The sequence below is a fragment of the Lycium ferocissimum genome, chromosome 1, assembly GCF_029784015.1.
Source record: "Lycium ferocissimum isolate CSIRO_LF1 chromosome 1, AGI_CSIRO_Lferr_CH_V1, whole genome shotgun sequence".
Taxonomy (NCBI): Eukaryota; Viridiplantae; Streptophyta; class Magnoliopsida; order Solanales; family Solanaceae; genus Lycium; species Lycium ferocissimum.
In genome coordinates, this window is record NC_081342.1 from 7412489 (window position 1) to 7484577 (window position 72089).

Genomic DNA, 72089 nt, shown 5'->3' on the forward strand with positions numbered 1-72089 from the left:
TTCCAGAAAAAAAAAGAAACAAATATAGCAGCTAAGGCCAAAGATATGACAAATCAAATTAACCAATGCAAAAGGGGAAGTAAAAATATTACCTCCAAGTGAAATATAAGGTATTCTATGAGCACCACCAATATAAACAGCATCAGACAAAATTCCATAAATAGGCTTAGCAACCATAGGTAAATTCCCAAAATTTTGCACAAGCTGCAATGTTGATGGATGCATATTCATTCCATCTGCCATATGAAAGTTAAGAGCCAACCAAGGAAAACACCTAAACCCCTGTACCCAATATCCAACCCCACACAATATTGACATATGTTGACTCTCCATTTGAGAAATACCATTCTTTTTCTCCTCAAAGAACACTTTTTTCTTTGCCTTATTAGGAAGTTGCTCAACTTGTTGAGCTGCTAATATCTTTATCAAATGAGTTTTGGGCTTCCATAGTTTGTCAATGGTGTTCTTGGGGCAATCATTTTGCTGATAACAACATGAAAAAGATTGATTTTTTCTGAAATTTTGGACATTGGGAAATGCTGGACAAGGATTTTGCTGGTGACAACATGAAAAAGACTTGTTCAAACATACTAAAGATTGGTTTTTTTTGAAATTTTGGACATTGGGTAATGAAGGGTTTCCACTGAAACCCACTGAACAAATCATGATTTTAAACAAAAGGGTGTTCTTGAAAAAAGTTTTTGGTTCTTGATTTTGGATGATTTTCTGAATCTTTAAGAAAGGAAGGAAGAATATAATCAGAGAGAAGGGAGAAATCTAGAAGATAATTTAACGATTAGAAAACATATTGTTGTTATATAGTTTCTTTTTTGCTCCAAAATAGTGTGGAAGAAGTATTATATTTTATTTAAGTTTATAGTTTAAAGAAAGAAGAAGAGGGTTCCAGCTGATACCTTGGCCAGCAGCTTTGTCTGTGTCTTTTCTATGGAGATTTGAAGGGACCCATTTACTAACCCCATTTGGAGTTTGCCCCACACGCGCCCAAACCCCAAATTAGATCCTCCTATTTTTATTTTAAAAAGAAAATTATATAAGTAGAGCAAATATAAAAATAAAAATTAAAGTTAAGAAAGTTTTTGAAAGTATAAGTTGTATTTGAACATAATTTTATCTAGAAAAAGTGAGAAATATGTGATTGGAAACTATTATTTCACTTACTAAATACTTCTCAAACAATTTCCGTAATATTTCGACTGTATTGCAAATATTTGTGTAGGTCTAAATTAGTACTGCAAATATTGAACATGTAAGCATCTACAAATATTAAATATTGTTATGGCCAAACATGCAATTTTCTTAATAGTTCTTAATAAAAGATTGAGCTTTTCTAATCTTGAGATCATAGACCCAACTTTTGCTGTAAAATTTGTGTTAGGACAATAGATCAAAGATATTAAATTTGGCTTAATTCATACTGTCAAATATACATACGCCCCTAGATCTGTGTCCTTTTATATTTTAGATAAATAAAAGAATTATAATTTTCTTGACGCTTAAACTATTATTATTCAACTTAAATAATTAATGTCATTTGTGTGATACAAAAAGACATCTCAGATAATTAGCCCCCGTTTGGCCATAAAAATTATTCACTTTATTCCGGAAGTTTTTTTTACTTTTTTTCGGAATCAGCATTTGGCCTACTAAAAACTCAAAAAAATTTGTTTTTCAAAAAAATTTCACTTTTTTCACTTTTTTACAATTATATTTCACCAAAAACTATAATTTCAAAAACTATGGCCAAACACAACTCCAACTCCAACTTCAACTCCAAAATTCCAAAAATAAGTGATTTTTTTTTTATATCTATTGACAAACGGGGCCTTAGTGTTGTGGTGTGAGACGTATTACATTTTTTCTTGTTTTAATATTCCTAATTTCATGGAAATTTGCGCGCGGTGATTATTGAAAGGTTTTGGGATCTTAACTTAACGGTGAAAAAATAACATAAGCAAGGACCCTAAAAACACAAACACGTAGCAGTAATAATCAACGGAGAAGACTTTGACATCTGGACATTCACCACTAACATAGAATATTGCCTTGAGTAGGAACTATGGTCGACTTGATTAATATACGTGGCACTCCTCCCTCTCAAAAAAGTTTTGTCTTGACTAGGAACTATGGTCGACTAAATTAATACTTCGGACATAGAATATTTAACAATTTTTAAATAAAAATTATATATTTAGAAGGGTAACTACTTACACAAATAACTATAGCTTAGGAGCTTCTAACCATAGCTATCTTTTTTTTAATTTATAATTCATAGCTACATTTAGGCAATTCGCGTGTATTTGAGTGTATTTGAATACACTGTTTGGTTGTATATATCCAACCTTATCTGATTTAGCGTTTAGTTGACTGTATTTGTATACATAGAATCTTAATATCTCTAAATACATGTGTTTTCAAATTGATTGTATTCCAGTGCATTTAAATACACGACGGAGCTGTGTATTTTACTGTATTGATATATTGATATATCCTTTTGTTTTGGCTGTATATGAATATTCGAGCTCTGATCAGCAAGGTCTCCACTGGCGTCGCAAAGTTGAATGTATTCGACTATATTTGAATGTATTTCAACAAAATTTCATATGCAAAATTTCAAATACACTGTATTTACTCGAAAAATTGTATACAAACATATGTATATAGATTATTCAAACAATACATACAATCAAATACATCTAGTTTGCCCCCAAAATACAATCAACCAAATACATATAACTTATATTTACACTAAAAAAAATAACGAATACACTCAAATACACTTAGATCTAAGATACAACAAGGAGAAGAAGCTATAGATTCCGGTATCCGTCAGATCTGAGAAGCGTAATGGCTTTTTTTTTTCTTCCGTGTTCTTTACAGAAAGTTTGTTTCTCCAAAGATGGAAAATTCCAATTCATCTTCCTCCGACGAAGGAAAACAAGTCTTTGAAGCTCTTTAAGAGTGGCGGGTATGGTGATATGGTAGTGCTCCGACGAGCAGCAGTGAGGTCCTGGTGTAGCGGTGGAGGAAGAAGAGGCGGAGGCAGTGGCATTTTTCAGATCTGGTGGTGTCGCCGTGGAGGAGGAAGAGGCGGGGCCAGATCTAGCCGGAGAGAAGCACTGGAGAGAGGGAAAGATATTTGGCCGGAGAGAGGAAAGGTATTTGACCGGATTGAGGAAAAGGTATTTGGCCGGAGAGAGAGAGAGAGATGTGAGGGAGAAGAAAAAGAGAGGGGTGAGGGAGATATAAGCCATAAAACCTAGTGTATTTGGAATAACTATGATAGGTACATGTGTATTCAAATTGATTGTATGTGTATTTTACTGTATTTATATATTGATATATCTGTTTGTTTTGGCTGTATTTGAATAGTCGAGCTTCGATTAGCAAGGTCGCCACCGGTGTCGCAAAGTTGAATGTATTCGACTATATTTGAATGTATTTCAACAAAATTTCAAATACACTGTATTATTGTATACAAACATATGTATAGAGTCATTCAAACAATACATACAATCAAATACATCTAGTTTGCCCCCAAAATACAATCAACCAAATACATATAACTTATATTTACACTAAAAATAAAATAACGATACACTCAGATCTAAGATACAAGAAGAAGAAGAAGCCATGGATTCCGGTATCCGCCAGATCTGAGAAGCATAATGGCTTCCTTTTTCTTCCGTCTTTACAGAAAGTTTCTTTCTCCAAAGAAGGCAAAGTCCAATTCCTCTTTTCCTCCGACGAAGGAAAACAAGCGCTGAAGCTCTTTAGTAGTGGCGGCTATGGTGATCTGGTGGTGCTCCGACGAGCAACAATGAGGTTGTGGTGTTGCCGTGGAGGAGGAAGAGGCAGAGGCAGAGGCAGTGGCATCTCTCATATCTCGTCGTGTCGCGGTGGAGGAGGAAGAGGCGGGGCCAGATCTGGCCGGAGAGAGGCACCGGAGAGAGGGAAAGGTATTTGGCCGGAGAGAGAGATGTGAGGGAGAAGAGAGAGAGAGGTGAGAGAGAAATAAGCCATAAAACCTAGTGTATTTGGTATAGCTATGACAGGTAGATTGAAAATTCACTGTAGTTATGAAAAGTAATTAAATTAAATACTAGTAGTATTTAGTAATCATAAATACCTAAAACAACCTTGAGGGAGCGTGTTCTTGATTAAGAAACATAAATTAATTTCACTAATCTAATCAAACGCTGTTCTTGCAATAATAAGCACGTTTTCTCTATATATACTTTAAGTCTTTTTGGCAAAAAATATATTTTAATTTAATATGATCACCTCTTTAATATTGAAACTACAGAAAACGTAAACACTATTTCGACGATTGAGAGGGGCAAAACACTCTGTATCACAAATTTATTCATTTTCAAGATTCTGATTTGAGAATTAATTGCGTTGTGCTGCAAAAAAAATTTAATCATCACACTATATCTTAGTTCGGTGTTTACCAACAACAAATTAGAGTTAATTTCTCTTATAACAATCCTCCAAATTAAAGAAAGATGCATCGAGTTGAGACTCTACACTGACACATTTTGTACATGAGACACATGCACAATACAGGCAATGTTATAAATACTTAATTATAATATTCCTTCCACACCCTGTTCACTTTGTTTAACTTACCATTACTCCACCATGAACATATTAAAATCCATTATAAACGCATGCAATCCATGCAACATTAATTGGCTGTATCTTTCATCGGAGTATAATTTTTATTTCCCCTTATAAACAATGCAAAACCAAAGAAAATATATGAATCATCCTCTTCATTATTCCTTACAATTCCTCTTGACTGGCCGCTTGCTCCTGGATCTCCTAATTTCTAGGGTAGACCAACCATGCATGTTCATTTATTAAAAAAGAAAGGACAAAAAACTTTGATGTTTGACCAAACCACCTCATTAGTAAGGTGCCTCCTAGTTGAATTTCTTTTCTAGGTAATAAAGTTAAAATATAGAAAAATTCATTCATATAACTTTTCTTTTGATCGAAAATGATAGTTATATGTAGTAGCTAATTAACACACGTCGTTTACCTTCAAATATCTCTTGAATCTAGTTATCTTCCAAGTAGTGAATTTCTAAGGGTATTGCTTGCTTTACACTAAACATTATAGAAACCTTTTCCTAGTATTATAATTAGAGGACACTAAAAGCTGTCTAACTTTATTCCAACAACCTTTACACGCTAGGAACCCATTTGCTTCTGTAGTCAAGCTAACAGAATCAAAACAAAAGTGGCAAAAAGGACCAAACAAAGGGAAGCATAACAACACCAACACCACACAAAAACAAACTGCGAAACCTTGAAATTCCGAAACAAACAGATAAACCAATGCAAAAGGGGAATGAGCACCACCAATATAAACAGCATCAGACAAAATTCCATAAATAGGCTTAGCAACCATAGGTAAATTCCCAAAATTTTGCACAAGCTGCAATGTTGATGGATGCATTCCATCTGCCATATGAAAGGTAGCTCTTGATGGAAATCAGCCATACACAGCGAAAGCAAATAGCCAGGATTGAAACTTGCATGTAATATAGACAACAAACAGTCATAGATTTTAATCAAACATAAAATCGATACTTATCTCTTGAAGCGTAACCGCGACCGAAAATCGAACCATCAAATAGGAGCAAATATCATCCACACGTTCATCCTCCAGTTCCACAGTCTTCTACTGTGTAACCCGAATAATACCAGAATCTGTGAAATTCGTGTGGGCGAATCTCTATGGAAAAATTGAAGAAAACTTCTAAAACCCGTAGCCTCTTTATGGAATAAGACCTCTATTTTATAACTACAGGTTTAGGGTTTTTCCCTTTTCAAAAACCTGTTGGGTCTTTATTTTCCACCAAGAAATAATATTCAATTTAATTCTTTATTATTCGGGCACAACAGGGACCACATAATTTAATTAAAGAGGCTTCCTATTATGGAATTAATTCAATAAATCTGAATTAATCCTACCATAATAAATTACGAATTATTGCACTAAAAAATCGTAACTGCACTCCGCAGTTCAATTTCAAAATCTTTCATTAAATCTTATTTAACTCCTCATGTTAAGATTACAGATACCAATCAATTAAATTAAATTACTTACAATTTAATTCATTGACTAATTGAATCCTTTATATTTCCACTTAACTTATATCATGTGACGGATACAAAATCCACCTGCAGGTTTTCATCACGAGACTTATAAGCATCCGTAAAGGGGTATCATCAATCTCAAAGTCGAGACATGGATTCTATCAACTAATTATTATTTCACAAATGTAATTTGCCATTATCCAATTTACCAGGAATACATAGACCCGCAATTGAGTCGTACCTTTTAATAAATCAAAATAATAAACAAATCACATTGATCATAATAATTATATCAAGATTAAGAGTATAAGTACATTTAATGAACTAGAAAATTTGTTTTATATATTCAGTACAAAAACATTTATCTCTACTTGGTCCGTTCAATACATACAAAATGTATTAGCACAAGAAGACGGAACTATACCGTTTCCATAATGAAGATACATTGTATTAATCTTGTGCTACAATCATACAAATGACTTTGTCCAATTTCCATCTTATATTGTGAACGTAAATTTTATACTTATAAGAACCGACGATTTAATCTTTCGTGTATAGACTAAACTCTATACGCTAAATCATCTACTATATAAGTAAAGGATACAGATATTAGTACATGATCTATTTAACTCTTTATTAAATAATGAATAAATAATTATTTTATAATAAATACTATATCCAAACATATGGTTAATATTATATATCCCAACAGCTCTAATCAAGGAAAACACCTAAACCCCTGTACACAATACCCAACCCCACACAATATTGCCACATGCATGTTTACTCCCCATTTGAGAAATACCACTCTTTTTCTCCTCAAAGAACACTTTTTTCTTTGCCTTATTAGGAAGTTGCTCAACTTGTTGAGCTGCTAATATCTTTATCAAATTGAGTTTTCGGCTTCCATAGTTTGTCCCAGACGCCCCCAAACCCCAAATTAGATCCTGCTAACTTTTTTTATATATATATATTTATTTATTTTAAAAAGAAAATTCTATAAGTAGACAATTAGAATTATATTCGGTTGGTGCATAAAAATAATTTAAAAATCATGTTTAAAAGGTTTTTGAAAGTTGAAGTTGTATTTGAACATAAAATTTATCTGGAAAAAAGGTGAAAAATATGTAATTGAAAACTATTATTTCGCTTAAAATACTTTTCAAACAATCTCTGTAATATCTCGTCAGTATTTTAAAATATTGTAAAGTAAGCATCTACAAATATTAAAATATTGTTATGGCCAAACATGCAATTCTCTTAATAGTTCTTAAATAAAAGATTGAGCTTTCCTAATCTTGTGATCATAGCTCCAACTTTTGCTGCAAAATGTGTGTCGACAATAGATCAAGATATTATATCTGGCATAACTCGTATCGTCAATTATACGCATACCTCTAGATCTGTTTTCTTTTATATTTTAGGAAAATAAAAGAATCATAATTATTATGAAACAAATCGCACAAAATTAGTGTATGTGGTATGACAGTATGAGACAGACTAAAAGAAATTCTTTTTTTAATATTCCTAATTTAGTGGAAAGTTGCGCGTGGTGATATTGAAAGGTTTGGGATTAACGGGTGAAACTATAATATAAGCAAGGACCTTAAAAACAACGGAGAAGACTTTGACATCTGGACATGTGACCACTGACTTAATATATGTGGTATACTCCCTCCTCAAAAAAAATTTGTCGTGATTCGGAACATGGTCGACTTAATTTATGTCGGGGTGAAATTCGGACATAGAATATTTAATATTTTTTAATAAAAATTATATATTTAGAAAGTATGTACTATAAAATGCAATAGTAAACAAATTAAAATATTTAGAAAGTATTTGAAAAAATAATGATTAAAAAAACTGTTCTAGTAGTAACTAAGACAATCTTTTTGTGATGAGAATATGTTCTTGATTAAGAAACATAAATTAATTTCACTAATCTAATCAAACGCTCTTCTTGCAATAATAAGCACGTTATATTTATATATATACACACATATATATTTTAAGTTTTGTAGCAATTTTTTTTTTTAATTTAACATAATCACTACTTTAATGTTGAAACTATAGCTAACATATAACTACTAGTACGTCGACAATTGAGAGGGGCAAAACACTCTCTATCACAAGTTTATTCATTTTCAAGATTTAGATTTGAAACTTATTGCGTTGTGCTACAAAAAAAATTCAATCATCTCGCTATATCTTAATTTGGTGTTTACCCACAACAAATTAGAGTTAATTTCTCTTATAACAATCCTCCAAAGAAAGATGCATCTTGAGTCGAGACTCTAGACTTACACATTTTGTACATGATACACATGTAAAGACACATGCATAATATAGGCAAGGTTATAATATTCCTTCCGCACCCTGTTCACTTTGTTTAACTATAAATCCATTACTCCGCCATGAACATATTATTAAAATCCATTATAAATACGCATGCAATCCATGCAACATTAATTGGCTGTATCTTTCATTGGAGTATAATTTTTTATTTCCCCTATAAACAATGCAAAACCAAAGCAAATACATAAATCATCCTCTTCATCATTCCTTACAATTCCTCTTTACTGGCCACTTGCTCCTGGATCTCCTAATTTCTAGGGAAGACCAACATGCATGTTCATTCATTAAAAAAGGAAGGACAAAAAACATGATGTTTGACCAAACCACCTTATTAGTAACATACCTCCTAGTTGAATAGTTTCTTTTCTAGGTAATTAAGTCAAAATATAGAAAAAATCACTCATATAACTTTTCTTTCGATAGAAAATGATAGTTATATGTAGTACCTAATTAACGTACGTCATTACAAAATACAAGGCCTTTTATGGATCAATAATTCATGTGAAGTGACGATATTACAAAAGGAGAAATATGTTCAAAATTAATTTCCTTGCAAAAAGAGTTCTCTATTTGTCTGCTCTTTATTAGTGCATTAGTGGCAAACGAAGGAGAACATGGCATATAGTATATAACATGATCAAAAAGCTCCCAAATCATCCATATAACTGCAACTTAAGAAATGTTACAATTATCTAGTCCTAATTAATGTGCTTCACAAATGTTACAATTATCTAGTCCTAATTAATGTGCTTCACGATCTGATGCACCTAGCTTTTCACACACCTCTCAACATTAATAGAAGAAAAAATTAGCAACACTATACAACTGTTGTAAGATGATATAACAAGTTAGAAGAGCAAAGAAAATAAAACCCTAGAAGAGCCACTATTTCACTAAAACGTAACTAACATTTAACGTGGTCAATATTATTTTTATGAACAGTTCCTGTGACGATTGAAAGATCTCCATGCATCATGCCATGTCACCAGCTTCCACCCTTAAGACTTCTACAATTGAAACAAATGAAAAGAAAAGGCAGATTTAGATGCTAGATTTTAAAACAAAATTGCAACTCTCAGTTGAAAATGTCCAAGAAATTGCAGGGTTTGCCCTTCAAATGGGCTGGTCTTTAACTTTTGCCCTTCAAAATCAAACTTATGCCTAGTGGGACATAAGTTCTTTAAGGATGGGACATAAATTGTGGGATATTACTATGTGAAAATATAAAATTATGCCCCGACAAAAGTTATTTGTTATGAGGAGCAAAAATATAAAGACCAACACAAAAAACAGACCCGAAAATATCTACTATTCAAATATTGAATATCAAATACTTGAAAATATATATGTCAACCAAGCGTCTGCTTATACAATAATTCGGTATTTGAAATACTTAAATAACATAATTTGATTAAAAAGGGGCCCTTAACTGTAATCAACCAAGAAAATCACTCATCTTGAAATGCAACTAATACTTTTTCTAATTCAGAAAATACCTTCAAGAATAAAGAATTTTAAGCTCGACTTCAACATTCTCAAACATCAAGATAGTAACATTTAGAAAATAATAGTAGTAAAATTAATGTGAAAATCAAAGAAAGAAAAAGACCTCAGAATTGTTACTCGTGTCCTCGTCTTTATCAGAAGCAGTATCTTCATTGGTAAGTTGTTTTAATATCTGCAAATTTTTTACCCAACGAATTAAAATATTAATTACATTTCGCCAGAAGGAAAAAGAGAAATACGATATTTTCAGCTGAGAAACAAAGAATTATAACTTCCTTCGTACTAAACCTAAAGCTAAAAAGAAACATAGAAAGATTAATTTAGACGCTAGATTCATGTTTAAACAAAATACATTAGCAATTATCTCTCATCGAAAATCTTTAAACGATAATCAACCAAGAAAAGCTACATGCAAAATTACTGTGAAAGGAGAAGGGAAAAAAAAAAAAAAGACCTCAGAATAATAACATTTCGACAGAAAGAAAGAAAAAAAAGAGTAAATACGATACGACAGCTGAGAAACAAAGAAGTTTAACTAATAAATTGCAGTAAAAATTCTTTCTTACTAAACCAAAAACTAAAAATAAACTTATAAAGATTAATTTAGACGCTAGATTCATGTTTAAACATAATACAGTAGCAATTATCTCATCGAAAATCTTTAAACTATAATCAACCAAGAAAACCTACACGCAAAATTACTCTGAAAAGAAAGAAAGAAAAAAAGACCTCAGAATTGTCACTGTTACTTTCTTCATTATCAGGAGCAGTAGTATCTTGTTCATTCAATAACTCTTTTTGTCCCTGCAAATTTAATGCAACCAAAGAAAGTAACTACAGTATGAATTTGAACTAATCACAAAAAAGAATAATAAGTAAACTTAAACACTATTTCGTGCAATATCTCACCTTCACGACCAGAATATCAGCATCAGTGGGAGCAGAAATTGATCTAGGAAGACGCTGCGATTTCACAGAGATTGAATTAATGTTCTTGTCATTTTCTGGTGACTGTGAATTGATGTAATGACAAAAGTCAGTAAAAGATTTAAAAACTGGTGGTTCTGAGAGTGTTCGGCGCAGATTCTTGATACTATTAGGCTGTGTTGTTGTTGTGAATCTTGAAAATAGCGGTAATGGTGGTGCCACCATGGCATTAGTGGTGTTGGTAGAAAAAGGTGATTTATCAGACACCCTTTTGGACAAGGGTGAAAAAGCAGTAATTGGTGAATTGAGAGTGACTCTTTTAGGAGAAGAGAGTGGTGGTGAATGAGACTTTTTTCTCTTTAGAGACACTGTATTGTTTTCTGTTTTTTCACCGGAGATGGCGGCGGTGGTAGTGACAGAAGGGTGGTGGTGGTGGACAGTGGAGGAACTGTAAATGTTGTAAGTCATATTTTGATATGTTTTCTGTTTCTTGGAACTGTAATTTCTTTCTTTCTAACTGATTTCTTGAAGATGAAATGATGAATGCGAGCCAGTTATATAACGACATTTTGCTGCTTAGCGGTTGAGTTTAATAATTTTTCACATTTTAGTCCTCAAATATTGATTTTTTTATTTATTTTAATTTTAGTCCTTGATATTTGATTAAGCACATTTAACATTTAATTAATTGAAATATGTGATATTGGTGTCTCTGCTTGTGATGACTGATTAGTCTTCACAAATTGACTAACAATTTGCACATTCCGTCTCTCCAATATCACTAAATGTTAATTTTGATCTTTTTAATATTTGACTGAGGACATTTAGTATTAGTTAATGAAATACATAAGTTTGATCCCTTTACTCATAATGAATCTTCACAAATTTGACGAATTATATACCATTGCATCATCTGACTATTTGTGTATTATCTTAAAGAATTTTTCAAGGAAAGTCCAGAGTTTTCACAGTACTAGTGAGACAGATTATCCACGATGTGCATCTCAGGGGCAGATTGAAACCAAGACTAACCATACTGTTACATACTCTAAAATTCTCTCAGCTACTTGTTTGGCTATTTTAGCATGTTGTTTGTGATGTTCTGAGCTTGTGTAATTTGATTGATATAAAGGTGGTATTTTGTAGTATATAGTTGCTTGCAAAGCTGGGAGTTGTCCAGTTTTTTTTTTTTTTTCTTTTTTCTTTCCTGTTTTGTAATTCTCACTTGGTAATATAATCAATTAATTTACCCAAAAAAAAAAAAAGTTTCAAAAATAGTCTAAAACACATCTCTTGTATAAAGGATAAAAAAATATTTTTCAACATATTAAAGTTTAAATATATTTAGGCATATATTATGAGGATCAAACTTATAATATATCAACGACTGAGGGGCCACAACCGCTTTCTGTTTTTAATAGCATCATCATAGGAGTACTATCATATGTGGTTATTTAGGAAATAAATCAGATTCTAGAATATCTTTCAGAAAAAGATAATGAAAAGTATTTTTATCCTACCTTCAATTGAAACAAAAAAGTAAATGAACGTTCTTGGAATTAAATGATTTCGTTACGTTATAATTTATCGAGTTAATGTCTTTGGCTCTTCTCAAATTTATGTCTTCAAAGCTCTTCAAGTAGCATATAGTCAACCACTCAGCCAGCCCTTATAAAGCTTTTCCTTGAGAAGTATCACATACTCCCTTATTCCACGTTATTTGAGAATTTTCATTTATAGGGCCTATTAGACGAATTTGTTATTTGGATTGGATTAGGCAATGTGGTAATAAAAGAACAATTCGGCTAAAATCAATGAACTAGATGACTGAGAGTGTTAACTGGGGTAAGAAGTTGATTATTGGACTGATTTTCGCAAACTAAATGCCCCAATAGACACTCAAAGCTTAATTTTCCCTTTAAGTTTCGAGTTAGTTTGAATTTCGAAGAGCCAAAGGTGGGGCAATATTAGGAACATAGTAGCTTACACAAAGGGTTTGGTTTACCGTATTGAAAACAATAATCTCATACTAATAAAATCTCGCACAAGTATACGGAGAGTCCGTCATAACTTACACGTTGCTAAAACTCGTATAAGTTGCTACATAAAAAATTATGCATATGTTATGCAAAATAAAATGTGAAATAGGAATATATGAATAAGAGTAACTAAACACACACACACACACACACACACACAAAAAAAAAAAAAAAAAAAAACTTTAGAATAAGCAATTTCTGCATAAAAATCCTGATATTATTATTCCGCATGAATAGTCTATACATTATAAGTTTCTCTCTTCAAGAGGTAATGTAAGGTTTTTTTCTACTCTTTCTCTATAGGGCTTTGTGAGATTTCTCTGGATATGTTGTTGTATTCTATGCATTATTATTCCCATTTAACTTGCAGGCGAAGCAAAGGGTCCCAAAAAAGATGGTAGTGAGTGAGTGGAGAAAAGGGCCAAGCATAGTTCCTAGTTAAAAAAAAAAAAAAAGGTTTGTGGTAGAACTCAAAATAGTCCTCTAAATACTGAAAAGTGGTTCACTTCTAGTTCAATATAACACAAAATGTTTACTGCTAACTGAATTCGACTAAATGATCCACCCATTTGTATCTTATGTTTTAAGTACACTCTTTCAGGTTGAATAAGATGGCAAACATGAAGATAAATGCCTTCTGCGCTGCAATAGCTCACCATTATAACACTGCATCAGTAATTAAATTCAGCCCAAAAACAGAAGAACAAAACAAAAGAAAAGATCAGAAAGATAAAAGATGAATATTTTACTACGCTTACCCTGAAAATAACTCCACCACCACAACAGCAAAGGGACGTCCAAATCATGTCAGAAACAAGTTATGGAACAGGCTCATTAAAAGGAATGACTCCCAAGAAAGTTATGGAACAGGCTCTAAGAGTCCATTCACCAATGTACACGTGAACTATGCAATTTGATCTACTGCTGAAATTGATGAAATGGACTAGGAAATTTTGAAAAACAATTATAGAAGCTGATCAAATAACTCTCAGACCAGTTTGGTCTCATTTCTCAAATATAAAGAAAAACTTTGCATTGACAAGTACAATTAATCCTATGGAATCTAGCTACTACATTGATAAATCGTTGGAATTCGAAGAAGAAATAAGAGGGTGATCACTTGGAAGAGCTGTGCTACCTAAGTTCCATCAGGAGCAAATAGGTGACAAGAACACTACATTCAAAATTCATTTATAGTCTCATGAATATGCCCTGCCTACAGTTCACCCTAACTAACCTGGCTAGTCATAAAAAGCTATCGCCTCTGCAAATCACCAGTTGCACCAAGAGCAAACAAAAACTAATCTTCCCCATTTTGGCTTGAAAAAACGAACGCCTCGTTGCCATCTCAAAGATCCGCTCCCTTGAGCAAAGCTGCATCTAATAACTATAAGCTTACAGTAGCCAAAAGAAACATGCATGCACAAACACTATGTGGAGGCTTACGAGGGTAAACCATATCTCGCTGCTCAGCCAGGCAGGAGTTCCAAATATTTGAGAAATCAAGATGTCAGCTCAAAATCTCTTTCTAACAGTGACTGAACCTCAACAAGAGAAGACACCTTATAGTCTGGTTTGTGTTCGACGTTTGCATATTCTGGAGCATCATATCTTCCTGTTTCGTCGAGTAAGCAAGTAAAAGCTCCAGCTCGTTTGCCACAAGCAACCTGAATATCAAACCACCAAATTTTCATCACAAGTCACAACACCTATTTTATCATTACTTTCTAATGACAAGCATGAAAGGAAAAAAAATCCACAAGGCTACATAAAGCATAAAAGCAACTACTGAGAGGTGAGAGGAAAAACTCGTATGCTAAGAACTACTAAGAATAAAGCAAAAGTAGAAGTAATTCAAGCAGGAAAATAGCCAGGAAAGAGTTCGAGTGTCACGATGCAGGAACTATGCTAACTCAATACCAACAACAACAACGACAACAACATACCCAGTGTAATCCCACAAAGTGGGGTCTGGGGAGGGAAGAGTGTACGCAGACCTTACCCCTACCTTGGAAGGTAGAGAGGTTAGTTCCGATAAGACCCTCGGCTCAAGGAAAAACAATTCAAAGCAATTTGGAAAAAAGATAAAGCAATATCAAAGCGGGTCAAAAAGAAAAGGAACAATAACTACAATAAAATAAAATGCTAAGTGATTAGATAGTAACATAAACGGACGGACAAGGAACTACAGAAGAAATACTACGATTACTAACTAGAACATTATTCTATTGGCATATGCCAAGTACAAAGTAATATCAAGTCAAAATGATCATTAGTACCACTATGAATTTAGATGAAAACTTAGTCAAGCTATTTGCAAGAGAGCGGAACTCACATCATCTTTAAGGCTGTCCCCGATCATCATTACTTCATCAGATTGAACTTCCCAAGTTGAACAAATATGCAACAATGGAGCTGGATCAGGTTTGTAAGGGCGATATTCCCTGCTCAGTGCAGGAGAAAATTTCACCTGTATCACCAAAAGAGATTCTAAACATAAACTTTAAATGGTATGCATAATAAGGACCAGTCTAAACATCAACAGCATGAGCTGAGGTGACATATATATTATAGCAGACATGGAGAGATTTGTCTACCAAAGATGAGAATAGCCAACAAATTTATAGCAAGAGATTGCAAAACAAAACTAGCCTTTTTACCCTTTTTATCCTTTTCTTTGTGCCTATTTTTCATCTTGCTATGACCCGAGGGTCTCCCGGAAACAGCCTCTCTACCTTCCCAAGGTAGAGGTAAGGTCTACGTACACACTACCCTCCCCAGATCACACTGGGTATGTTGTTGCTGTTGTATCCTTTTCATTTTGTGGCTTAGGGCAATTGAAATGATCTATCTAAAAAGCACTATAGATGAATAAGATATCCTTCTCAAATAAAGAGATATGATCTAAAAAAGTTTAGCAGCATCTCTGGCAGACATCCCCTTAAACCTGCTTTCAGAAAGTGATTATTTAATCTTCCCTTCTTTGGTCATCACATATCAAGAATCCGTACTGCTAACTGGAGAAATCTAATTTTACTGTGTATTAAACCTAGTTTTGAGCTAAATCATGGAATAGAAAAATTGCAAACACCCTTTAGAGGGAATAGACTAGTCTTCCAAGAACCAAAGAGGAAACTGTAACATCTGATTTGAACTACACTCCATACATCCAGCCTAATCATTATTTTGTAAAAAACAAGAGAACAATGATAAAAATAAATGCATATTTTCCTTCCTCAAAAGATTAACCATAAGTAAAACACCTGGAGAATCCACGCAGATTTCAGGCTTCCTTTTTTTCCTTCCTACACTTCAAGCTTCTGAGGAGCCAGAACATTTAGATCAAATGAGATTTTATTCTTTCATTCTCAAAAGATACTAAATAATAGGATAAAAAAGAAGTATTTTGTTCACTCATTTTTGGACTCAGACACAACTATGCATTCTAGAGATCCTCCTTCCAGAGATGTTCAGTTCAGAATGAGACCAGTTCTCCCTAAACTGTTTCCCATAAACCTTCCAAAAACTAGTTCTCCCTAAACTGTTTTCCAATCCAAACACCATCTTAAACTTCCAAAGACACAATATCCGCAGAAATCATCCGTGCAGATTGAACACAGAAAAGATTGGAAGGCTTGTTCCTTTTTCCCTTCTTCTGATTCATTTTGTAACCGAAAAGTTCCCCAGGGCCAGTGACATGCGGTTCGAAACTTGGTAGATAATGGACCACCCCCTTCCCATTTAAATACCAAGCTTTTGTCTGGGGCAATATTCTAACTTGTACACGACCCACACATCACATGTTGTATTCGTACCACTAGACCAAAGCCATGGGGGGCTCTACTTCTGAATGTTAAAAGGATAAGTAAAAATGTTACACATAAGACAGCGGGGACAAATTTATTGAAGTAATAAAACCTATATATTGCAGGCTTTGTACTGTTTCAGTATTATTTCCTCGCTTTAACCTTTCAGTCACTGCAGTTTTGGGCCTAAGGTGTTTTCTTTCCTAAATTCCCGGTGTCTGCACAACTTATCCAGAACGCAAACTCCTCCACAATATCATTCCTGAGCGGAACCTTCTTTGAGAACATCCATAATGGCACTGATAACTGGTTCCCAGCGCATCCTACTATTTGTCAAAATTTTACATGGTACAGTAATTATCTACTCAGACACAGAACCGAAGTTGAGCTTGACCAGTCAAATCAAGCTCTGTTGAATCAACCACTATTCCAATATCTCAGAAAGTGCATGGCCACCTAAATGCTGAAACGACGTGTTGCATCACAAAATGTAGGATTTTTGCATATCAATAGAAAGGCATGAGCATCTTAGAAAATTTTGCGGTTGCAAGACCACTAAAAAACAAGCAAAAAATGGATTTAAGAGCCGTGGAGTGAACGGTGTCTGAAGACTATTCCTTAGAGTAAATTCCCTAAAAGCTCACCCATGTATGGAGAATTGCCTTCAAATATCACTTTTGTTTCTTTTAGGACTAGAATATCACCCAACTATTACTATTTTCTCAAAATATACTAAACATACAAAACTCTCATTATCTCCTAGTTGATATGCCATGTCACATAAAATTTTATTTTCTTAATAATAAATTTATTTAACTCATCAAATCTATTTAACTCAACTCAAATAAGAAAATTCGCAGGTAACCTAGTTTCTTGCGGATTTTCCTACCCAAAAAAAAATCCGATGGAAAAACCTTCGTGGGTAATTAAAAAAAGTGTGAGATGAAAATGAAAACAACGAAAAGTGAATAAAAAAAGTGTTTTCGAAACGGGTTTGATAAATACAAGAAACTAAAGCACGAAGGCATATTATCGCAAGATCAAGAATTAAACGCGACTACCTATTGATTAGCGATGGAAAAGTCCTCCATGGGACCTAAAGGTCAAAGGTTCAGACGTGCCATGGCGTCTAATCACCTCTCTCAATGCATTCATTAGTGTACCTCTCTGTCAACATCGAAACCGTCCATAGCGCCTCTCGCACCTCTTTTTTTTTTTTTTTTTTTTTTTCACATAATAACTAATTGTGTGTGTATCTCTGGTTAGGTGAAGAAGGCATATTATATGTGGAAAATTGAGCAACTTTTCTTCTATTTTGTGGAAAACCCAAATTGAGTCCACGGGCAAGTCAATTGGACATGTTCTTTTTTCCTAACCGAATAGGAATTTTCTTCTTTTTTAATTGTGCAACTTGACTGACCCGTCATCTTGTCTTTACAAAGTTGGCCAATGTATTCCTCAATGTGTAATACACTACATAAAAGGTTGTTAAAATCACAACCATTTAACTTTATTAGTACTACTACTTTCGAAAACAATATGCTCCATCTGTTTCAATTTATGTGACAATCTTTCTCTTTTTAATTTGTCTAAAAAAGAATGTCACATTTTTATAATTAAAGTAATTAAAATTTAAAATTTTCCTTTTTACCCTTAATGAAATAATATATAGCCACACAAATTTCAAAAGTCTTCCTTTCTTTCTTAAACTTTATGCCAAGTCAAATGGTGCCACATAAATTAGGTAAATTCCCTAAAAGTTCACCCATATATTGAGAATTATCTATAAATATCACTTTTATTTCTTTTAGGACTAGAATATCACCCAACTATCACTATTTTCTCAAAATATACTAAACATACAAAACTCTCATTATCTCCTAGTTGATATGCCATGTCACATAAAATTTTATTTTCTTAATAATAAATTTATTTAACTCATCAAATCTATTTAACTCAACCCAACTCTAACCCATTAACCAACCAACTCATGTCTTATACCCATTTAAACAGATTAGAAAACATAAAGAAAACATCAAAGTTAACTTATCTATTTAATGGTAAGAATATCAAAGAGAACAAAAGAAAATTCTTCGGATGTTGCTTGCGGTAACCCGCAAACTGTAATTTCATTATTTTTGCTCTTTAATAACTTATCAATTATTTAATCTAACTAAACATTACTATTTCTCTTTCTATAGGGAATAGAAAAACTATTTTAATTTTGGCACGAAATATTATTAGAGATATCTCGTATAAATATATGTCCACTGTACTTGTATCTTCTTTTTTTGGTGCGTCCACTGTTTTTCTGTGTTAAAATCAAAAAAAATATTCTAGAATTCAGTTATAGTGTTAAAATAATACTACTACTAACTAGTAAACGAGTATCAATATATAGATCGAAAAAAACAAAATCAAACTAAAAAGGAAGAAATATTAATTGTTTGGTTAAATGGGTTTGGGTTGGGTTGGGTTGGGTTGAGTTAAATGGGTTTGATGAGTTAAATAAGTTTATTATTAAAAAAAATAGAATTTTATGTGACATGGCATGCCAACTAGGAGAGAAGGAGAGTTTTGTGTGTTTAGTATATTCTGAGGAAAATAGTAATAGTTGGGTGATATTCGAGTCCTAAAAGAAACAAAAGTGATATTTGAAGGCAATTCTCAATACATGATTATTCAAAACGATTTTGCAGAGGTTTATTACTAGTGAGCTACCTATGGCGGACCCCAGACGAAACAGGATCAAGAAATCAATTTAACCTTTTATGGTTCTTTTCTCACTTTTGATGAGAAAATGAATTCAGGGGAACTCCACACGTATTTCTATTTGTTTTACTAGGTTTACATGCTCTTTTAACGAACGATGGTCTCTTATTTTCTTTTAAATATCATTTACAGATTTAGTCTTATAGTACCCTTAAATTGTGCTAGCAGAAGAAAGAGGATATTGTCAACCTTTTCTTCCTCACCTTGTTACATGTTTGAGCTGCATAGAATTCCAAATCAAGTTACAAAAAGTGTCTGATTATCTTTTAAATCTTTATGTCGCCACAAGGCGAATCCTAAAAAGAAATGAATTGAGCATGCTATCATGCTTCTTGTTAGCTCAACAACTGTCTTTACGTCCTTCCCCTAAATGGTACTGGAGCTTAGAGCAACAAAATTGTGATGGGAACCATACATCCTCTAGTTGAGCAGCCCTTTATTCTACAAGAACGTAGATATCCGCCACCACACTGCGCAATTATCCATGGCAATGACTTTCAGCAACTCACGATCCTCTGACCGTGCTAAAGAGTGAAGATCATAAATTTAGCTTGAATATCCATTTTGGTTTCCTATTTGCCTTTACTTCAAACTAAAGTGTAAGAAAGAAGATATGTTCTTCCTCTTCCTCTCCTATGCAGTGATGATTCTTGTTTCATCCCTTTAAAGAACTAGCAGGGCTTTTTTTCTTTCAGGGAAGTCCAATTATCTTTATTCACTGGCTTCCAGCATACAATCTCAACATTAAACTCATGCCAAAACAATTGTTTTCAATATTTAACTGAAAAGGGTAAAAACTTACTCCAAAGCGTTCATGAAACAAGTCAACTGCATCTTTGACATTTCTAGTGATTAATCCCCTTCTGAAATAGAATTCACAAAACAATTAAATTATTATCCCAAGTGACAGAAACATCTAAACTGTCAAATAACATCTCCTTCTTCTATTACAATGAGTCATTATTATTACTTTTCAAAAGAAGGGAAGCATACATCAAATCTATCCAGAACAGGTAACACAGAAATGCGAACTGTTTCCTTCTATCTAATTTATCAGAGTTGTGATAATCCAGCTTCTGGAGCTTAACTGGAATATGTCATTTTTCTCATCAAATCAAAAGTGTGGTCCAAGGGAATCCGTCAACAGAAGGGCATAAAATAATGAGAGTGAAGGGCACAAAATAATGTAAGATGCCTTTGACAGATATAAGATATTTTTAGATCTCATGAGCTTATCATTCTGTCACAACTTACCTATCCAAATGGCCTGTGATGAAATCTATATAAAAGAACACCACCTTTCGAAAAATACAAAAAAAACTTACCTAACCAAAGAAAGAAAGCATTCAGTTACAACACAATTAAGCTTGATAAGTCTTCCAACAACAATTGGAGCATAATTTGGCTACATCCTCATGACAGTCAAAAAGGAGAAAACAATAAGCAGTGTTTATGTGGGTCATCTGGAAAGAGAGAAATAGGAGGGCATTTGAAGGGTGGAGCAAGATTTTGTAAAGTTGCAAAGTAGTGTTTTATTTCTAGTTTCCTTTTGGTGTACTTAGGAGGTCCCTATTTGTATAGAGAATTGGATCTCTTTTGTTAAGAATCATATTTGGGTGTAGATTCTCTTCTTTTGGTATACAGCTTGTATACGGGGACTTCCCCATTTGTTAATAAAATACTTACCTTATCAAAAAAATAAGTGATGCATCCTAAAACAATACAAAACAGAAGTCTAAAAGACCAATAAATTGGAAAAGAAGTTTATACACGAGCGATTCCAAACAAGCTACCTCGGGAATTATATTGTAGTAAATACTCGAATAAAATGGAGAAAAAAAAAAATCTGGCCAATCTGCATCCTCAAGCAGTCTTAAGAAGCATTTCAACTTTACCCACGCCTCAAGATGGCAACTTTTCAAATAATAAGCAAAGATAGGGATTGAACAAACAAAACTAGGTACATGAGACCTTAGGCCATGACAAAGGCACTACAAACGGATGGTCAAAGGCGGGAGAGAGAGGGGGGGGGGGGGGAATAACTAGTACTTTTTTTTTAGAAAGAGTGAAGATAACTACTTTGATGTAGGAAAATGCTCAAACTGGTTACCGGGAACTAAATATAGAGAAAAGCTCTCGTAGCTCACAAGGAACATTACATCATAAATGAAAATTAAGTGGGAGCTCAACTTCCATCCTTAAGGTGCAAGCTTGATTGAATCAAGTAGTTGGGTTCAGCTATATGAATTTTATCTGAACGCATTTAATCCAATTAGACAATTTGTATTTTAAAATGCTTGAGCTACCAAACTCTACAACTTCTACTTTGCCATACTAGATGCTAACTCTAAGCCATATATTTCATGCAGGTGAGAAAAATATCAAGCTATAACTTAGTCTTACCTAATGTTCCTAGAATCAAGAAACCCACAAAGTTCAGCAGCACCTGCACCAAAATCAAAATACCAAAACACCCCACAAAACAAAAACCAATTAACCAACATCATAACCTCAAGAAACTCAAAAAAGACTCAATTTTTTACCCAATCTTACATACCAGGCATAATTTGGAGGCGATCAAGACCCTGTTTTTCAAAATCAGCAATAATTTCATAAGCCTTACGTTGCTTATCAGGGCTCCAACTTTCAATATGATGCAAAATATCAATACCAGAAGGGCTCTTTGATTTAACAGCAACATACTCATCATTACCAAGAACAGCTTTATACATGGCCTGGAAATCAATAACAGGAACCGTTAGGGTTCCATCCATGTCAAATACAACACCTTTAATACGGGGTTTTGAAGGAAGAGAAATGGAAGTTGATGTAGCCATTGTTAAAGTTCTTGTTTGATGGAAAAAAAGGAAAGATCTTGAAAGTAGAAGCTGCATTTATTTTCACAGATAATGTAATGTAATATATTTTTGTTAGTGATAAAGAGAGAGAGAGATGTTAATGGGTTATGTGATTAGGAAGAAGACAAGTGGCATTGATAAGTGGAAGTGAATAATGAGTTTTAAGGTTGGTTTGTTGGAGAAGAAGACAAGATTGTCATGAAGCATGATGCAAATGAGTGCTTTTATGCTCTTGTGGATACAAAGATGGAAGGGAAAAGGGTCAAAAGTACCCCTTTATTTTGAAAAAAAGGCTAAAAATATCCTCCAAACTTATTTTGGGTCAAAAATACCCCTTCTATCCTTAAAGTTTTTAAATATACCCCTATCTTGATGAAAATTATCCCTCAAAATAACCTGAAATTATTTTTTAAACCTGCTCCATCATTTAAATCTGACCTAACTAAATAATAACCCGTAAGGTCCCCTTATTCCTCCAAATTCATAGGTATGAAGTTTGAGGGAATTGGGAGAATAAGGGGATCGTATGGGTTATTATTTAGTTGGATTAGATTTAAATGATGGAGCGGGTTTAAAAAATAATTTCGAGTTATTTTGGGGGATAATTTTCGTCAATACAAGGGTATATTTGAAAACTTTAAAGATGAGAGGGGTATTTTTGACCCAAAATAAGTTCAGAGGATATTTTTAGCCCTTTTTTCAAAATAGAGGGATATTTTTGACCCTTTTCCCAAGATGGAATGTCTTTTCTTTTCTTTTTGGTAGGAAGTTAGATAAATATGCATTGAAACTAAAAATAGAATTACTAAACATTTGGAGCTATGCTCCGAGTAACTTTCGAGAAAATAAGATTTCTTACTCTCTTATAATTTAAATCGAAAAAATTAAAGAAAATTTTATATTGGGCTAAAAAAATCATTTCTCTCGTTAGTTTGTGAGTGTCATCAATCTTATTATTTTAGAGTAAGTAGTTCTGATAATACTTGTCCAAAAATAGAGTTAGCAGACACTGGAGAAACAAAAAATTTACTTGTACTTTCAAACTAAAATCATTAATATTAGCCTGCAATTTTATATGCAGCCTTCTAAAAATTAAATAGTACTTACTTTAAATCTTGAATTAAACTTATAATTCATGAACATGTGTACCAGGGAACAATTCAAGAATAGATATGAAAATACTTTTAAATTGACATTTTTCAACTTGTATATCAAATACAAAAAAAAAATCACATATTTTTAAGAAAAAACATTTCTTGTTATACAGACACACCCTTCATATAACTTAAAAAATTTAGTGAGAGGGTCTCACTATTCATTCCGAAAACTAAAAGAGATGTATCTGTAACTATCAGAAACAAGTGTGGAGGTCTTTGTAATTTATCATCAAAAGAAATAAAATACAATCACTTCCAAACAAACAAACAAAAAAAAAATAATAAAAAAAAATAAGGGCAAAGCCCTAAAAATCGTTAAACCCTGTTTGTCTTTTCTTTTTTTCTCTTTGTTAGAAAATTTCTTCCCTCTTTAACAATGGCTTCTCAATCATCAGATAAGAAGAAAAGACCAAACAAAAAGAAAAGAAACAGAGTTGAATCTGAAGAATTTGAAAGAATCAATTCACTTAAATGGAATCCAACACTTACAGAGAAAGATGATGCTTTTTCCTTTCTTATTGGCTCTAATGAACTTGAAGGAGGTTTCTTTTTTACTTCCTTTTTGCATTGATTAGTTGTATTGCTTTTTTCTGATAGTTTTAGAGAAAACCCACAATTTGATAGAGTTTGTTATTGTGTAAAGTTAAAGTTTTAGTAACAGTATAAAGATTGGATTTTTAGCATATATGCTCTTGGGAAAGACTTAAAGATTGAATTTTTCTTGCCTAATGAGCTTGAAGGAGGTTTCTTTTTTATTCTTCCTTTTTGCATTAAATCAGTTGTTTTGGTTTTTTCTGATAGTTTTAGAGAAACCCACAATTTAATAGAGTTTTTATTGTGTAAAGTTGAAGTTTTAGTAACAAGATCAAGATTGAATTTGTTTAGTCTGTGTTCTCTTGGGAAAGACTTAAAGATTGAAATTTTTTAGCCTAACGAGCTCGAAGGAGGTTTCTTTTTTCTGCCTTTTTGCATTGAATCGGTTGTACTGATCTTTTCTGATAGTTTTAGAGAAACCCCACTATTGGATAGAGATTGTTATTGTGTAAAGTTGAAGTTTTAGCAACAATATAAAGATTGGATTTTTAGCTTATGTTCTCTTGGGGAAGATAAATATTTAGCTCAAATTGGATAAGCCACTTTGTTATTTTTCAGATAGTTCAGAGAAAGCTCACTATTGAATACAAATTCTTAGTGGGTAAAGTTGAAACTTTTAGCATGTTTTCTCTTGGTGTCAACGAGCTCGAAGGAGGTTTTTTTTTTTTTTTTTTCCTGCCCTTTTGCATTATATCAGGTGTATTGTTTTTTTCCTGATAGTTTTGGAGAAAACCTACAATTTGATATAGAATGTTATTGTGTAAAGTTGAAGTTTTAGCAACAATATAAAGATTGGATTTTTAGACTATGTTCTCTGGGCAAGATTAAAAGATAGAAATTTTCAGCCTAAAGATAAAATATGTAAATGAAATTGGCTGGCTCCAACGAGCTCGAAGGAGGTTTATTTTCTTCTTCCCTTTTGCAATGAATTGGCTGGCTGTGTTGGTTTTTTCCTGATAGTTTTTGAGAAAACCCCACTATTGGGTATAGATTGTTATTGTATAAAGTTGAACTTTTAGCAACAATATAAAGATTGGATTTTTAGCTTATGTTCTCATGGGGAAGGTAAATAATTTAGACCAGATGGACTAGAACGAGCTCGAAGGAAGCCACTTTATTTCTCTGCGTTTGAATTTTTCAGATGGTTTAGAGAAAGCCCACTAGTGAATACAAATTCTTATTGGATAAAGTTAGAAATTTTTAGCATGTTTTATCTGCCTTTTGGCATGGAATCAGTTGTGTTTTTTTTTCCCCTGATAGTTTTAGAGAAAACCCACTATTGGATAGAGATTGTTGCTGTTTGAAGTTGAGCTTTTTAGCAACAATATGAAGATTGAATTTTTAGTCTACGTTTTCTAGGAGAAGACTAAAAGATAGAAATTTTCAGCCTATAGATAAATTATGTAAATGAAAATGGCCCCTACGAGCTCGAAGGAGGCTTCTTTGTTACTGCCCCTTTGCCATTCACTCTTAGGAACAGTTTTGTTGAATTTTTCTGATAGTTTAGAGAAAATCACTATTGAATACATATTCTAATTGGATAAAGTTGAAACTTTTAGCATGTGTTTCTCTTGGCGACAAATACGAAATTTAATTTTTTTGCATATTTTCTGTCGGAAAATATCAAAAGATTGAATTTTTGGGCTATACTAAGGGCCCAAACATTGACGATTCATACAGCCAACCCCAACTAGCTTGGGGTTGAGATGTAGTTATCGTTGCTGATGTATTCTCTTGGCAGACATAAACGATTTTTTTTTTTTCAGCCTTTTTTTCGTTTAGAAAATATTAAAACTAGCTTCTTTTAGAGGTACTTTTGCGAATTTAAGCAGTTGTACATCCTAGGAGATTGCAAACCTTAACGTAACAGTAACTATTTAGTATGTAAGCTTTCTTGAATACTGTGCATTTTTGTGTTAGTCATTAAGCTTTCTTTTGGTCTGTTGATTTTTTTTCCTTTTGTTAGTTAAAACTTGTGCATTTTTGTTGATCTGGATTGGCTAGCACAAAACAATTTTGGTTCAAAAGGACTTATACAGGTTGGGGTGTTTGGGTGTAGGTTTTTTATCTCTTGAAGAGATCGATGAATCGGAGTACAATTTGGATATTGCCAAATCAAGTGGAGAAAGTGAGAAAAAGGGCAAGACGAAACTGAAGAAACAGAAAGTAGATACCAAGAATGAGGAATTGAATTCTGAAGCTAAGGGTGAGAATGAAGAGGAGATTGAGGAGGTGGAAAAGGAACCGAAACAAAAAAAGAACAAGAAGAATAAGAAGAAGAAGAAAAAGAAAGATAAGATTAATAATAATGCTGTAAATAAAGTTGAAGGAGATGAAGAGTCACCAGCTGGTTAGTGTTGCATTTAAATCTGATATTTTCCTTTTTGTAAAGGCTTCTCAATTTTCAAGTTTAGTATAATGCAAACTTGTTCTTTCATTGCATCTGTGGATATTTTCGTAATTTCTTAAATTCTGGACAAGTCATTTAACTTAAAGTTCAATGTCAATGCAGAGACAACCTTTAATCACATTGGCGAATCTTTCAATAACTTAATTGCTGTTAGTTATTTTACTGGATGTGCAGTGCACCGATATTGTGACCTATTGTTCCACTAAGCTAAGTTATGTATCTTGGGTTCTTGAATGGTTTTGTAAGTTTAATTCAATGCCGTTTATAAAATAGAAATTTTAGCTCTGCTTGAATGTTGGAAAAATGCAAAGATCAGTGCGAGAAGAATATGTTATTCTTTTGCTAAATGTATTGGTCATTCATCATGTTTTTAGTAAATAAAAAGGACAATAATTCTATTCCTACAAGTGCTTTTAAAAATTCTATTATTGCACGTTCAATGTTCATTGGTGCTCAGTAGAAACTTTTGACCTATTTCCGTTTAACTGTTTTAACATATGGGGAATGTTAAGTTGCACAAGTTTGGAGTAGATCGATCCATTCTTATTGGTCAAGAAACTAGTATAAGTTAATGTTGCAGTATCCTTAAGTTTTGATGAAGTAATTGTTGTATTGATGGCATCAAGAAGATGCTGAAACAGAAAAAAAAGAGATTGGGAATGGCTCCTAGATCGAAATTATCCTTAATTAATCTTTCAGAACGACTGACTAGTGCCTGATCCATAGATTTTATCACTGCAATATGATGTCACATTGAAGACTTCTCTTATGGTTTGGCATTAATTCTGGTTTTGAAATTTGACTCGAACAGTCACCGATGGAAATGATGATCGAGAACAGGATTCAATAGATGAAACTGAAGAACAAGATTCAATAGATGAAAATGAATATTATGCATGGAATGAGCTGAGACTTCATCCACTGCTCATGAAATCGATATATGCGCTCAAGTTCAAAGAACCCACACCAATACAGAAAGCGTGTATTCCTGCAGCTGCTCACCAAGGAAAGGTTGGCTATCTGATAAAAATCGAGGTATTTCACTGGAGATGCTGTCATATACAATGATATTTATGCTGGTTGGTTTGTGCCAGGATGTTGTGGGTGCCGCAGAGACAGGTTCTGGGAAAACACTAGCGTTTGGTCTGCCCATTCTTCAACGTCTGCTTGAGGAGCAGGAAAAGGCCGAAAGGCAGCTTCCAGAAAATGGAGAATTGGATGAAAAAGTCGCTCCGACAGGTCTTCTCCGTGCTCTAATTATTACTCCTACAAGAGAGCTTGCCCTTCAGGTGTGATGATTCTCATATTACAGTTCCTTTATTATTTCAATATAATGCTGATATCTTGTCATCCATTTAGTTTTTGTTCTGAACATAGCATAGATTCTGTAAAGAAGTTTGTATTTGTGCCGAGACACCTGTAATAGAATATATACATATGTGTGTATATGTATCTAACGCGCGCGCGCGCACACACAATATATGTATGTATGCATGTCTCTGGCCCCAAATGCTTGTTCACAATATGTATAGTAGTAGAAAAGCAGCCGCTTGGCAAGTTTCTCCTTCTGGGTTTCATGCCGTTGGCGGCAAACATTGCCAAGTAATCACCCAGGATCTCTTCCAATGAAGATGAAGGTGGTAATGTCACAGAAACAAAAATGTATCGATGCTGAGGCTTACTCCGAGGTGCATCAAGTTCAGGATATTGTTTCCCTGTAGTCCAATTTATTCAACCAACATTAGGGGAGCAAAACAGAGGAAAAAAAGGAAGAAAATATGTGCTTAACTTATGATTTATTATGTTAAGTTTCTGTGTTCCTATTTGCTGTTACTTTCCTGTTGCAAGTCCTTCAGAATGGAATGTGGACTTCATGTCTATTTACATTGCAGTCCTTGTTAACGTAGTTGGATTTTCCTTTTGTTATTCAATAATGAAGCGATCGAGAGAAAGTAAGAAAACTATGCACATGCCCCCCATTATATTGCCTGCCAGTGCTATCTATCTCTCTAGACTTGGCTGGGCTAGTTCCCTGCAACTCATTTTGATTGCACATTATGAGGGGCTTCTCTTTTGCAGTTTCTTGCCTATCCTTTTTTTCTCTTTAAATTTATCATAATTCCTTTTCTCCAGGTCACTGATCATTTGAAGGAAGCAGCAAGACATTCCAATTTTAGGGTTGTCCCTATAGTTGGTGGAATGTCAAGTGAAAAGCAAGAAAGACTTTTGAGAACAAGGCCTGAAATAGTTGTTGGAACTCCGGGGAGGCTTTGGGAACTTATGTCTGGTGGTGAAACTCATCTCGTGGAGGTTAGTGCCAACTTATGACATAACAGGCTTGTTTCACAGGGTGACTCTTCCTATCCCTCCCTTTTTCCCCAGCCTAAAGGAAAAAAGAGAATGATCGTTTGGCTAAGCAGGAAAGGATAGAGAGAGTTGATTCTGCCACTTCATCTATGAAATAGATTTTTGTATGACCTTTTCATTTCATAATAGAAAACTATTTTTCTGTTTCCGCATCCCTCAGAACCCTCTGTTGCGACCGCTTGAAGTTTTACTCTAATGTAGAATGTGAAGACTAATAAGGTTGTGCACTAGGTGTGTAGATTACCTGGTTTGCTTAATAATTGCTATCAAGTGTGGATAACTTCAAACCGAGGGATTGTGGTCCTTAAGACTAACTGTCCCTCAATTAGTGGTTGTCAATTCCACATTTGTTATGGATAAAGTGAAACATTTTCTTTGATGAAGTAAATGATTTCATTGCAGGCATCAAGCAGATGCATAGTAGTTATAAAAGTAGAATAGCTAAAGGATCAGCTCTTCTTTACATAGCTAGTTAAGGGACAGAGAGCTGACAAAGTTCAGAAAGGTAACTGGGGAATCTAAAGGGGATAAATAAACCCAACTATGCAAAACATGAGGCATTTAGCTTTTAGAGATTAGTAGGTAGTTGATATCCCATGAAAGCATCTTCTGTTCCTTTCATTCCAGATAACCCAACTATACAAAACATGCATTGCCATGTTTCTACTCTTTCTATAGAGTGGATGTTAGTAATTTCTTTTTGCCTCTGCAGTTACACTCACTGTCGTTTTTTGTGCTGGACGAGGCCGATCGCATGATAGAAAATGGCCATTTCCACGAGTTGCAGTCTATAGTTGACATGCTTCCTATGGCTAGCAAATCAACTGATGACGATTCTCAGAAATCACAAAATTGTGAAACAGTTTCCAGTGTCCAAAGAAAGAAAAGGCAAACATTTGTGTTTTCTGCAACCATTGCTTTGTCTGCCGATTTCAGGAAGAAACTAAAGCGTGGATCTCAAAAATCAAAAGCAAACGATGAGTTGAATTCAATAGAAACTCTGTCTGAGAGAGCTGGAATGAAGGCAGATGCTGCAATAATTGATCTGACTAACGCATCAATTCTAGCCAACAAGCTCGAGGAGTCATTTATAGAGTAAGTTGGTATTTGCTGTTTTTTTCTGCTCAATAGACTTTGTCCAACTTTACCGACATTGGGCTAACATCACCTCAGCTTTCTGAACATGTTTTCGATGATTTTTTGTGCTTATGTGCTGGTGAAGTTTAACCTTTGCCCAAAATCTGAAAGTTTCGTATATATTTCGTCTTAGATACCCTTTCCTTTTTACTTGCTATAGTTTTATATTAAACTGAAGCTTCGCACATATCTCTGCTGCTGTAAATTCATTCTTGTTTTGACAATGCATGCTAACCTGGTATGAAATCGATCATCCATCGTTGGGTTGCAGCTGCAGGGAAGAAGATAAAGATGGATATTTGTATTACATCTTGAGTGTTCATGGACGAGGTCGGACAATTGTCTTCTGCACGTCAATTGCAGCTTTACGTCATATCTCCTCCCTCTTGCGGATCCTTGGCGTCAATGTCTGGACACTTCATGCCCAGATGCAGCAGAGAGCCCGACTTAAGGTCACTTTCATGATTTCTTTTCCATACTAGGTTATGCTCCTTTTTCTTTACTTTGAAATTGCATTCTTTTGCGGAGAAAAGGAGGAAATGTTCAGACTAGTGCCTTTTGAATGGCACACCAATAATCTGCTCTCAAATTAGTTGACTAATTGGTACCGGAAGATGCAATAACTTTGGATAAAGTAATAATTTTATTGATTTGGGAAAAACTGCTGTACAATAGCAGTACACAAAAAAAGTAGAGAACCTGCACAACAACAACATACCCAGTGTAATCCCACAAGTGGGGTCTGGGGAGGGTAGAGTGTACGCAGACCTTACCTCTACCTTGGGAGGTAGAGAGGTTGTTTCCGAAAGACCCCCGGAACCTGCACAAAACTATGATCCTAAAAAAAGACTTCAAATTATCTATACAAACAGGGCATTTGGTGTACTTTTGAGATCCCTATTTGTATAGAGGATTGAATCTCTTTTGTTGAAAACCATATTTTGGTGTACGTTATCTTCTTTTTGGTATATGTTGTGTACGGCATTCCCTGACTGTCAATAAAATTATTTACCTTATCAAAAAAAAATCAAACATAAATAAACCAGAAATAAGCAGAGGTACTGTTTTCAGGTTAATAGGAATTGCTAGGGCTTATTGTGCTAAAACTGGGATATTTACGTTGTTGTATCATTATGCCTATGTTACTAGTTTTTCCTTTTGTCTTGCTAGAACATTGCAACCCGCTATCTGCAGTCGTGGCAATGTTTATCCTTGCTATGAGATTGTTTCATTCTGCAATTGAGAAGACGAAATATGTTATTTTGTTCTGTCTTGTCCGATCGCCTTACTTTTTCACGAACACTGAATACTAAAATGTATTTTACTATATGCTCTGTTGCCTTTTCTTCTTAGCCATTCTGTTCAATGCAGGCAATTGATCGGTTTCGGGGACAAGCGCATGGTATACTCATTGCAACAGACGTTGCAGCCAGAGGGTTGGATATTCCTGGTGTTCGAACCGTCATTCACTATCAGCTACCTCATTCAGCTGAAGTAAGTTTGTAGCGTGCCTTCTCATTGATAGCTTGTTACAACGTTTGGAATTTCGATATATTAAATTTATTGTTCAGGTTTATGTTCATAGAAGTGGAAGAACCGCTAGAGCTCATTCTGATGGGTGTAGCATTGCTCTAATCACACCAAATGATACCTCGAAGTTTGCTGCTTTATGCAAGTCATTTTCAAAGGTAATCTCTGAATAGCCACTGGAAGGAGAAAATACTCATTAGATGGATACATATTCTCTTTAAATGAAAGAATAACTATTCTAAGTGGTGGCTTTGAGTGGGGGACAGCGTGAGATAGAAACCATGTAGTTTGGAAGTTGACTCGATTAAGTATAGATTTTCTAGCATAGGTATATTTCCTTTAGGTTTTTAACTTTTGCGATTATTTCGTTCTATATTATATACAAAATTATTAGATGAAACAGTGACATTATGTTTCTGTAAGAAGACTGCTTCTGCTGCTTCTCTTCTCTCGTTTGTTTTACTGTTTGTTGCTTCTATCTTTCTCTGTTGGTTAATTGTAGCTGTATGCTTAACTCGATTGATACCCATTTCAAGGCATATAATTTATCTCCCTCTTGTCTTTACATTTATACTTTATTTTTATGAAATGCTATATTAGAGTAGCAATTCTTTGTGGTTTTTACACTAATGAATTCTGTTGTTATTTCCAGGAAAACTTCAAGCGGTTTCCTTTAGAAATGTCATACATGCCCGAAGTTATGAAGCGATTATCCCTTGCACGTCAAATAGACAAGATTTCACGAAAGGACTCTCAGGTGATCTTCTGGTCCATGTATCTTTGAATGTTAAAATGCTTCTTCCAGTGTCATGGTCACGAGTCTGTGACTCCTGATGATTATAATGCATCTTTCTTGATAATGCAATTTACTTTACACTTCAGCAGATAATGTTCTTCTTTAGAGTTTTCTGAATCAAATAATATTTGCTTTTGAAAGTGAAAGCATTCATCTTGTTTTCCAGTTGCTTCTTATTAGCATCATCTTTATTATACACACGGAGTTCCTTCTTCTTCTTCTTCTTCTTCTTCTTCTTATAGTTTTGGACATACCAACTTGGTTACTAGGCAATTAGTAATTTCCTTTTTAGGAAGCATGTGGCATACTGTTTGGCGTTATCTTAGAAGGGGTAAAGATATGTAATTGTGTTTCCTTTAGGGGATACCAAATTAGTCTAGATGCTATTATTCTTCCTTTATAGTTGTTTTGCTAAAAATCTAGCACAATTAGTTGAAAACTTCTACCTTATTGAATTATCTTTTATCTTTTTTTCTTTTGGGACAAATTAACATGGTTATGATAAATTAAGTATTTCACCTTTTAGAAATCTTATTCCATTCTGCTTTAAATTACCATAAAGCGCCTAAAAAGAAGGATTTTTTTGCTAGAGTGCAGTGAAATGCTTTTTCCTTCTTTTGGAACATACCATATTTGTTAGCAGACAAAAAACATTCTTAATTCATCATTCTTTTACTAAAAATCAGCTGAAGTAGTCAGGAACTTCTCCCTTATTGGTTTCCTTACAAAAACGTATACTAACTTATCTGCACTAACCCTAAAAGGAAAAAATGAGGAATAGCTTAGTGGTAAGGACTAAGGACCCTCTACCTCCAACCTTATGGTTGGTGTTTCGTGTCACCGAGAGAGCAAAGTGGAAAAGCGCCACTGACGGGCTCCACCCTTGGGTAGGGGGTTCCGCAGGTGTGGGCTTTACAACGACATCAACTACTACACTTCACTGAGCAAGTCGGGGTTGGCTATACAAATTCTTACTATTTGATGGGTGGGATTCACAGTTTAAAGGAGAAAACCTATTTAGCAAATTGTTTTCTCTGTATCCTGCAAGTAACTTTATCTTAAAGTTCCAGAATATTGTTTCTCGCTTGTAACTTGAGTTCAGATTTATACATTGGATTCATTGTTAGTTTCCTTTTTTCAGGACAAGGCCAAGAAAAATTGGCTTGAGCGAAGTGCTGAACTAATGGAACTAGTTTTGGAAGAGGATGATAGTGAGGAGGAAAGAGTGAACAATCATAAGCAAAGGAAGAGCACGTCTGCTCAACTAACCAATCTACAAGAGGTCATTCTGATTATGAAATTTCTGATATTAATATCTAAAAAAAGGGCAGCCTGCTGCACTAAGCTCCGCTCTGTGCGGGGTCCAGGGAAGGGTCAAACCACTTTGGGTCTTACTCTCTTTTGTACATTGTGAAAATATTGAGCTTTTTATTTGAAACTGCAGGAACTCAAAACTCTTCTTTCACGGCCATTGCAACCCAAAACATTTTCAAAACGCTACTTGGCTGGGGTGAGTTCTCTCTCTCTTTCTCCATATATGTTTCTCATCCCATATGCAGCAGATTTTATTATGAGGAGACTTTGTGTGCTATGATCAACTTTCTGCTTGGTTATGCAACATGTTCAACTCTGGATGTCCATTGATATTGAAAAAACCGACACTTTTTCTTTCTCTTTCTTGTTTTTTTTTTTTTTTTTGGGAGCCGGGGGATGTCCTGCAGTAATGTGATGTTTCCCGAAATAACTGCTTTTCCCCCAAAGCCATCCTTCCATAAAAGCTAACTGGAGCAGACAAGAGGCCTGCAGTTCTCTTAAGTGAAAGATGATATGGGACAAATAGACTAGCTATTACTATGTCTAATTTTCTTGTCGAAGAAAATTTCTTTCCAAAAAAAAAAAACAGTAGATGTGGTTTTTCTTTGCTGAAAAAAACATGATGTTCACTGTAGTACAAGTAGTGAAAAACATAATCCTTCTCTTTGGTGTTTTTGATGGCTCTAATTTAGATATGCATGCATCTTTTCGGGTGTTAAGTGTAAAGGTTTTGCTTTTCTTTTCAGGCTGGTGTTTCACCTCTCCTTCAGAACCAACTGGAGGAATTAGCTAGGCAGAAAAATCCAAATAATTCCGGAGATGTTAACAGGAAGAAACTGGTTGTTATTGGTCAGGATTGTGTCGAGCCCCTCCAGGCACTTAGGAGTGCTGGTCCAGAGGTAATACAGAAGTGTAGTTGTTTATGTACTATCTCAATAGTACAGTCGTTAAATATGTATGCATATTCTGTATATGCCTACTTCTGTTCCTAAACTCAGCCCATTATCCACTTTTTACACTCGCAGAGCAACTTGGATTTGAAGAATATGGCTGAAAGGCGGAGAGATGTAAACGAGTTAAAGAGAAAGAGAAAAGACACCAAAAAACGTATTCCCTCACCGCTCTCTGATAATTATCGACATCTTCTTGTTTGCCTTGATCTTCCAGCTTTGGTTCCTATAATCAATGTCATGTTCCCATTTTACAGGTTTGCGTGAACAAAAGCGAAAACAGAAGAAAAAGCTTCAAGGAAAAGAGTAGAGTGGATTTGTAAAAAGAAGATCCATAGTGATTCTTCATCTATTCTGTCAAGAGGCAAGGGCAGAGCTAGAGGTGTAGTTACGAGTTCGGCAGAATTCAATAGTTTTGTCCAAAACTCTGTATTTGTGTGAAGAAATCCTCTTAATATGTATAAATAATTTATATCTAGAGTCCAGTAAGATGCCTTTCTTGAATTCGAAACTCATAAAACTCAAAATTCTAGATCCGCACTGGTCAAGGGATTCAAACCCGAGTATAGATTCCCTATACTCATGGAAATTCCATGACTAAAGTAGATGAACTATAGATCGATCATCAAAATTTTGTAGTTGCAGCTTAAGCTAAAAAGGCCAAAATAATGTTGTAAGGACTATAGTTATCTGATGGTTAGAGTTGAAATCAAATTTTGTATTGCACGTGAAGTTTTCTTGTATGTTTTTATTTCATCACTGAAATTCGATTTAGTGGTGTGAGTGCAAATTTCCTTCAGAATTTTACTTCTCGTTTTCTTGTTGAACATCCATCGACCTTTTCTTGAACCAAAAAACAAAACAAAAAAAGTTGAATATCCATCCTTTTTTAATTCTCCAAAAAAAAAAAAAAAACCGTACTTGCCAGAAAAGGGAAAGTTGCACATATAGTATATTCCATAAAGTTACACATCTTTTTTAAAAAAAATATTTTTTACTACAAATATTGGCTATATTGATTTTCTCGATAATTTAGCAAATTTAAGTAGACATCTTATAATTGAAATATCACATAGATCTCTCCTTGCAAATATAATTTGTATATGATTTAAGTGGAATTTGTTCTTCTCTCTTTTTTATGCTTTATTCAAAGTGACTTTCTTTTTCTAGACCTTTTTTCTTTTTTCTATAATTCACTATTGGTGGAAGGAGAAAATATAATTGAACTGGTGTCTCAGTTCATTTTATCTCGTAATCAACGAAAACCTCTCCTTTTTTTTTTTTTAAGGTGTAATTAATATATAAATTTGGTAAACAGTTTTGATAAGAAAGCTAACGGACCAAAATCATCACTTGTTTCGTGTTGGAGGCAACAGTGGACCAAGTTTCAGTCAACTCTTGTATGCATGTAATCACACTACAACTTCCACCTATTTGTAAATCCGGTCTCCTAATCTAGACTTCACAATTTGACCGAGTGATTAATGAAGTAAGACGGGAACCATCAGATCTCAGGTTCAAATTCTTGCAAAGGCAAAAATATGAGGTTATTTCTTTTTATATAAATCTTAGTTGATAGATTTAATTATCCGATACTTATTCTGATGAAAAAATGAAAATAACAAATATTCGATAAAATAGTCGAGATGTATGACAGTTCTTCCTCCATTGGTTTTGGTGCATGTCGTTTGAGGTCACGATCAAATAGCACATTAATTAACAAGTAGATATTATTTGCAATCAGTTCAACGTTGACTTGCTTGCAATTAGTTCAATTTTGACTCCTTATAGCTTTTAAGACAAGTTCCATCCAAAAAATCAAGAAATTGACTAATCTTGATTTATTGGTATCAGTTTTGGTGCCTAAAGCGTTTCGCATTAAAGTTGATTTTATTCCCAAGACTCGAACACTTCCGGTTTTATTCATTTGGTTTCTACTTTTTATTATAGTAAAGTTCAGATACCTTTGGCGGTTTATTTGGGGGGTTAACTCGAGCATTTAACTAGTGGTTAATTTGAATGATTTAAATTTTTCAGAAAAGGTGATTTTATTAAGAAAATATTGTCGGTAAATTAAGAATAGACAGAAACAAGAGATCTAGTGACTTGAACTAAACATGCAGTCATGCATGTAAATGACCATTTCAATTTCTGCAGCTAGCTGACAGGGTAATTTTGGTCTTTTGGGTAAATCAAATAGGCTAATGTCAGCTTTACTGTAAAAAAAATTATGATCAAGAAATTTGTTTGGGGACAAATTTTAAGACCGCCCATAGTTTTAGAAATTCGAGAATAAGAAACACATCTCTCTATTTTTTTTCTAATTAAATATCAGACTTGGTTCGTATGAGACACGGGTCGTTCCTTGGGGCTGGTACAAAGCTAATAGTTTATCCTCTGAACGGATAAGATTCAAATTTATGTATAACAAGAGGTAATTTTTAATTTCAGGGAGAGAACAAAATTTAAAAATAAAATAAAAGAGGTAGTTATTGTCTGCATGCTTTGAAATTTCTAGCATTCAATTACAAAGATATTATTTGGAATCATTTGAAGTTTTTCTTCATGCGTCGACAAAGTCTTCACTAATTGACTCCATTATTTTGACCGTCTTTCTTGTTATCTTTCTCACGGTTTCAGTTGCTTTTTTTTTTTTTCGGATTGGAGATGGAACCATAAAATATTGACTACAAATATTATAAGGTTATAGACTTCCCAAGGATACGAATAACCGTAATAGAAACTAATATAGGTAAAATTAAAGTTACCGCTTAGTCATTTGAAATTAGAATATGTTATCAATAATAATATTATTTATTGAAGATGGTAATTAAATTATTATTCTTAAAAAGAAACGCAAAGCTCTATTTCTGAGCTATATATGGTGCACAATTTAATTGATTACAGCATCAGGCAGTAATAAAAAGATGATAATTTTGCTGAAATCTTTGGTTAAAATCTGCAGCATAATTGGTTTCTGGGAACATTTTTTATTACGAGAGTTTAATTTGATATTTTAATCTATTAGACTTGTGGGTGAGTCGGGTCGTTCATATTGGGTCTTTTAATATTTTATTGTTAACTTAATTTATTATGCCATATCAGATTTTTCTGATGATAAATTCTGTAGAGTGACTTTGTAAGAGAAGACCTATAAATTGAGTGACTTTATTGATACAAAATTAAGTGACATGACTTTACTAAATAATTCCAGATAGTTGAGTGACCTTTTTAGAATTTTGCTCTTATATTTACAATATTAATTAGAAGTACTTTCGTTAAAAGAATTCAGGTGGGTGACAGAAGTATGGCAAAAGAAAAAAGGAGAAAAACTACAAATTCAAGAAAACAAAACTTATACTTTTTTAGGTAATGGAATATTTTATTAATCACCAAGTGAAAAAAACTACAATCATCACATAAATATAGCTACTCTCAGAAAATAACATCTCTATGACCCTAAGGAAGAAATTCTCTCGATCTCTTGTTATTATGAATGCGGAGTGATTTCCTACACGAATTAATGAAATTGGGTCCAACAATGTTGGACCAATTGCATCATCAATGAAATTGTGCACTACTTCATAACAATGCATATATAGTTATGCAGCATATAGAGTGATGTGCACTACTTCAACAATAATCATGCACTAACAATACATATAGGTTAATTTTTTTTTTTTTGTCGTTCTAGCATTTAGTTTTCTCAATCATGTGCGGTACCGTTCTGATTTCAAGAGTCAAACATTTTAATATTGATCATGAATTTGAACACAATTTTTAAGTTTTTTGAAATAAAATTACATATTTCGCTATTATGTAAAAAGTATTATAAGTCGTAATTAATTATTTGAATTCAAAAAATATAAAAAGGCATATGAAAAGTTGAAAGTAAAAAGAATTCGTTTGACTCTCGAAATCGAACAATGCACGTGAATTGGGATGGAGGGGTAGTTTGTTCTCCACTATTAAATCTTATGAATTTGTATTAATTATTTTTCACCAAATTTTCCAAGTTGATGATGGATTCTTCAAGACGAGATTTTGACCCAACCGATTGCTTTCACAGAGGTAGTGGTTTTCGTTTTGCTAAATACTACGTATACAATTAATAAGAGGCATTCAAAGCCGACCACTCTTAAACATAATACTAGTAAATTTATTCGTGTTTCGTGCGGTTATAAAAAATCTTTCTTAAATAATTAACATTGACATCTTCTTTTTTGCCTTAATCTTCCAACCTTTGTTCCTCTTAATTATCTTGATCATGTTTTCCATTTTACAGATTTACATGAACAACGGCGAAAACAGAATAAAAAGCTTTCAAGCAGGTAAAGAGTGATTCTTTATCTATCATGTCAGGGGAGTCAAACCTGAGTATAAATTCCTTATGCTCATGTAGTTAAGAAGAAATCACTACTAAAAAAATCTTTATTTTTTCACTAAAAAGTATTCAGCGGCTGTTTCCCACTGAATGTCGATGGGAAAAACTTAAGTAGTAGTGTTTTCATACGGAAAAAATAGCTAGTAAGTCTCCCAGTATTTCAACGGGAACTTGTTTCCTATCATACGCTTTTCCAGTGAACTGGTTCGGTGGAATAAGGTGGAAAAATCATATTTTATAGTACGAACTTTCGATTGAATATCACTGAGAAAAACCTTTATTTCGCGCAGTGAATAATCAGTGAGATGTACAAGAGGAACATCCTCTCATAGTCTCATGTCAAAACTGTTGAAGGTATTTTCGTGTATGTCTTTATTTCAGAACTGAAATTTTAGTTTAGAACATTGGTGAATGCAAATTTCCATAGAATTTACTTCCTCATTTCAAGTTGGACATCCATCTACCATTTTTTGAAGAAAAAATAAATAAAAGTAAAAAATTGAATATCCATCTTTTTGAACTTTCCACACACGCCCAAAAAAACATCTACTTGCTAGAGAAGGAAAAGTTGCAAACCTATTCCATAAAGTTACCTCTAATATTCATTTTTACTACAAAGTTTGGCTATTTTGATTTTCTCGATAATTTAGCAAATTTAGATGGACATCTCTTGTAATTGAAAAATAACAAAAATCCCTCCTTCAAGTGTCACTTCGTTTTTTTTATTCCAAATCTTTTAGGTTCCTCACCCTATTTAAATTTCCCTTACTTAGTTTGTCCCCTTTTAAAATAATTCTTTCTATTTTATGTTATTAAAGTGACTTTCTTTTTCTAGATTTTTTTGGTTTCTAAAATTTACTTTTTGGTTGGTGGAAGGATGTGTGGTGTTGGGATAGTGGAAAGGGGAAATATAATTGAACTGGTGTCTAGTTTCATTTTATCTGGTAGTTTATGGGAACCTCTTTTTTCTTTTTTTGGTAATTATGTATAAATTTGGTAAAGTTTTGATAAGGAAGCTAACGGATCAGGTGAGCACTTGTTTAATATACAAAATCACACTTCAACTGACACATATTTGTAAATCCGGTCTTCTGATTTAGATTTTCTCACCTTAGCACTAGATACGAAACCATCCATTCTAGTCAAATATTTGTTCGAGTATAATGCTTAATTAGCCAATTTCATACGGTTAATCAAAAAGTCGCTTCTTTCGGGATTGAACTTCATATTCGAATGATATGCTTATGTGATACTAGGGTGCCGTTTGGCCATAGATACCAAAAACAAATTCACTTTTTTTGTTAAAGTTGGAGTTGGAGTTGGCCATAGTTTTTGAAATTGTAGTTTTTGGTGAAATGTAGTTGTAAAAAAAGTGAATTTTTTTTGAAAAACAAGTTTTTTGAGTTTTTGGTATTCCAGAATACAATTCAAGTTGTATTCGGAATATTTATGGGCAAACGCCCAAAAGTGAAAAAAATTTCCTGAAAAAAGTGAATAATTTTTATGGCCAAACGGCACCTAAATTTAAGTTTCATGAATTGACGACGACCACGATAACAACATTAACAGGGGCGGATTTAGAGTTATCCGAGGGTGTTCACCCTCGGCAAAAAATTACAATGTATATGTAGGATAAATTTTCTGTGTTTATGTACATATATTAACTTTTGAACACTTGAATAAATGCAAATGGTTAGCTTAAGTGGTCCGGGGGGTTCAAAATAGTCTCTAGCATTCTAGGTTTGATTCCCATTAACAACATTATTTTTTATATTTAGCTTTTATTATTTTTTTCGAACCCCCTGAGTGAAAATCCTGAATCCGCCACTGACAACATACCCAATGTAATTTCACAAGTGAGGCCTGGGGAGGGTACAAAAGCTAAATATAAAATACTATGTTGTCCCTAGGGATTGAACATAGGACACTAGAGACAATTTTGAATACCCTGGACCGCTTGAGCTAACCTTTTGCATTTGTACAGGATGTTCAAAAGTCAATATATGTACATAAATACAAAAAATTTACCCTATATATACACTGTAATTTTCTGCCGAGGGTGTTCACCGCCATGTAAATCCGCCCTTGGGGTAGAGGGTGTACGCAGACCTTACCCATACCTTGGCAAATAGAGAGATTCTTTCCGATAGACCCTCGGCTCAAGTAAAACAAAAGGTTCTATGGATTGAAGATGTAAATAATATTTATATAATTAAATCACTTATTAATTAAATATTACATGTAAATCTCTTAGTGAGCGTTAAATAATTATCTGATAAAGGTGGTAATTAACCTTCTATCACATATTCAAATTAAATTTACTGACTGTGAAATAGTCTTTACAATATCAGTAACTCAGTATATGTAACTTAGATTCTATCATATAATATTCTTGCCTTAGCTACGACATCAGAGAAAAGGCCATAAATAGTCCCTTATCTATGGGAATAGGTCTAAAATGGTCCCTTAACTATACACTTACCGGTTTTAGTCCTTTAACTATTCAAAAACTTATCAAATTTGGTCTCCGTCTATTTTTTTTATACAAACAGCGTACAAACTCATAAATCTTCATGAGATTAATCGTTAAATCATTCCTCAGACCTATATCTCTCTCTCTCCCTACTTCTTTTTCCTCAAGTTCCTCTTGTTAAAAAATAAAAAAAAAAAAAAAAAAAGAGCATTCTGGCACTGGTATAGCTCTCGAGTATCTAAAATTCGAAAAGACAAACTCAGGTACAAAATTTCTGTAACCATTCTTCTCAAACACTACTAAAAAATTGGTAAAAAACGATGGAAAAAACCGACGGAAAGACCGAAGGATTCCGTCGGTTTTTTCAATAATTTTTTTAAATCGTTTTTTTATTTTTAAGAAAACCGACGGACTGCCTCGGTTATTTTTTGCACAAAAATGCGCAAAAAAATATAATTATTTTTTATATTATTTTCTAAAATAAACCGATGGAGTCCGTCGGTTTTTAGAGCGAAAAAAAAGTATAAATTAAATCAATGTAAGTATATGAACAAAAAATATCAGTGGTCTAGTGATAAAGCCCTTTAATGCCAAGGAACATACCCGGGTTCGATTCCAAGTTCCTATATTTCATTCTTTAATTTTCAAAAAAAAAAACCGACGTGAGACCGTCGTTTTTTTTTTTTTTTTTTTTTAACAAAACCGACGGACAGGGTTGGTTTTCCGTCGGTTTTAACCGACGCAGTCCGTCGGTTATCAAACGCGAAAGAGAACTTGAGGAAAAAAGTTGAGGTTAAAGAATAAACTTGAGGAAAAAGAATCAGGGAGAGAGAAATATAGGTTTGAGGAATGGTTTAACGATTAATCTCACGAAGGTTTATCGGTTTTGTCGTGTTTGTATAAAAAAATAGACGGAGACTAAATTTGATAAGTTTTTGGATAGTTAAAGGACTAAAATCGGTAAGTGTATAATTAAGGGACCATTTTAAACCTACTCCCGTAGATAAGGGACTATTTATGTCCTTTTCTCTACGACATCATCTCTAAAAACTATTTTTTCTCCATTGGTGACTGTTTGTGCGTGTCATTTGAGGTCACGAGCAAATCGCGCATTATTTAACAAGTAGTAGATGTTATTTGCAATCAACTCAACGTTGACTTTTAATTCAATATTGAATCCCTAATGTAGCTTTTAAGACAAGTTCCAACCTAAAAATCAACAAGTTGACTAGATATGATATTTTTGAACATTAACATACATTAAAAAAAAAAAAAATGGCAAAGGTTAAAATTGTCCCTGAACCATGCAAAGTGAATAACTTTAGGGAAAATGACATAGGGTATCCACCTAAGACTCTTTATTACAAAATATATACTAGATAGTTTTTCTTATTTACAAAACATGACAATTTTTCATACACAAAATTTGAGCGAACTTTTTAAGCCTTGAGCAAGATATACACATTTCATACACAAAAATTTGAGCGATTATTTTAAGTCTTGAATGTTGTATTCCCCAGACCCCACGTTGTGGGATTACACTGGGTTGTTGTTGTTGTTGAATGTTGCATCAAAGTTGTATACAATGTTGTTGTAGTTGTATTAATTTTACAGAAATCTAACATGAACTTTATACACGAAAATGTGAGCGAAATTTTAAGCTTTGAACGAGATACAAATTTCATATCATTTTCATACACACAATTTTGAAAGGATTTTTTTAAGCCTTGAACGAGATATACACATTTCATACATTTTTCATACCGTTTTCATACACTAAAATTTGAGCGAACTTTTTAAGCCTTGAGCGAGGTATGCACATTTCATACCTAAATTGTTGAGAGAATTTTTTTTTTTTTTTAAATATTTAAAAAAAACTTAATTTTTTTTTAAAGCATGTTTTTTATAGGGTTTATAATGTTATGTTTTGTAAATAAAAAACTATTGCCATATTTCGTAAATATTTCTCCTTAATATGTATTATACGTACTTTACCTATAACTTTAACCTTCGTTTAAACTTGGTCTCGAGTGTTCTCATGTAGTTACAAAATGGCTGAAAATTGTCCTTTTGGACTGATAAGCCTTATTTTTCTGTATTTTTTATTTTAAACATTTTTTTTGTTCGGATTGCCCTTCAAAAGCACTGGTCTTTAATTTTTGCCCTTTAAATTGATGGTCTTTAATATTTGCCCTTCGCCTAATACCTCAAGGTTGTGGGTTCGAACCCCAGCTCAGTAAAAAAAAAAAAAAAAAGGAATTTCGCAAGGCAGATGTTTGGATTCGCAAGGCAGATTACCTGCAGCAGAATTTTGAATGCAAAACTCTACGTTCCAAACTCTGCCTGCAGGTAGAGTTTTGCATTCAAAATTCTGCCTGAGGCCTAACTTTGGCCGAATAGGCCTAACTTTGCTACAAAACTCTACCTTGTGATTTTTATTTGTTTTGACTGAGCCAAGGTTCGAACCGCAAAGCTCATGGTATTAGGTGAATGACAAAAATTAAAGACCAACAATTTAAGGGACAAAATTAATGACCACCCCAAAATAAGGACATTCCTGCGAATTGCCCAATTATAAATATTATTTTTAGCCCATTTTATACACCACATATCTATATTAAATTAAAATTGACCAAAGAAATGGGGGCAATTTCCACGACTGCCCTTATTCGGTGGTGGTTTTTAATTTTTACCCCTCAAATTGTTGGTCTTTAATTTTTGTCCTTCGCCTAAAACTCATGGGTTCTGGGTTCGAACCCCGCTCAGTCAAAAATTTGAAAAAAAAAAAAAATCAAGGCAAAGTTTTGGTTTCGCAAGGCCGAGTTCTACCTTATAAGACAAAGTTTGCCTTAAGGTAGCAACTCTACCTTTAAGGCAGAGTTTGTATGAAACTCTCCATTATTAAGCTAAGTTTGCCTTCAGGCATAAGGCAAACACTGTCTTGCGAATTCAACTTGTGCCTTGTGACTTTTATTTATTTTTTAATTTTTGATTGAACGGGATTCGAACCCGAAATCCCAAGGTATTTTCGATCACTTTTTTAAGCGAAGGGCAAAAATTAAAGGCGAACAATTTGAGGGGTAAAAATTAAAGACAAGTGCCTTTAATGGACAATCCGCGCAAAAAAAAAAAAAAAAAAAAAAAAAGTAGAAGAAGAAGAAGGAGGAGTAATGGAACAAATATGCTAATGTCAGCTTAACTGTAGCCCATTAAAATATTTGTGTTTTGGTTTAAGAAATCAAGGAAAAGATAAAATAAGAAAATGACGCTAAGCAAAAAAAAAAAAAAATTGATCCCTTGGGTGGATAAGATCCAATATCGATGTATGACAAAAGGTAAATATTTAAAATTCAGAGGTAGAAAAAGTTATTAGAAAAAACTACTAGAGGTCATTATTTGTATCAATTTCTAGCTTTCAATTACAAAGATCTTCTTTGGAATTATTTGAAGATATCTGCATGATTGGACACAGTCAAGTCTTCAGTTGTATAGATTATCTTTTATGGAGTTATTTAAAAAAAAAAAAAAAAATTGTTTCCTACTCGATATCCGATACTTGCTTTGAGGTCCGACTAATTCTGATTTGGTTGAGAAATCTCACACGTAAAGCCCTCCTATCAAAGACGACTTAACTTCATTCTCAGAGCAAGAACTTGCACTACAAGAAAGAAGACATTTGGCAACAATTTTTTTTTGTTGCCATAGATAGGTTATTGTTGCAAAAAGTACTTTTGGCAACAACATTTTTTTTTCTTGTTGCATAAACTTTTCCCAACGGCTGTTATTGCAACGACGTGCAACAACTTTTTTTTTTAGTTGCCAAAAGTACTTTTTGCAACAATAGTCAATACTATATGACAACAAAATTAAATTTTTGGCAACAAACAAAAAGTTCATTTTTAAAAGATTCATCATATATGTCAACAATAAAACTAAGTTGTTGCCAAATATTGACTTTTACCAACTATATTATTTTTGTTGCCAAAAGAGCTGTTGCAATTTCTATACTTTCTTGTAGTGTTGAGACCTGTGTTTAAAGATGGATGATTACTTACCACTCTATCACAATTGTTAGTGATTTTTACGGTGTTAGATGAATTAATGATGATGGCTACGTTGAATTTATTATATTATGTTACCATCCGAGATAAGCAAGTTCTTACCATAATTTCTTGAATTAATTTTAGCCCAAATGTTAGTCTAGAAAGTGGTATAATTGAACATATCGCTAAACGTAAACGTGACACCAATGAAATAATATTCAGTTTGACAAAGAAAGATAAATAAACTAATCTGAACAGTTAAATAAATATTTAAACTTTGTCATTTGTCATTTTGACCTGGACCTTCTTTTTTAAAAATATGAGTGGAATTTAATTTATGCAAGTCTGTTCTCAAACAATGGGCAGGCTTCTTTACAATTTCTCCAAGGTGAAAGACCAAATTCTTTAAGAATATAAGGATTCAAATATTTATTTTTTTAATTTAACAAAAAATAATTCTGGTCTACAACTGGAAAACAGTAGAAATGAGAGAATCTAGAAGAATCGAACCTAGCAACATTTTAAAGTGGGAGTTCTCTCACAATTATTTTCTCTGCTCAATCATTTATATCCAAGCAAAAAAATAATTACAAGTAGAAGCATTTACGTGATGAAAGCATGCCTTTTTTTTTTTTTTTTTTTTTTTTTGTGCTTTGATAATGTAATACCGTTGACTTTATTTAGATTACGTAACTATATTAGTTATAAGTAGAGTTAGAGAATCTTATAAGTCTGATAGCCAGACAGCTCAAATGATTAATTGTACGCTATGTGCTTGCATTACAAATTAAAGAAATTGTATAGTTATAATTTCCAAGTTTGAATTTCAAAATTAATAATTCTTCGTCAAGATGTAATAAATATATTCTTAGAAGTATATACGTGATTAAGAGTATCTTTGAATGTGAATGTCAACAATTTGGAATCTAATTAATCGGTAGCAATTTGTGTTTAAGAACCCGATTTATATCATTTTCAACAACGAAATGATAGCAACCGATTGATTAATTAGGATATTTTCTATAAGCTGGAAAGAGGAAATTCCAATGGATTTTAATGGCCTGGTTTCTCCTGGCCATTGATTGCAAATTCTAACTGTATTTCTACGTCAAAAACTTTTCAATTCCACGTTATTTTTACTTCTTTTTTCTTCTAAAAGTTTAATTTTGGGCGAGGATTGATCCTTAATTAGTGAAAACAAAAAGATAGACGAGGAGGGGACTTTTAGTGAGATTTGAAAGTCTGTACGTAATGGATCAAGATTAGTTAATAAAGACATTAGTTATACAGGATTTATTACGTAAGGATTGCAGCTATATATGATTCTAATATAAAGATTATTTTTCATTAAATATTTAGTTGATGTACTAAAATTAATATATAGTAATAATCTAAAAGTGTGCGTTTGCTTTTCAAATAAAATAAAAGTTTGTTACTGTTAAGAGGGTTAGTTTTTCCCTTTAGTTATTTTAATCAATGTATTGTTAATACCCTTTATTTTTATTTCACAATTCATCCAACATTATAATATATAAATTCTCATATAAGTTATGCATATATTAATATTGGGAAAAGGTTCAAATATACCCTTCTACTTGATTTTTTGGCTAACTTCGCTTCCGTTATTGATCAAAGTGATCAAATATCTCCAGTTGGCCAAAGATACACATATACCCCTTGAATAGATGGAAATCTCAAGTTAGACAAAATTACCCATTTAACTTAAATTACCCATGCCCGACCCGACCCAAAAAATAATTTCCCCAACCCTAATACACCCCTCTATGCTTCTATTCTTCGGGCAAAACACACGTTATTGCAACACCCAGTTATATCAAGATACAAGTATCTTAGCATGGTTAACTCAAAATTGAGATGTAACTAGCTTGGCAAATTGTCAAGATCTGATAACATGTGCACCCATGTGATCAGTCAAGAATTTGTTTATCATTATTTTGTTTTCACTAAGTGTGTTTCCTATTAATCATTGACTCAGCTGTAACTCTAGTGGTCTGAAATTTTAAAAGAAAAATAAAAGAGTCTTTTCCCGTTCTTAATTTTGTTTTTTTCTGTCAAAAAACCGAAGAACTATGAATCTGGCCCAAGAAAAATAATGAAAATTGTTAAAGTAATCTGGCCCAAGAAAAATAATAAAAAATTGTTAAAGTCTACATCTCTACTACTAACTTGTTAAAAGGGTAAAAGGTAGCTAGGTAAAATAAACGTACGGTATTAAATTATTAATCAAAGAAACAAAGGGTTAACTATAAATTTTCATGTTAAACGTGCTCCATTGGATATGCGGTAATGAGAAAGTGGTAAAAGAACTTTTGGGAATTAGAGCTAAAAAGAATCACTTACAATGGTGGACAATTAAAGTTAGCTATAAAACCTACTTTTCCCATAATCTTTATGTCTATAACAAAAGTTGATCAACAATTTATAGGGAGAAGGTTCAGTTTTACTTATGAAGTAGTAATTGATTTGTTTCAAATTTGTCTCTAATATATATACAGTAATTATCTAGCTTGTCTCTAACATTAGTTACGGTAGAGCTGCGTAGAAAAATAAAATATCTAAACTTACCCCTAAATATCAAAGTGGTTTATATATATCCTCTATAATAGTTTGTTATGCCCTTAGATAATTGAAAAGGTTCAAACGTACCCTAACAATTTAAAAGGTTTGATAATAGAATGGTTAAGTATTTGCTGTTTTCTGTTTATTTCAAATGTTGGTTTCGAAAAGTTATTAAGGTATTTTCAAGTAATATTGGAAGTATAAACTACAGCTAGTCAACATTGGTAGGTTCATATATTCCCTTAGAATCTAAGCAAAATTTTAACTTTGTGCTTATCTTCCGTAATATTTTAATTTATAATATAAAAATACATTTATTTATTTGTTAAAAAGCTTTGTCCTTTAGTGTGCAAACCTCCTCACATGTAACCTGAGCTAAATTCGTGTATTGTTTTTTTATTGGGGAACATCAAAATATTTTAATTTTGAAAGTATAGTGTACATTTGGAATCCTCTATATGTAATTTGAATATCAAGAAATTCTTTGTGACTTTGTGCATAAATAAATCTTAAGAATCTTTGTTAGCTTCATTCTGACATCCAACATCCTAATTAAGGGTTGATTAATTGAGTTTAAACGAGAAGATAACTATCATAAACAAAAGGAAAATACGTTTATATTTGATTCCATTGGCGAGAATATAGGGTAGTTTTTCAAATATATTGTCCATGAAGTCAATCGCAAATCTATATTTACGTATAGGATTAATAATTTAATAGCATTTTTTATCTCTTAATTATTAATAAATTTTAATCCATGTGATATTTGACTAAACCCATTTATCCTTAAACTACGTGAAATGGTTTTTATCCTTTTGCTTGTGAGTAATCACAAAATTACTGGAGGTTATATCAACCATTCGATTCATCATTTAATTACTCATATGTTATGTTAAACTTGTATTGTTACCTGATTTTTTAGGGTAATGAACTTCTAAAAATAATCTAGTTGTAACATATTTTCTATATAAACAGACTAAAAATACTCATTTTAATTAATTGTTATATGTGATGAGTCATATATCACACAAATCAAAATCAAAATTTATCCACAACTAAGGGACCAAAAGTGTTATTACACCTCACACATATGTTAAATAATATTTTTTCAACACTATTTTTTTCATAATCGAAAATCTTCAAAGGTTTGTAATGCAAAAGTTCAGAACTTGGTGGATAATGAACCTCCTTCTACCTTACGTGCTTAATTATCAGGTTTTAGTATATGACATGATTTTCATTAATTAAACATGACACAATTTGCATTATAATACCGTTGAATATTGAATTATGCGACGTGAAAATTATTTAGAAGTAACTTAGGCAACGTAGAAGATTTCGAAAACTAAAACCACCCCCCATAAAGGGAAAAAAAAAGTGGGAAAGAGAAAAATTAAAAAAAATACGTAAAAAAGAAATTAGGTGGAAAGAAATGGGATATTAAAATTTATAGTTTTCATTTTACTATTTCTTGTGGGGTTGAGTGGTATTTTTCATGCTTCAATTTGTAAATATATTGGATACTTTGGTCAACGGGAATCTTTTCGCATATTCTCCTCCTCCTAGAAACAGGTTTTAAGAGGACATCCCTTGCAAGCTTTTAGGAATAAGTTTTAATCTTGTTTATAGGTTGATTTTGAGCCTTTGCTCTTCTAGGCAGTGGCGGAGTCAAGAGGGTTCAAAATAAGAAAAAATAAACAGACGAGAAAACCAAATGTGGTTCAACATCTATTTTATATATATAACCAAAAATAAATTAAACCGTATATAAATAGTATTTTTGTCCACCGAAGGGGATTCGGATCCCTTGGCCCTATGTGGCTCTGCCCCTGCTTCTAGGAGTACCTTGATCATGTTCTAGATTTAAATGACAATAAAAATATAGAGAACTTTATTACTATTATTATTATACATATAATTTTAATTTAATATGATGTGATATGAGTTAAGTTTAAATAAAGAAATGATTAATGAAAATTCATATTAGCCTATTTCAATTTGTTTTGGTTGAAGCCTAGTTATTGTTGTAAAGATGGTGAGTCCAATTTTCTAGTAATATATAGAAAGAGTGTGATCATAGAAACATCTTATATGGAGAGATTCTAGAGTAATATTCAAGTTAATTGCCAGGAAAACAATTGAGAAAAATAAGGAGAGAAAACATGTACATCTCCAACTGAAATTTGAATGGAAAAATAGCTACTTTATTGTTAAATTAATTCTGCCTTGAAAAGTAAAAAGGAGTATATTTTAATTAAAAAGAGATTTGAAAATTGAAAGTTTGAAAAGGACATATGTATGTATTTGCCTTGGAAAAAAGTCCGTGATTCATGAGTCAACTATGTACAGTACTTCATTTCTCTTTGAATACTCTTCAAACAAATTTCTTTAATATTTTATCAGCATTTTTAATATTGAAATTCAATTTTAAAAGCACTGATGGACAAATCAGCAATTGCTGCAAAACGGGTAAAGGGGCAATTGAATCTTTTGTCCCATTCAAAATGTGATAATTAATTATTTCTCCTTGTATGACATTTATTATGGATTTCCAGAATTTACTACTTTTACCCATTCTTTACTGACAGTAGGTATCCACACGGCCCATACACAAAAATATTTCTGTTGTATAACTCACATAATAAAATATTTAAATCCCGGACAATTGAATATTTTGTACCATTAATATAAATTTGAATATTAATTATTTCTCCTTATATGATATTTATTATGGATTTCCAGAATTTACTCTATTTTTACTCATTCTTTACTGACAGTTGGAATCAGACGGTACCCTATTAATCAATACACTAATAAAATACTCCTATTTCTCTTATAAAAAAGTCACATAAAAAAATATTTAAATTCCCCCGTAAAAATACTACACCAAAAAAGAAAAGTCAAACTCCTCTCATTAATTTTCTCTATATAAAACAGTATCCTATTACGCATTCATCACCTTATACTCTCAACAAGATTCCGCCTTGAATCTCTCCTTCTTCTTCTTCTTACCACCCACCCCCCTATACCCCACCCCCACCCCACGCCACCCACCATGTCTTGTTCAGTCGACCAACTTGCTCCATTCCTCGGACCCAACACCAGTACTGATGCTGTAGCTGCTGCCACATACATATGTGACCAATTTTCCGATGTATCGAACAAATTTATCGATACCGGTTATGCAATTGACTCAACATATCTACTCTTTTCTGCGTACCTAGTTTTCTCAATGCAACTAGGTTTCGCTATGCTTTGTGCAGGCTCTGTCCGTGCAAAGAATACTATGAACATCATGTTAACTAATGTTCTTGATGCTGCCGCAGGTGGTCTTTTTTATTATTTATTTGGTTTTGCTTTTGCATGGGGTGGTCCATCTAATGGATTTATTGGACGTCATTTCTTTGGTCTTAAAGAGATCCCATCTGAATCTTTTGATTATAGTAATTTTCTTTATCAATGGGCTTTTGCTATAGCTGCTGCTGGTATTACAAGTGGATCAATAGCTGAGAGAACTCAGTTTGTTGCTTATTTGATTTACTCTTCTTTTTTAACTGGTTTTGTTTACCCTGTTGTTTCTCATTGGTTTTGGTCACCTGATGGGTGGGCCAGCCCGACTAATAGTGCAAATCTTTTATTCGGGTCGGGTGTTATTGATTTTGCCGGGTCGGGTGTGGTTCATATGGTAGGTGGTATAGCCGGCTTTTATGGTGCTTTAATTGAAGGTCCAAGAATCGGGCGGTTCGATCATACGGGCCGGGCTGCAACCCTACGTGGACATAGCGCTTCGCTTGTGGTTTTGGGTACATTTTTGTTGTGGTTCGGATGGTACGGGTTTAACCCGGGTTCGTTTAATAAGATTCTTGTTACTTATGGTACAAGTGGAGGGTATTATGGTCAATGGAGTGCTGTGGGCCGGACCGCGGTGACCACCACCTTAGCGGGTTGCACCGCTGCCCTAACGACCCTTTTTGGTAAGAGGATTTTATCGGGCCATTGGAATGTTACGGATGTGTGTAACGGGCTTCTGGGCGGATTTGCAGCAATCACGGCTGGCTGTTCTGTTGTTGAGCCATGGGCCGCTATTATTTGTGGGTTCGTAGCTGCTTTAGTTTTAATCGGTTTTAACAAGTTAGCGGAGATATTTAAATATGATGATCCACTTGAGGCAGCACAATTACATGGTGGTTGTGGTGCATGGGGAATAATTTTCACTGCTTTATTTGCTAAGGGTAAGTATGTGGATCAAGTTTACCCGGGTAAACCGGGTCGGCCTCACGGGTTATTTATGGGTGGTGGTGGAAAACTACTTGGGGCACATATAGTCCAAATTCTTGTAATATTTGGTTGGGTCACAGCTACAATGGGTCCACTTTTCTATATTCTTCATAAGTTGAAGCTTCTTAGGATCTCTTCTGAGGATGAGATGGCGGGTATGGATCTGACCCGACATGGTGGATTTGCTTATTATCATGAAGAAGATCACAAGCAAGGATTGCAAATGAGGAGAGTTGAACCAACAATCTAAACTTAGAAAATTTATCTTTTAATTTATTCTCCTATGTGTCCTTTTCAATGTTCTATTATTTCTTTCTAGAAAATTAAGTTTAGGTTGTAAGTGTGGAAAAGAAAAAGAAAAAAATGGCTTTCTTTTAGGGGTAAATGGGTGGTTGTCTTTGAAGATAATGTGAACATGGACTCCTTTTATTCTTATTTCTACCTTTGACTATAAAGATGCACCCCCTTTGTACATATATGTATTACTCTTACCATTATTGTGGTACCGTCAAGCTTGACTTGTCTTTCTATTTACTTTTTTCTGCGCTATATTTTTTCTTTATATGTTTGTTCTGGCTATTATGATTTCATTGACAAGGACTGTAAAGGAGAGGACAATTGATACCACAAAAATTGCAAGTACATATCCGACCAATTCTGCAAGAAAATATAATTTCATATTAAGCTTTAAATATGCGCCATTGAAATGGGATGACCCCTACTAGCTCTCCCCTAAGAATGGCACTTGTGAGTTTCCTTACAATTGGCTAAAGTGTAGATGCTCCTTTCCTTGCCTAATTTCGTAACTCGAGATCCAAGTCAGCACCGATAAAATTTTCTTAATTTCTTGTGGTCGATTTTTACATGAGTTTAATTTTTATTAATAAACCGACAAAGTAAAGAATTTTGTGTACTATGAGATCATTCAAAAGATAACCAGCTATACAATATAAACAACAAAGTTTATGAAACAAAAAATGAAAACTAAACAATCTTTTTGAATGAGAAATTAAGAGAAACTTATTTTAAAAATGAAAAAAGGAAAAAAGGATTGAGAACGTGAAAAGGATAAAGAATGAACAGATTAAAGTTAGACGCGTACGGTGGAAAGGCCGGAAGATTCAATGGAATCTCCTAGTGTTAAGTGTGACCAAACACTTTTGTGTGAACTGTGAATGGGAGAGAATCATGTGACTGAGTGCCAAAAAGATTGGAAAAGAGAAAAAGGATGCAAATTGAGTTTCTTATTGAATTTAATGCAACATTTTGTCTCTGTGTGGGTACCCATTCGCATGCAAGATGACAAAGAAGGCAATACTGGTATGATAAGACCATTGTGGCAGTTATTTAGACTTGTCCTTTCATGTTTTCTTTTTGATAATGGTGGTATCATGTCAGTGGAGGATATTTAGATTCCGCAATTTAAATGAGCCAAAAAGTGTGGTTTAGAATCAAAATAACCCAACAAGACTAAACGCACTCTTTGAACCCTATCAGCTTTATTTTTCCAAGTTACTCTTTTTTACCTCATCTATTTTCATTCTTTGAACATACTTTAGCCCCTCAAAATCATGTCTCAAACCTCTGAAATGTTAAACTTAGCTATAGAACCCGATGTTTATGAATGTGGTCATTATTGTAAGCTAAGAACATTAAGGACCCAAGATAATTCGAGGCATCATTTTTGGTGTTATAAAGTTCCCGAAATAAGTGTTTTTTATAATTTTTTATGGTTTAAATTTTTTTCACATTATCTACATACTTTACTTTAAAAAACTGATTTTTTTTGTAATGTTTATAGGATATGGGCGGTTGCAAACATTTTTATTGGGAAGATAGCATTTCCGTGGATAAAACGGTGGCAGTGAAGTTTTAAAAACTTCTTGTTGATAGAAATACCGTGACTTCACGTATCTCTAGATATACCGTGAAGTTTGACTTGCAAATTAAGCTTATCAAAGCTCAAGAAAAAAATTGACCTTTTGGAGGTCTCTTAAAAAAATCTGAAGAAAAACAAAGTTTTCTAAAGGCTAGCCTTAGAGACACTCAACACGAGAAAAATGCTTTGAAAGAAAAACTGAAATTTTGAAAGAGTATTTGTGCTATCTTGTTGTTGTTTATTATTTCTATATATTTTTGTTTATTAAGTTTAATATTTCTATGTATTTTATTTTTTTTATGTATTTTTTTTTTAGTTTGTTATTTTTATGTACTTTGTTTTTACTAGTTGCACGTTTTCATTTATTATGTAATCCGCACCCTTTATGTACTAATTTATTTGTGTTTTTTTTTTAATTGTGAATTGTTGAACTTTTTATGTATTATTAACTCTAAAAAGCTTATATAAATTAATAATAGACTACAACAATCAAAGCAAATTAAAAACAAACTAAAAATAATCAAATTGATGACTTCATCATAAACTAAAAATACAAATTAACTGCATGAGTCCGAAACTTAAATGACCCAAATTCTAAGAGAGCGAACCAAAATAACCCATAATCATCATCAGAATAAAAGTCTTCAATATCGTCCTCAGAACAATATTTTGAGTTTCTTAAGACATATCTTCTTCTTTGTAGATGTTAATTCTCTACCTGTTCATGATGCTTGCTCTTCGGCCAACTTTAGCATGTAAAATCTATAACGTCTTGCTAGCATTCTGTTGTTTTCTTTTCTAATCCTTTGTACGGCAAGCTCGTAAGTTTCTGGACCTACTCGAGGCATGGTCATTGAGTACCTTGTTGAGATTTGAGCTTTGAGATTTTTCAAGTCACGAACAAGACGTTCTGATTCGGCATGCCAAATGCCCATTCTCGATGTAACCCGCAATAATATTCTTGTGGATCTGAATATTTCACGTTGCAAAAATCATTATTACGCTCTATAAGAAGGTCGGGTTTCAAATTGTCTAATTTGAAATCATTGTTATCAAGAAAACTTGTTTCACCGGAATAACTGCTATGATTTGAACTATCATCACCACTGCTATTCGAATCATTTGGAAGGAATAAAGACCAATCTATATTTTTACTACTCGACATTGAATATGTTGTAGTCTAATAACAAATGAAAGACTACTTATATAGTTGCAAACCCAAGTACCCTCGGGGGGGGGGGGGGGGGGGGGGTCATTATGACCCAACCTACTTACTTTATTATAAAAAAAAAAAAAAATCTTCATCGGACATCTTACAGTCCGAATCCCACTTGGATCTGAATCTTTTGTAACCATGTTGACCATATTCTATCCTTAGGCAACGTATTTTCATCCGATTGTTCTCTTCGCGAAAACGGTTAAGAGCAAAATTCAACTCTTATGAAGTGCCATGAGGCATTGACATAGCACCTTTTTCTGGGCATTTAAGCCCTAATGACCTTAACTTTTATTCCAGTGCTACAGTCTCCCTGACACGCCAATTCACTCCTCTCTCATTGTATTAGTGTACTCTCGATTGAATCTGTTATTCGGGTTATTTGAGTATTTAAAATCATCATCTAGTTCTCATGTCCTCCTACCCATTACTTCGAATATGTCTGCTAGGGTAAAACATGTAATGGAACCAATATCAGCAAATTGGGTATATAATGACATGATAATTCGTTTTAATGTGAATACTAGTTGTTCGTCAATCATGTTATATACTACTCCTTGATTTGACAACACTATACTTGATTTGACAACAGATACTGCATTATTTGACCGCTTTATATGACACTAGCTTATATTGCGCAACATTGAAATGCGCAAAATATAAGTCTTCAGAATGATGTGCTCGATTTGACAACACAATGCTGCATAATTTGACCGCTTTTTATGACACACTGTGCTTGATTTGACAACAAAATTTTGCATAATTTGACTGCTTTTTATGACACACCATGCCCCATCTAACAACACAATGCTGCATTATTTCAGGAATATTATCCTATTGTGCAGTGTTTTCATGCGCAAAAGGAGTTACCACTATTGCGCAGCGTTTTCCTGCGCAATAGGGCTTAATCCCACATTTTTTAAAAGTTCACTTTTGCGCTCAAGTTTTTTCTATTTAATATGGATGAGGTAAAAACTCATCCATTTCATAAGTTTAAATCTTTTAAGTTCTTGAAAAAAAACGAAACAAAAATGTCTTCTCCTCCTTCAACTGTTAAGGTTTCTTTATTTTGGGATGAAAATATGCTTGATGACAATAATACTGTTCATTATAGTATCAAACCACAAGCCCATGTAAAGTTTCCAATAACCTTGATTTACGAAACATTAGTCAATTACATACACAAAAAAATAAAAACTAATCCACTCAGTATGGATTATCTGTAATAGGCAGATATTCACACACTATTTCACAAGGTTTAGTGCTTTATGGTGTGTGGAATATCAATGATGATGACTCTTTGAGGATTATTTTAGGGCGCCGGAAGAATATAAGGATTTAGTCGCCATTAATGTTCTTGAAATGTATATTGAAAAGATACCTCAAGAAGTTCCTCAAGTCCAGCCTATTCATGGTAACACTTATGGGGACTTAGTTCTTATGGAGACATTTTGAGTGGTCAAGTGCTGCACTCTAAGCCAGCAATTTAATCAAATTAACAGTGAAAATTGGTAAATATCCATTTTTAAATTATTATTTTGTGTAGTAGCACGTGTTTATTCATTTATTGGTAAATATCCATTTTTGTATCTTTGTAGGGGTTATACACTTGATATGAGTAATATTGGGCAATCCTCTCAGTTCGGTGCAACTCATTATTATCGGTACGTATAATTTTTATTAATTAAATAGTATAATTGGTGTGGTGTTTAGTATTTACAATACTTAAATTGTCTTTGTAGTGAAAATTATTCACAAAACTTGCCAGTGGTACCAAATGTTGATTTTGGGCAATCCTCTCAGTTCGATGGAGTTGATCTTTCTCCAAACCATGACAATATTGATCAATATCAGTAGGTTCATCACCTTGATATTAAATAATGCATATATATTTGATGTTGATATTTAAAATATGTTACTTTTCGTGTAGGAAGAGGCTTTTACTAGAAGGTGATGATTATCCAAATTATTGTGAGACATCATCGAGTGATAGCGAAGAATTACCGAATATTGCAGAAGTAACCGATGATGATAATGATAACGAAGAGGTCGATGTTCAGTCTGGTATGCATCAAGCACATTTAATAGAAATGATGCAAAGTTTGATGATGGAAAACCCAATTCTTGAAAGCCCAATGCAGTGGCATTCTGACCATATTCCATATCTTGACAATTTTCAAGGTCGTACTGATGCCTTTGTCTTCACCAGAGAAGATGTGATCAAAGTCACCAAAAAATATGGAAAGAACTGGCCGATCTTACTACCTTGAAAAATGAATGATGTTCGAATCCAAAAAGACATTGCAAAGGGCAGTTTAAATTTATAGTTATAAGGGAATGAGGGAGTATAGGGTTGATGATTCAACCAGAAAGATATGTAGATTAGTTTGTAGACGACAGTATCAAGGCTGTCAATGGATGCTTCGGGAAATTGTTAAGCCTGATGGTATGTGGGTTATCACAAAATTCCACCAACGCCATACTTTTGATACGGGAGAGAATCGAGCAGATTATTTTAATTTATATACAAATATGATTGCTCAAGTGTTACCTAAAGACGTTGCCGAAACCCCAAGGTAACCTATTCGACCTAGTTCATTATAATTCTTACGTCAATTAAATTATCATTGCTAAATTTTGTTTGTTTAAACTTGTGCAAATCCCCATCAAAAATTACATTAGAAACGTTAAGACAGTATATCATATAATGAACAAGAGAAAGGGATAACTCGGGCGTAGAAAGGGATATCTCGGGCTTAGGCGTGCTTTTGAGATAATTCATGAAAATTGGGAGGGCTCTTTCCAGACGTTGCCGAGGTATATGGCAGCTCTACAAAAATTCAATGCTGGTACTGTTGTAGAGTACAGGCTTCTGCCCGGTAATATTTTCAACTTTGTGTTTTGGACATTCAACCCATGTATTGATGATTTTGCTCACTGTCAGTCAGTCATATTCATAGATCACTACAAGAAAACATGAAATTAGCGACGGACAAAATTTCGTAGCTAAACAACAAAATCTCATGCTAATATCATTTACCTACGGATTAGCGATAGATTATAAAAAAAATCTAATTAGCGAGGAGCTATTTAGCGGCGGATTAGCTAGGGATAACCGACAAATGTCGTAGCTAATTCTATGTTCTCTTGTAGTGGATGGCACGCATGTATATAGTGTATACGACATCAAGCTACTGATTGCAGTAGGAAAGGATACCAATGGGTCGATATACCATCTTGCTTTCGCAATTACGGCTAACGAGAGCAACGAGATATGGGGGATGTTTTTGACACATTTGAGGCGGTATATTATTAAGGATTGTATGGGCATATGCGTGCTATCTGATCAATATCAAGGCATATTGCACAATATGTTTATTTTGGAGGGGTGACAACCTCCATTTGCTTACCATCGCTATTGTTTAAGGCACATAAAGTAAAATTTTCAAACGAAATTTGGAAACAGCACACTAAATAAATTGATGTGGACGGCTGCGATGGAGCATCAACAAAAAAAATGATTTGTAAGGATAGAGATGATCAAGGCAGTGAGTCCAGAAGCATATACTTAGTTGAAGACAATTGAAGTTGAAAAATGAAAATTACATGATGATGAAGGCAAGAGATGGGGGATGCTTACAACAAACAGCTCCGAGTCATTCGATGGTTTGCTAAAATCTGCTCGGGGACTGCCCGTTACTGCAATGGTGAAAATGACTTTCATGCAAGTTGTGGAGCGGTTTGTGACTAGCACAAAGCATGCCAAAGCCATATTAGCAGAGGGTGGGAGATGGACACCAAAACCTAAAAAAATGATGCAGCATAATAGGAAAAAATGTGAGCTGCATAAGATAACCTATTATAACCATGCCGAATGTGTGTATGAAGTCAAGACAAGTTATTACGAAGGTCGGGGAGAAAACTTACATACCGATTATGAGGGCACGAGAACGTGTAGTTGTGGTAAGTGGCAAACATGCCACATATCGTATTCTCATGCCGTCAAGTGTTTCGAGGCAATGGGAAAAACGGTATCAAGTGTTGTGGCATCAGAATACAGCGTCAAAAGTTACCTTAAAGCATATGCCAGTCACTTCTACCCTCTTGGTGATCACGCTTATTGGCCAAACGAGCCATTTTCAATGGTTCCTAACAAGGAGTACATCCGTAAATTGGGCATTAACGCATGAAGTCGGATTCACAATCAAATAGATGTCAATGATAGGACATACTCTCGTACATACTCTCGTAGGTGCTCTACGTGTAAGGAGTTTGGCCATTATAAGCGTTTGTGTAGCCTACGAGGCTGTGGTGGTGCAAGTATGTCTTGTAGTGGGAGAACTTCTCGTAGTGGAAGAGCGTCTCGTACTTGAAGTATTATTTTAAATATTTTTTTGTTGTAAATAATGATGTATTATTTTGCTATTTTAATGAATTATTTTTGAATTATTTTGAACCTCTCGTATTGGATGAATTATTTTTTAATATAATATTTTTATTTATACATTCGAAATAAAGTAATGCCTTGACTAAATAATAAAACATTTAAAGCAAAACTTTATAAAATAAAACACTTAAACCTAGAGATAACAAGATTCAAACAAACAAAATTTACTTCGGGGCACTTTACAACCCCTAAAACGATGATCCAAACGTTTAGGTTTACTTGATGTAATGAGCCGACATTATTGTCCGCAAAAAAAGATATCAAGTTCTATATAAAATATTGATATTTCGGAGCTTTGAAACATAACTAATCTTTGGTTATAGTATGGAAAAAACGTGAATTTGAGAACTTAAAATTGTACCCAAAAAAAAAAATATAACCTCTATTGCTCACTAGTTTAGAAAGTGCAGTTTAGTCCTATTGCACACTAAATTAGTGTGCAAAAGATAGTTTGATAACTATTTTTTTTTTTTTGTGGGTTATTTTGGTTCCAAATCCACTTTTTAAGTCATTTAGTTGCGGACTCGGAGATTTATGAGTTTCATCTTTTGCAGTAGGCACGGTTTGAATTATCAGTGAGTAGAAATTATCACAAGATGGATAAATTTCTTGATTTCAAGGCCTTAGATATTCTTTAGAAGATGCCGACCGTATTTTCTTTGCAAGCGATAGCCATCATATTATGGTGAAAATCGTCTTTTTCTGAATACCCGTAATGGTGTAATTATACGTTATAAATAGGATTTAGGAGGAGAACAAACTAATTTCGAATTAGCACCCTCATGAGTGGACCTGACCCAATAGTTATTTTCAACAAATTTGTATACAAAGGCGGAACTAGAGTTCAAGTTAATAATTAGGAATAATCCAATAGTTTTATTTAAATCATGTGCATAATCCAATAGTTTTATTTAAATCATGTATTTGTGTTAAGAAATTTATTATGCATAAATATTTATTCAGAACCAAATAAATCGATTTTTCTAAAATTTTGAACTCATAAGTTGAAAATTCTAAATCCATCTGTATTTATTAGTACTTTAACTAATTTATTGATCAACAATCTGTTACAATATATATATATATACAAGTATATGTTTAACGTGTTGAGTAATTTGTTCGTCAAGATTGGAGTAGATCTGTAGATGAACTCACGTTGGATGTTGTATATGAGATTGGAACTTGGGATTCTGAAACTATTACTGATATACTTAAATTATACTCACCCATCTCCTTAGACACTTGTCTTTTTCATTATTAGGCTCCTTTCGTTTCTAGGCTTGTTCTTTTCATGTTTTCTTTTTTGTCACGGTGGTATGATATCAGTTTGCCGGCAGAGGCGCAGCTAAAGTTCTAGTTATGAGTTCAGCATAATTTAATAGTTTTATTTGAATTTATATATTTGTGTTAAAAAAATCATTAAGTACGTATAAATAATTTATTAAGAACCAAATAAACTGTCTTTTTCTAGAATTCAGAATCCATAAACTCAAAATTTTGAATTCTTTTGTACTTATACATACGTACTTTAATTAATTTATTAAATGATCTGTTACTACACAAGTTTACTTGCAATGTGTCGAGTTCAACAAGATTGGAGTAGATGAACTCAAATTGGATGCAGGGACGGATGTAGCATGAAAATTACAGGTTCACATGAACCTTGTAGTTTTTGTCTATACCATGTATATGTATTGAAAATTCATTATATATTTATAAATATTTAATTATAAATCTAATTATTGAATCATATATTAATTTTAGATGTTATAAAAATTCATAAACTTCAAATCATGAATTTGATTCAACTGGAATATCTTAATGAGATAGTAACTTGGGATTCTCCAAACTATCAAACGAGAAACCTCAATTATTCAACCATCTCCTTAGACATTTGTCATTTTCATTATTAGGCTCTTTTCCATTTTAAAAAGCTTTTAGAGAAGTATTACCTTTTCTTTAAAAAAGAAAAAAAAAACTCACTTTATTTTGTTTGAAATTTAAACCCTTATCATGAACCAAATTAATGGGATCTAAAGAGGAAATCATTGAGGCCTCCATTCTATAAAAACAGAAACCAAGCAGATGAACAGAAATCGTCAAGATTTTCATTGTCACAATTAATATTAGAACCCTGATTTCCCATGATCTTCATTTCAACTTCATCGATTGATAGGCCACACATTAGTAATTAATTGAAATTTATTCATTTTATTTGAATCGATAATTGATATGTTGCATAACTGCAAGTTTTCTGAACGAGTTTCAAAATGAAATCAAACACACTTGTGGTATTGGACATAAAAATGAAAAAAAGAAAAAGAGGAACCTCATCTCCAATTCTTGAGGGGAAAAAATAATTATCCACACAAGCCTCAGCCACAGCCACAATTTAACTAGGGGAAAAAATAATTATCCAATCTGCTATCAACTTCATCAATTATTAGAAAAAGCCAATTTGCTTTTGTCCTCCTATTTTGACCAAATCCTAGGAACCACCAAAAGAAAAAATGTGTGGTCATGTACAAATACTCTTCTAGATTATTTGGTTTATTCTACCTAATTAACTAATGAAATCTAGTTATGGTTTAAAATGATGACCTTTTGTGGGAAATAAAAAGTGTGAATTTTGAGATTGCTGCTCTAATTATTCCTAAACTAATGCCTATTATGTTTAGTACGTCAAGTGTTTATGTTGCGTATAATGTTTATCCGTTAATAAATCAATTCCAAGAAGCCTTTCAAATAAAATTATGGGATTAGCAGAAATATAATGCACCTTACAACCTGTTTGGCTAAGCTTATTTTTCTTCAAAAGTGTTTATTTTTTTCAAAAAGTGCTTATTTCTAAAAAAAATGAGGTGTTTGGCCAAACTTTTAGGAAAAAAAATAAGTGCTTTTGGGGAGCAGCAAAAACTGTTTTTCAGAAGCTAAAAAAATAGTTTTTCTCCAGAAACACTTTTTTAAAAGCTTGACTAAACACTAATTGTTGCTAAAAAGTGTTTTTAAAATCAATTGGTTAAACACAAATTTCTTTTCACCTAAAATACTTTTTTGAAAAGCATTTTTCTAAATAAGCTGATTTTAAAAGCTTGACAGGCTATAGAACTGACAACGAGAATCGATCATTGGTTTAATTTCTTGAGTTTTGGGATTTTCGTATAAAAGTTTTCCTGCATTTCGTCGTAAAAGTATCACATTAGTGCTAGTCTGTGACTAGTTCTTTTGTGGATTTTGTAAAGCTATTTTGCATTTATTGATTATACAATGAAGACAATCGCACATTAATGAATTCATATCTTTATAGTTAAAAGGACTTTTTCTGAGACATGAAACAAGGAAGTGACCATATAGATACAGTTGAAGCCTTTTGTGTAGTAATGAAGTCTTCAAACTATTCTTTCAAAATTAAATTGCCTATCCATCGTCAGACTTGAAAATTCAATGCAATTTTGATATTTTGAATTATATATACATTGATGTTGACAGTGTAATAATTATTACACCATCATTTTAAATTTCCAGCTACAACTTGTCATCATTCTATTTTTAGACTACGATATCAGGCTTGTTATACCTATTAGTAGTATATATTTTACGACAATCTAATGTGTAGTAAGAAATCTATCATTATTCCAAATTAATAATATTATTCTTCATTAATTAATAAATTCAGTGGAGTATTTGACTTGATTACTTGTTGAGCACTACGTTTATATGGTAGTTGTGAAAAATTAATAAGATCAAATGTCAACTAATAAAATGTATAAAAAAACATTGTTCTAACAAACTTTGTACTTGGCAGGACGAAACAGGTACTGATTGTTTATTAACAGCATTACGTGAAGTAAGAATTATGTCATCATTCATATATATAAATATAAAAAGTAAACTTTCTTTGGAAAGGATTTATTCAAGAGTGTTTATATTAAGTAATGATAATTAATTCAAGACATCGGTGTCAACCCCATAATAGGGGATGGGTCGATGAGAACGAGTTAAGAAAAAAGACTGATTGATAGATTTCTAGCTTAATAAGATTTGAAAGAAGGGGTGTATATAGTACCTTAGGTGAATCGGACGTGGAACGAGAAAAGAAAAAAAAAAGTGAAAAGGCTTGACCTAATATATGGTACACGAGCTAGTGGGCTTGATGATCAAGATATCTCAAGGGACAAATCTGTGAGATTTTTTGGCCAAATCAAACAATATATACCATGAACTTTAATCTAGTTAAATATAATTAAAATTCATAAAGTTTTATCATTAGCATATATTCTTCTAAATAAATAACAATGAATGGACTCTTGAATATTCAACTTCATGAAAAAGCAGCAGTCAGCTACCGGCACCCAAATCTAAGGGCAAAAATATTCATGAAAAATGATTGGATGAATGATGTCTTGTTTGGTATACATTACTATCATTGAAGACTTCTATAATTTTGACGAGACATGTCCGTTGAATATTTCAATGATTTCAGAAGCATCTTTCTGGAAGACCAATAACTAAAAGGAACTGTAACTATAAAGTATGGGTGTCTATTGGAATTGTTCACAAAGAAATAAAATATAAATACATAACAGCTTTGATGAGGTGTACGGTTATATGCACAAATTGTACGCAAAAGTTATGGACTGTTGAGGAATTTGTTTGAACTTGCGTTACAATATCCAATATGGTTAGTTTAGGTGCATAATAAAGTACATAAGCGAATTTTACTTTACTTATAATATTCTATTCAATAAATTTCATTTCACATCGAAAACTATTTTAAGAAAAAGATCAAACGGGTTCAACTCGGATATTGACCATTTTATTTTGCTCTTATATTTTCTATTTACCGCTTGAGGAGTTTAAACCTAATCTTACCTTTGGTACAAGGTAGAGATATCAGGAAAAGTTTCACCCAATTGTTGTGAAAAATTGAGTTTCATATCTCAAAAAGAAGTTTCCAACTCATGTCTAAATTTATTATTTTAATATTATATTGATGAGTATTAATATTATCCTTAATGCAGTTTTTAAACGTTGGCAGGTTGTCTTAATTTCTAATAGACTAGTTGAAAATTTGTGAATTCAATTGTTAAACGTTTCTTATATCATGAATTGTCATCATTGGCTTTTATTATACTTTACTATATTCAAAAGATTAATTCTATTAGAAGAAACGTATTTGACCATTTGAATGGTCTTTATTATATTCATAATATATTGTCCTCTCTCTCAACCTATATATATACACTTAAGTTATTTTCGTTGGGAGAAGGTATATGTACAAAAACATGCTTTTTCTTATATATTATATGTGTTGGGTTTTCTTTTATTAAATCTTTATTAGATTCTGGCTCCTAGTTTTGTACTAGAAGAGCTTGTTGAATCCTGGGGGATACATCCATACCGTGTGAAATATCCTTAAGGCCAGTGTCTTAATTGACATGCCTCAAGCTTTCAAGAATTTCCTGCAAGTTCTTGATCAAATATTTTCCGACATGGTTCGTGATCAAGTATTTTCCGTAAGATTTCCAACAATCTTAAGGATATTTCTCACTCTATTAATTCTTACGGAAAATAGAAAGAGAATAACTTAGTGCAATCTGTCTAAGTTCCAGGTATGTTTCTGAATTATATTATGATGGAAAATATATGCATAACTATCTAAAAGAAAAGTAGTAACGATTTTGATATGATTAATTTATACTTTTATTCGAGACTTTTAAGTTGTTCTTGGATAGTAGAAATTATAAGCGTGTTTATTATGATGTTCTACAAGTTTGAGATTTTGAGGTGACAATTTTTATATTGGATAATGTACTTAATTACTTATACTCTGAAATTAATCATGCTATTGTCTTGATCAAGACTTTTATTTGGAGATAAAGTCTCTAAACTATGTTAATTGTTTGGTTAAAGAATTTAAGTTTTCTTCAATTCTAAACAAAGTTGAGTGTGTGGATCTGTGTACACCGTATGCGATTATTGATTCTTTGATGTGGAAGAATGATTCATTTATTATAGCTTATAACTAGTTTGTTGATATTGGAGTATTATATATAAATTTGAAATGTTTACACATGGTTTATTGAAGTATTTTACAGAATATAAATTATGAGACTCACTAATCGTGAAGGGTGTTGTCCTTCAACTATTTAGTTACACAACTATGTCTCCATGGTGTATACTTGGTGAGTAAAATGTTTTAGCTCAAAGAAAGAAAGAAAAATTGAGATTGCCAATTATTCCTCATGGATGATTTCATTTGAATGATCTTACATAGAAATAACATTGTTTGGGTGTATGGCAAAATATTGTCATCATGCTACTAATGTAGGAAAAGATTTGGATAAATGATAATCCTGCTGAGTAAAATAATTATGATTAAGGGGATGATATAATTATTGTAGTCCTTTCTCAAGTGAATCTTGTGGCTAATGTGAGAGATTGGGTGTCAGCTAAGGTGCTACTAAGCATATTTGTGCTAACAAATTTAATTTTTGTTCTACACCCAAGTTGAAGAAGAAGAAGAATGATTTATTTATGTTGGTGATTCAAGAACTATTCAAGTTTTTAGAATGAAAAAGTTCATCTTAAAATCACTTTTTGGAAAGAAAAAAATTATTGGCATTTGTCGGGGTAATTTATGTTTCTAATGTTTGAGCATATTTGGTTCTTGTGGAATTATTAAAAAGAGTTGGATGTAAATTTTGTTTGAGTATGATAAGGATGCATCAACCAAAATTAAAATTTTTGAAAATGTGGGGATTATGCTTTCTTACTAGAGTTATTGTCACGACCCGAACTACGGGCCGCGACGGGTATCCGGGGCTAACCACCGAACACCACTCATTCCGTTATCTATATGCTCTCATTCATAATACTTGCTCAATTTCATAGAAATATATCATCATTTGCAACATAATTACTTTTATAAACATAAGCCCTTTCGGCTATCAAAATATATATATATATCCATGCATACACATACAACTATGGGACCATACTACCGACACTGCGTATCTACGAGCCTCTACTAGAGTACTAGACATATGGACGGGACAGGACCCCGTCGTGCCCAATCATGAATATACATATATATGTGCCAAAAGAATAATCTATGGCACCTCCGGGACAATGGAGTGCTCACAATCGCCTACTAGCTCCTATAAATCCGCATCGTCTCCTTGCCTACTGTGGGCATGAACACGGCGTCCAAAGAAAAGGACGTCGGCACGAACATTGTACCGAGTATGTAAGGCATGAATGAAATAAGCATAATAAGAATATCGTAAGTCATGAGGTAGAGGATACAATAAGGAGCAATACTCTGTAATTATAATACATTTCATATACATTCATCATACATAAACACATCATGTACATTATATGCGTATGCCTTATCATGTCACATTTACATCAACTTGCCATACATGCATCGTAACATCAATCATATATCATTGTCGTTAACCCGCGTCCGGTGCATCATATGCCGCCCACTAGTGGTGTCATGCCCGCCCTCAGGCTCGGTGGAATCATAGCGACCCACTTAGCGGTGACATGCCCGCCATCTAGGCGCGGTGGCATCATAGTGCCCCGCCTTAGCGGTGACATGCCCGGCCATCTAGGCGCGGTGGATCATATCATCATACATAGCATGCAATTATCATCGTACATTATACATCATAATCACTATCATTCATATCATATTCATATCATGGTTATCATAATACACATATCATCAATTCATACATTAGAACTTGGAAGCAATCATAGTTATGTCGGGGTGACGTAAGGTCGTGGACCCCGATGTCATTATGAGCATTCATAAGTATTCTTCCTCACCTTGAAGGAACAAGCATAAGGTGAGTGTATATAATGATCAACATCAATGAACTATGGATACTTCATTACTTAATAGGAGCATCATATCATAGACTATGGCATCTCTAGACTTAGCTTGTTATTATCGTGATCTTAATCGTAGCATATCTCTTATCTCGTATAGCTATTCATGGATAATGGCTCATAGCTTTCTTGAAGATAGGACAATTTTAATGAAGAGGAAATTCATGCCATATGGACTCATGCCTTAGAAGGAAGGGATTAGCCTCACATACCTTTGTCGTTTAACTATTCTATCGCTTGCTCGTTCTCCTTAAATGCACTTGTTTATACCTTCAAGAGAATTCGTATCGACATTAGCTATATCATCATGTAAGCATACTTACTAAGGCTATAGAAATTTGGGCAGCATTTCCTTTGTTTATACTACTTTCCGCCATATTCCATATCAACTCCCAACATTCATAACAATCATCACAATATCGCTAACAACAATCATCATTCATTTGCATATGATTCGCATTTCACAATTCTACTTCAATTCTCCATATTCATGACTAAAAGTCCATCGTCGTATTCTTTCATATCCAATACTTATTTCATGTTCTATAGGTCATTTATAACGCATTCATAACATCAACATATCCATTTCCATGATTCAATTCAACTACTACTCATAATGACACTATTCACACATTTGATGACCCATTTATTATACACTTCTACAATCCATGTGTTTCAACTTATAAATACTTAAACAACATGTAAACATCATGAAACTTACCTTAGATGATGGAGGAATAAGCTTGGAATGGTGATTCACCCTTAGCACCAAAACCCTATTTTATCTCTCTTGGGATTTCTTGACTTGGATGACTTTTAATGGGTTTCCTTCACTTGATTCTCTTGATTTCTTGTTGTTGATCTTTGATTTCTAGTGATTTCTCATGGATGAAGTGTTTGGATGGTTCTAGAGCTTTCTTGAAGTGTGGAGGTGAAGTGGGAAATGAAAATGAAATGAAAAGGGTCCCTTATATAAAAATGAACTTCAGCCCCGACCAGCTTATACGGACCAACATACGGTCCGTATGTTTTATACGGTCCGTATGTCTGGCTGTAGATCTGGTCCAGTGAAGTATGCTCTCTATCGGACTGAATCTACGGTTGGACATACGGTCCATATTTTATACGGCCGTATGTCGGCCGTAGGTTGGTCCGATTTTCGAAATCGTTTCGTCGACTCGTTTGATCTCCGATCCTTATGGAACCTTCTTAACACTTGTTCCTTCACTTCAATACCATTCTAAGGGACGTTATAACTCTTCCTCAAGGTGTCATTAAGACATCATTAACTTAATACTCATAATCCTTATCCGATACCCAACCTATGACTCGCTTCTCTTAACAACTTTCTTTCCTTAACCCGAATGTCTTTGGAAATCTTAATTAGGATCGTCAAATACTATTTCTTACTTATCCAAACCTCGTATACGTCATATCCTTCATGAGTCTATTCACTGTACGCTAACGGGGAAATTTCCGAGGTGTAACATTCTTCCCCCTTTTGGAACATTCGTCCTCGAATGTTAAGTCGTCGGGGATTCTAGAAAAATTTCGCCAAAGTTTCCCCTATAATATGGCGATACCATCCTGTCACAACAACCCATAATATCATTGCCTCACAGGGCCACAACACAATAGCAATATAGATTGGCCACACACGACCCATATACATAAAAATAAAGCATACATACCTTATCATTTCGAAGTTTCATCATAGATTTCTTCGGGGGCTGAAATAAATGTGGATATGTGGATTTCATCTTCTCTTCCGCTTCCCAAGTCATCTCTTCTTGATTGTTATTTCGCCATAAGACTTTCACTGAAGCTATTTCCTTGTTCCGAAGTCTTCGTACTTGCCTGTCTAGTATGGCAATAGGCACTTCTTCATAAGCTAGCTTTTCTGTAATCTGGACATCATCTATTGGCACAATCTTTGTGGGATCTCCCACACATTTGCGGAGCATAGAGACATGGAATCTTTGGATGAACTAATTCAAGCTCTGAAGGCAATTCTAATTCATATGCCACTTGACCCACTTTGCGGATGATTTTGTAGGGTCCAATGTATCGAGGACTTAACTTTCCTTTCTTGCCAAATCTCATCACCCCTTTCATCGGTGATACTTTCAAGAACACCCAATCATTAACTTGAAATTCTAAATCTTGCCGGTGATTATCCGCATAAGATTTTTGGCGACTTTGGGCTGTCAATAATCGATCTCGGATCACCTTGACTTTTTCTACCGCTTGTTGAATCAACTCGGGGCCTATCAATTGCACTTCTCCGACATCAAACCATCCAATTGGAGATCTACATTTCCTTCCATATAAAGCTTCATACGGAGCCATTTGGATCTTTGGAATGATAGTTACTATTATAGGCAAATTCAATTAGGGGTAAGTGGTCATCCCAACTACCACCAAAATCTAAAACACATGCCCTTAGCATATCCTCCAAGGTCTGTATAGTACGCTCGGCTTGTCCGTCAGTTTGCGGATGGAATGCCGTACTAAGCCTTACTTGAGTACCTAGACCCTCTTGAAAGGATTTCCAGAACTTAGTTGTGAACTGTGCTCCTCTATCTGTGATAATAGACACTGGAATACCGTGAAGCCTTACAATTTCCTTAAGATATAACCTTGCATAGTCTTCAGCTGAATATGTAGTTCTGACTGGAGAAAATGAGCTGCTTTTTTCAATCTATCCACAATCACCCATATAGAATCATGCTTGCCTCGAGAGCGGGGAAATCCTACAATAAAGTCCATATTGATCACTTCCCATTTCCACGTAGGAATTTCATTGTTTGCAATAATCCCCCGGCTTTTGATGTTCTATCTTCACTTGCCGACAATTCGGACATTTGCGCTACAAATTCCGCTATGTCTCTTTTCATGCCATCCCACCAATACATCAATTTAAGATCATGGTACATCTTTGTCGTTCCAGGATGAATAGAATATCTGGAGTAATGAGCTTCTTCTAGAATTCGGCGGCGTAGTTCCGCCACATCCGGAACACATAACCTATTCTGATATCTAAGAACCCCATCTACCGAGACTTCAAATGGTGACTTTTCTTTTGGAAATTTCACACCTTTATAATACTTCAATTTGGGATCCTCGTATTGACGCTCTCTTATTTCCGCATCCAAGGATGAAACCGTGGATTGTTAACACTGACTCCTGCATCGCCTGAATCAATTATGCGCACTCCAAGGTTAGCTAGTTGATGGAGTTCATGAATCATTTCTTTCTTCTCCAAAGGCACTTCACATAGGCTACCCATAGATCGGCGACTAAGCGCATCCGCTACTACATTTGCCTTTCCGGGGTGGTATAAGATATTCACATCATAATCTTTCAATAGTTCTAACCACCGCCGCCTGTCATTGCATTCAACTCCATACGTTTAAAAATATATTGGAGACTCTTATGATCGTATAGATATCGACATGCACGCCATACAAATAATGTCTCCACATTTTCAATGCATGAATAAGCTACGACCAATTCAAGATCGTGAGTTGGGTAATTCTTTTCATGTTTTCGCGGTGTCTCGAAGCATAAGCAATGACTTTTCCATCTTTGCATTAATACACATCCTAGCCCAACACCGGAAGCATCACAATATAACATAGCCATCCGGCCCTTTTACGGAAGCGTTAAAGCGGGCCGAGGTTAGCTTGTCCTTCAACTCTTGGAAGCTACGCTCACAAGCGTCATTCCACTGAAATTTTGCTGACTTCTGGGTTAACTTCGTCAATGGGGATGAAATAGATGAAAAGCCCTCTACGAATCTTCTATAATAACCTACCAAACCCAGAAAACTACGAACTTCTGTAGGCGTCGTAGGCCTTGGCCAAGTCTTCACAGCCTCTATTTTCTGAGTATCAACTCTAATACCATCATCTGAAATAACATGGCCCAAGAATGTCACAGAATTTAGCCAAAACTCGTACTTTGAAAAGTTTGCATACAACTCCCGAGTATGGAGAATTCCAAGAACAATACGTAGATGATCCGCATGTTCTGATTCTATGCGTGAATACACTAAAATGTCGTCAATGAAGACTATCACAAACAAATCCAAGAGAGGCCTGAATACATTATTCATCAAATTCATAAACACTGCCGGAGCATTAGTTAGCCCAAACGACATCACTCGGAATTCATAATGGCCATATCTTGTCGAAAGTTTGTCTTTGGAATATCTTCTTCTCTAACTCTCACCTGATGG

General features: G+C 33.6%; 5 protein-coding genes and 1 long non-coding RNA gene across 9 annotated transcripts in view; 3 read left to right on the forward strand and 3 right to left on the reverse strand.

Moving 5' to 3' along the window:
• LOC132041795 (probable folate-biopterin transporter 8, chloroplastic) overlaps positions 1–903 on the reverse strand; it is a 2952-nt gene extending 2049 nt beyond the window's left edge. Inside the window, exon 1 of the mRNA XM_059432515.1 lies at positions 93–903. Within this exon, the coding sequence (XP_059288498.1) occupies positions 93–666 (574 nt within the window). The 5' untranslated portion in view covers positions 667–903. The remainder of the gene's footprint in view (positions 1–92) is intronic.
• An 8297-nt stretch (positions 904–9200) lies between these two features.
• Positions 9201–12151, reverse strand: LOC132068281 (uncharacterized). 2 transcript variants are annotated; one of them, XM_059461823.1, is made up of 4 exons: positions 10900–12151; positions 10720–10794; positions 10108–10162; positions 9201–9491 (listed from the first exon to the last, which is right to left on the reverse strand). In XM_059461823.1, the coding sequence occupies exons 1-4, from the start codon at positions 11383–11385 to the stop codon at positions 9457–9459; spliced, it is 651 nt and encodes a 216-aa protein (XP_059317806.1). In that variant the 5' UTR covers positions 11386–12151; the 3' UTR covers positions 9201–9456. The 2 variants fall into 2 exon arrangements, with proteins under 2 accessions (XP_059317806.1, XP_059317813.1); XM_059461830.1 differs by having other exon boundaries at positions 10094–10162.
• A 1779-nt stretch (positions 12152–13930) lies between these two features.
• LOC132041877 (haloacid dehalogenase-like hydrolase domain-containing protein At2g33255) lies at positions 13931–22602 on the reverse strand. Of its 3 annotated transcripts, none has more exons than XR_009411295.1 (6): positions 22092–22602; positions 21938–21980; positions 20337–20397; positions 15292–15426; positions 14403–14623; positions 13931–14330 (listed from the first exon to the last, which is right to left on the reverse strand). XR_009411295.1 is itself a non-coding variant. In XM_059432586.1 (5 exons), exons 1-5 carry the CDS (start codon positions 22426–22428, stop codon positions 14459–14461), a joined length of 741 nt encoding a protein of 246 aa, XP_059288569.1. In that variant the 5' UTR covers positions 22429–22601; the 3' UTR covers positions 13931–14458. The 3 variants fall into 3 exon arrangements, 1 of the variants encoding a protein (XP_059288569.1); XR_009411306.1 differs by having other exon boundaries at positions 13931–14336; XM_059432586.1 differs by having other exon boundaries at positions 13931–14623; positions 22092–22601.
• A 1228-nt stretch (positions 22603–23830) lies between these two features.
• Positions 23831–35379, forward strand: LOC132042033 (DEAD-box ATP-dependent RNA helicase 13). Its single transcript, XM_059432689.1, has 15 exons — positions 23831–24091; positions 26203–26493; positions 27365–27564; positions 27648–27842; positions 28687–28863; positions 29633–30015; positions 30329–30509; positions 31429–31551; positions 31629–31745; positions 32240–32344; positions 33525–33665; positions 33828–33893; positions 34444–34596; positions 34723–34804; positions 34905–35379. The coding sequence occupies exons 1-15, from the start codon at positions 23926–23928 to the stop codon at positions 34955–34957; spliced, it is 2433 nt and encodes an 810-aa protein (XP_059288672.1). The 5' UTR covers positions 23831–23925; the 3' UTR covers positions 34958–35379.
• Positions 35380–51159: 15780 nt separating this feature from the next.
• LOC132042114 (ammonium transporter 1 member 1) lies at positions 51160–52917 on the forward strand. Its single transcript, XM_059432761.1, has one exon. The coding sequence runs from the start codon at positions 51183–51185 to the stop codon at positions 52653–52655; it is 1473 nt and encodes a 490-aa protein (XP_059288744.1). The 5' UTR covers positions 51160–51182; the 3' UTR covers positions 52656–52917.
• Positions 52918–65228: 12311 nt separating this feature from the next.
• LOC132042198 (uncharacterized) overlaps positions 65229–72089 on the forward strand; it is a 13231-nt gene continuing 6370 nt past the window's right edge. The window contains exon 1 of the long non-coding RNA XR_009411392.1: positions 65229–65463. This is a non-coding gene — a long non-coding RNA (uncharacterized LOC132042198). The remainder of the gene's footprint in view (positions 65464–72089) is intronic.

Excerpts from the sequence above, each read along its gene's own strand:
- LOC132042033 (XM_059432689.1), top strand. The coding sequence starts at position 23,926 with ATGGCTTCTCAATCATCAGATAAGAAGAAAAGACCAAACAAAAAGAAA. Across the intron at positions 33,666-33,827 it reads AACTAACCAATCTACAAGAG|GAACTCAAAACTCTTCTTTC; the intron begins GTCATTCTGATT and ends TTGAAACTGCAG. Across the intron at positions 34,597-34,722 it reads TTAGGAGTGCTGGTCCAGAG|AGCAACTTGGATTTGAAGAA; the intron begins GTAATACAGAAG and ends TTACACTCGCAG.
- LOC132041877 (XM_059432586.1), bottom strand. The coding sequence starts at position 22,428 with ATGCAGCTTCTACTTTCAAGATCTTTCCTTTTTTTCCATCAAACAAGA. Across the intron at positions 21,981-22,091 it reads TCGCCTCCAAATTATGCCTG|GTGCTGCTGAACTTTGTGGG; the intron begins GTATGTAAGATT and ends ATTTTGGTGCAG. Across the intron at positions 15,427-20,336 it reads TGTTTCATGAACGCTTTGGA|GTGAAATTTTCTCCTGCACT; the intron begins GTAAGTTTTTAC and ends TTGGTGATACAG.
- LOC132042114 (XM_059432761.1), top strand. The coding sequence starts at position 51,183 with ATGTCTTGTTCAGTCGACCAACTTGCTCCATTCCTCGGACCCAACACC.
- LOC132068281 (XM_059461823.1), bottom strand. The coding sequence starts at position 11,385 with ATGACTTACAACATTTACAGTTCCTCCACTGTCCACCACCACCACCCT. Across the intron at positions 10,163-10,719 it reads GTAACAGTGACAATTCTGAG|ATATTAAAACAACTTACCAA; the intron begins GTCTTTTTTTCT and ends AAAAATTTGCAG. Across the intron at positions 9,492-10,107 it reads TGATAAAGACGAGGACACGA|AAGTCTTAAGGGTGGAAGCT; the intron begins GTAACAATTCTG and ends TTTCAATTGTAG.